We start from the raw sequence: 72089 nt of genomic DNA on the forward strand, positions 1-72089 counted from the left end.
TCTTATCTTATGCAGGGAGATTGACTCTTATTAGAGCTGTTCTCAATGGTATGGTTCTGTTCTGGTTCAGTGTCTTTGTTCTGCCTAAAAGGGTGATTAATGAACTAAATAGGATTTTTATGAGATTCTTGTGGGATGGGCCAGACATGTCTGCTAAGGGTGCTTCTGTCAGCTGGACCACTATTTTCCACTCATTTAAAGAAGGGGGTATTAACCTGAGAGACCTAGCAACTTTGAATATTGCCTGTACTTTGAGACATATTTGGGAGTTATTCATCTGAAACCCACTCTTTGGGTCCAATGGGTTCAAAAGTATATGATTAAGGATAAATGCTTTTGGTTTTTGTTTGTGAAGTGTGATGCTTCATGGTGTTGGCGCAGAATTTTGCATTATAGGCAACAAGGAATGAGATTCTGCTCTGTTCTGATTGGGAATGGCAATGACACTTGGTTTTGGAAGGATCCCTGGCACCCTATGGGCATTTTGCTTCCTTTCTTCTCTGAACAGCTTAAATATGATAGTGTTCTGCATCTTAATGCTAAGATGAGTGACTGTATGGTTGATAGTAATTGGACTTTATCTTACCTACAGTTTATCTACTTGGGTCCTATTGCAAGCAATTTGCACAAGGTGGGTGTGGCTGAGGGCTATGAGGATTCTAGGATAGCTAATGATAAGGGTGTCTTCACCTTGAAAAGTACATATGAGGCATTGAGAGAGGTCTCTCCTTCTGTTTCTTGGTCTTCTCTTGTTTGGTTTAGTCATAATATTCCTAGACACAGCTTCATTACTTGGGTTGTTTTGCATAAAGCAGTGAAGACTAAATTGAAATTGTACAAATGGGGCCTCAATATTGATGTAACTTGTAGTCTCTGTTCCAAAGAGGATGAAGATGATACTCACTTATTCTTCACTTGCAGCTACTCTAAAGGTATTTGGAGGAAGTTACTCAAGATGTTGGTTCTTATTCAGGTGCCCTGTAATTCCTGGGACTCTATGATAGATTGGTGTGCCAGGATGTTCAGTGGCAGAGACAAGATTGCTATCCTTGGCAAATTGACATTTAATGCTTTCATCTATCATATTTGGTATGAGAGAAACAGAAGGGTTTTTTCTAGCACTTGTGTTCCTCAGGAGGGTCTGCAGGGGAGAATTATGGAGGAGGTTAGAATGAAGATGACTTGTCTTAGTTGTAGCACTGTTAGTAGTCCTAGATTGGATGAAATTGCTGGGCATTGGAACCTCTATATGACTGTTATACCTCCTGAGCTCACTCCATGTTCTTGGATTGCTCCTAAGCATGGGTTTATCTTAATCAACACTGATGGATCTTACAGTGCTGACCAGGCTGGTTTTGGGGGATTTTGCAAGTGATATAGTATGTGCTGTTCAGGCAGGGGCTACTCCTATTAGTGTTATTCACCATGAGCTGCAGGCCATTGATGTAGGCCTGATTACTGCCTTGGCGTATGGGTTTGATATGGTGCAAGTGGCTACTGACTCTAAGTGTGCTTGTGACTTGGTTAATAAACCTGATGCAGTTCCTCCTTGGCAGTCCTTGAAAGTTTGGAGAAGTATCAAATGCAACATGGCCAAGTTCAGTGTTTGTAGTATTGATCATGTCTTCAGAGAGGTTAATCAACTTGCTGATTTATTGTCTAAGGCTAGGACAATAGAGGGGATGGAGCAGCTTGCAGCAGGGGACCTGAGTGATGCTATGAAGGCTGTTGTTGCTGATGATAGATTGGGTCTTATTAGAATAAGGCAGAGATGATGAAGGTTTTTCTTTTGGTTGATGTTTTCTCCTTCTTGTACTTGTCTTTATGGTTGTAATTTGCTTATGGGACCATTTGTTTTTGTTGGGTTGTTGGGGCTTGTATGGGCTGGGTTTTTATTGTTGATGTATGTGTAGCCTCTCTGTTTTTGGTCTCAGGTTTTCCTTAAACCTGCTAATATGTGCAAAAAAAAAAAAACAAAAACAAAGACATGATTCACAATGAATAAAGGTTCATGATCAAGAGCCTTCACCCTATCCTCATCAAGGGAAAATCGCATAAAGAATGCAGAATTACCTTGAAGAGTTAGCTTCATCTCACCTTTAGGCTTCCAAGCCTTAACAAGAGCATTAAGGACAACTGGATAAGAGAGACGAGTACCCACAAACGAACCAACAAGCCAGGACTCACAATCTCTTCTTTCCTCCTCAAAATCAGACACAGAGAAGTCAACCACTGTTTTACCCTCAAGAACAGTGTGAGTAGTATACACCAATGGAGTTCGAACAGTAGCCTTTTGACGCAGAAATAATGAAGCCCAGTCAGGCCGAGGAGGATAATCACCCCCAGCAGCTGACTGATCTGATCCCTTCTCACTAGTAGCACTCTGTTTTGGCAAAGAATCAGATCCAAACGAACCTGGTTCCTCGCCACCAGGTGAAGGGAGAAAGAGTATCGTCTCCCCCTTACCCGACATTTCCTTCAAAGAAGGTCGTGCCAAGAATCAGGGAGACAATCGGACACTATTTCCAAGACCAGTAATCACTGTAGCAAGTCTCTCCAACCAGAGATAATCCAAGAAGAAAGGAGAAGAAAACAAGAAAGAGGCGCCGCCACCAAACCCAAGAAAAATCGCCCACCCTAGAGTTTCTCTCTCTTCTTTCACAATTTGGTGGGGTCTAGTGTATTGCTTCTTGCTCGTCTTAATATGCTTCTCCGCCTTGATAGCAAGCTTCTTTGCATCATCAAGAGTCCAGAAAGGTTGCAGCTCCACCTTGGTTGAAATCTCATCATTCAAACCATGTACAAAGCGTACAATAGGCCTCTATTGGGGTTTTTGAATATCACAACGTAATTGCAGAAGATCAAACTCCCTTGTATACTCTTCTACTGTCTTCTTCTCCTACTGCAAGTGTGTAAGCTTTAGGTACAAATCTTGTTTGTAATCGTCGGGTAAAAATCTCCCCTTCATAAGTCGTTTTAGCTTCTCCCAAGACCTGATTCTAGTCTTGCCTTCTCTTAAACGTTGCGACTTAAGAGTATCCCACCAAAGGCTAGCGTTACCCTTCAACCTTAATGTTGCTATCTTATACTTTTTATCATCATCATAAATGTTTTTTTTTATTATGATAAGCGGGAGGAGCCCGAAACGAATACAATGAAATAAGAAATAAAAAAAACAGCAAAGAAGTCAAATTACATCATCTCATTAGCCCCACCCTTTCCTCAATCTCACTGTTCCTCTAGAGTCCGCATTAACGATATTGACTAATTCCACCGGAAGTTGACTAATATTCAAGTGAGTCACCCCCGGTCCGAGCTTCATCTTCGACAAGAAATCTGCAGCCTGATTGGCTTCTCTATAGACATGAAAAACTCGAAAACTCCGAAATTGACTCCGAAGCCTCTGAACTCTCTTCCACAGACGCCTCGCCCTCCATGGTAATTTTTGATGTGGTTTTGCAAGAAGTAACTTGATATTCATCGAGTCAAGACCAAGTTCAACTTCCTGCAATCCGGCAGTAAGTGCTAACTCCAATCCCAACTCAACACCTTGTAGCTCATGTATGAAAATAGTCTGTCCGTCAACCTGACCTGTGGCTGCTCTCACAACAGTCCCCTTCGTGTCTCGAATAATGGCTCCATACCCCGCATCCACCTCGTTCAACGCACTATCCGTATTAAGCATATATCTCCCTGCCGTCGGCCGAGTCCATTTGCATGAAGTGTAAACCGACTTTTGGAGAGAGATAGTAAGATTCCAGCGATCGATGATTCTCCGATTCTCCTCCGTATCTTCAAACCGTTTGGTAACGGTATTCAGCTTGATCCTCACTTCATCACAAATAGTGTGTATAATCAACCCCGATGACATAACATTACTTCTAAATACCCTATTATTCCGCTCCTTCCAAATATGATAAACATAGGCATTTAAAAGCAAACAACCCACTCGGGCAGCGATAGAAAGCCCACCAAAGTGATTAATACACCACTGTAGCTCCCCTTCCCAATCTGCATCACATACTCTCTGAAATCCCATCTTGAGTAATAACGATTCCCATATAATCTTTGTAACTGAACACCCAAAGAATAGGTGGAAAACCGTTTCTTCATCTTCCCCACAGTATACACAAGTAGTGTCTATAGCCATACCCCAACTAGCCAGAAGCGATCTGGTTTTGAGGCGTTGTCCGAAGGCAAGCCACGTGATGAAGCAATGTTTGGGTACCACCCGGTGACCATACTAATGAAGTCCAGCTCAATTGAGTTCCTCTAGGTCGAATAGCCTCATACGTCTCTTTGAGAGTAAACTCTCCATTCTGGCTAGGCGTCCAGATCACCTCATCTCTAAGAGTACTATCTACCACCACCTCTCTAGCCTCGACCTCAATAGTCCCTAACATAGCTGCCACATGCGTAGAGAAAGCCTAGCCTGACTGCCCGATAAATTGAGAAACCCGGGCATCTAAATGAAGGTGAGAATCATATCTATGTCTCTCCTCAAAAGCATCAAACAGAAGACCACGAGGATGCCATAAATCAGTCCAGAATTTGGTATCATGACCATCCCCCAAAGAAGTGCAAATGAGTCGATGAGTTGTCGGTCTGCTGGCTAGAATCCAACGCCGACACCAAGAACTTCTACTCGAAGCCGATAAAGTCCAGAAGTGTTGATCTTTGATGAGATTATGTCTCACCCAATCAGCCCACAAAGTCGTCTTACCACTAACTAGATCCTATATATGGCGAAGGTTAGACGCCTCAAGCAACACCTTGATATTACGAATTTCGTGGCCCCCTTCACCAGTTGGGTAACAAAGGCTTTCCCAGGCAATAGGAGCTCTCTTACACCCCCATATCAACACCTGACCAGAGGAACTTACTAAAGATGGAGTTGATGTCGTTCATAACCCTTTTGGGAATAACAAACACCGCTGCCCAATATAGTAACATGTTGTTCAAAACCACCTTAATGAGAAGAACACGCCCCCGCAAACGATAAAAAACGACTCTTCCAAGATAGGATTCGTCCCTTGATTTTATCGATTAGCGGGATGTAATGACTATAGGTAAGACGAGACGATATAAGAGGTAATCCCAGGTATCGAATAGGCAGAAAACCAGTACCGAATTCCAGGATGGTGGTGATATCACTCTAATCTTGAGCCGAAAGACTAGCAAAGAAGATGGTACTCTTGAACACGTTGGCCTGCAACCCCGTCGCCCGATGGAAACCAGTTAGCACACCTTTTAGAGATTGAGACAAACCCGTGTCTCCTCGAAAGAAGACCATGAGGTCGTCTGCAAAACAAAGGTGAGTAACCTTCGGGACTAGACACTGGGGGTGTAGCAGAAACCGACCTGCTATTTCCTCTCGATCAATAAGGATCGCGAAAACCTCCATCATTAAAACAAACAAATATGGAGATATCAGACAGCCTTGCCGTAAACCCCGTTTCCCATCAAAGTAACCATGGGTTTCACCGTTGACCAGAATAGAGAACTTAGACATAGTAACACAAACCCATATCCATTCTATAAATATGCTTGGAAAATGGAACTTACCAAGGACCGAGAATAGTGAAGACCAGCGGACTGTGTCATTTTTTTAATTTGATATTTATCAGCGGGTTGAAGGGACCCTACCCTTTAACAAAGAGGAACAAGGAAAAACTAACTAAAGCAATAAACTAAATCTTTACATTAAGGTGAAACATATAAAAATAAATAATAAAATAATTCCGGACCAGTAGGTCGATGGTAATTCCGGACAATCTCATGGGCCAGCATGATATTGTCTTGGATAGTACGTCCAGAGATAAAAGCTGACTGGTTTGGACTAATCATCGAATAAATGACTCCTTTCAGTCGAATAGTGAGTATCTTGGTAATGCATTTATACAACACATTACAATAAGATATAGGTCTGAAGTCTGAAACTGAAGAAGCATTATCGATTTTAGGAATAAGAGTCACAAATGTAGAGTTTACCTCTTTGAGAAGTTTTCCAGAGCTGAAGAAGGTCTGAATAGTCTCCACAAAGTCATCTCCCATAATCGACCAACACGCCTTGAGAAAGTGGGAAGAGAACCCATCCGGCCCCGGCGATCGATCAGAACCAATAGTTTGCAAAGCAGTATATATTTCATCTCTGGTCACCCTCATAATAAGAAGAACTCCTTCAGCTTCCGTCAGCGGGCGTGAAAACTCAACATTAGACATGTGATCTAATGCTTCATTATCCTCATCCTCTCGACCGAATAAGTCCCGATAGAAATCCACACACATATTAGCTATTTCCACTGGATCCTCAACCACCGAACCATCCTCTCTGGTGAGTCGAGTGATAGCGTTCCGAGACTTCCGCTCTTTAATAGAGTTGTGGAAATAAGCTGTATTGCTGTCATCGAGAGTGAGCCAGTCAACTTTAGCACGTTGTCGGAGCATTGTTGTTTCAGCCCGTACAACGTTACTATAGTTTTCATTAGCTACTCTCTCTTGCCTCCGTAAAACTGGATTTGCTGGATCTCCCTGCAATCGAACCTGCACTGAATGTAAAAAATTCCGGTTAATGGTTACCTGGTTCGTCACCCCATTGAACCGATCTTTCTTCCATTCATTTAACCGAGCCTTCAAAGCTTTGAGTTTTCTCACCATATGAAACATTGGATTACCCCGTACTGACACCTTCCATACATCAGCAACAAGAGCTCGAAACGTGGGATCCTCTGTCCAAGCGTTGAAGAACCGAAACGGAGTACGCCGGTATATGTTGGGTGCAGCAAGCGGAATAATAATAGGAGAGTGATATGAATCCCCAGGCGGTGGAAAATCTGCTTTAGCTAGAGGAAAGCAGGTCAACCAACCACTACTAATAAGAGCCCGATCAATCTTGGAACTGACATTAGCAACTCCCATATGCCTGTTAGACCATGTATAGAAACAACCTGTAAACGGGCAATCAAACAGTCCCAAATCAGTAACACAGTCAAACATCTCATTGGAGCCTTGAGATGGTGAGCTATTACCGTCTCTCTTCTCATTGGCCAGCATATTGGTGTTAAAGTCACCTAGCACTAGCCACGGAGCCTCAGAACCCATCATAAGAAACTCAGGTCCCTCTAAAGCTCCCGGCGATGAACAGTACTAATACTTCCATACACCACTGCCATAAGAAAACCCGAACCATCTAGAAACCGAACACCACCTGCAATAACTTGCTCTCCAACATGGGACACGGTGAAATCAACCCTACTCGGATCCCATCCAATCCAAATCCTTCCACCCGGAACAACCACGTAATTATCAATAAAAGTCCAGCTAGAGTTAAGACTTCGCTGAATGCGAATCTTATTACGCTCCTAGACATGAGTTTTTAGAAGTCCACACAAACCAATTCTATTCAATCTCACCAAATCTCTCACACTTTTCGTACGGAGAGCATCATTAAGACCTCTCACGTTCCAGCATGCTATATTAATCATTTAACTATTGGGGTAATGTTTCAACCCCCTCAGAGGTCTCCAGATTACTCTCCATTCTCAAAGTACTCGAAATAGGGACAAAATCATTCCGTGAGTTGTTGACCGAGGGGTCATCTTCCTCATGGAGATGTTCATCACCTTTGTCTATATGGTCCCTATCCATGTCCTCCCTTTCCTGTTCACGGTTATGATTTCCTGATTCTAAATCATCATTAGTATTTAAAACCGAGAAAGTATTACCTGTGTGCGAACCATTCCTACCTTATTTGTTACGGAGATTTGTCGCGTTCCTCGCTATTTTCCGACGTGGTTGATCCATTTTTTCTAAATTTCCAGCACCGATGGTGAATCTATTATTCCGTGGGACTACCATTGACCACTCACCATTTGTATCACAACTCTCTTTTGAGGTTTGATGGACTGAATCGTTAGTCGCTGCCGAGCGTTTCCTACCACCTTCCTGTCGGTTGGGACCAGAGCCCCTAACAATAGAAACATTAATTTGACGATAGTCTTGATAGTTTCTTGATTTCATCAAGTTCGAACCATTCTGTCCAGATTTTGTGTTGTTCAAACTCTCTCCTCGAACCCCTTCTCTAACTTGCGAATTACCTTCATTTAGGTCAGCACCCTTACCATTTGAATTCAACCTCAATTTGGGACACTTAGATTCATCATGTCCAAAAATTTTGCATTCTCCACATCTGTCCGGTTTCCACGAATACTCCACTGGCACCTTCACTTTATGCTCCAACAGTCCATCCTTTACTCGCAGCTCAACTACATCGGGTAAACATTGATCAGCACTCACTTCCACACAAACACGTGCAAATGCCATCCTTTCTTTTGATTTCGTTCGGCTATCTTGTCGAAGAGGAGTTCCCACCACACTAGCAATGTAAGAGATCCCTTTCGGATTCCAACAAAGGAGAGGTTCCTCAAACAAATCCATATCGGGACGGTCTTCATCTCTTGAAGTTCTTGTTCGACATTGGATTTCCACGGTCTGACCAAGAAGATACGCCCCGATATAAAAATAGGCTCGTGTTCCAAAGCCCGTTGTCTATCTTCCGTTGACAAAAATTTAACTACGTATGCCGAGTTTCCATGCACCGTACGTTTAAATTCTCCCTTCGGTTTCCACTGTTTTGATAAGACGTTATACACCATTCTATAACCCAATCTCTCTCATATGAAACTACTAATAAGAACATCATCAAATGATTTAACTTCTTGAGCAAAATCAGAAACATCAACGGCAGCTACTAGGTTTCCATCCACTCTCTTGTTTGAGTTGTGAATAGAGTGGACCAGTTCGGAATTTTATTGGCACTACCCTGACCCTTAGAAGAAATGCCCAGAACAGTTGGCCCGAAGCCCAACAACCTATTCCCTGCCGGAACCCTAATTTCTGTCGTACCCTAGTCTCCTCTGCCGGAATTTTCTGTGATTCCGGCTGCTGCTGCTGTGTTAATGGAAGTGTTGTTTTCATCATACTACTCGGAGATGGGTTACGAAGAGCACCCGAAAGCATGTTATTTCTAATCGAATCTGCTAAAAGTTTGTTGCCTAGACCAGCAACTTTCTCAAGTGCCGTCCTACCTTCACCACCATGAACTGAACTCTTTTGAAAGGCCTGAGGGTTGAAAGGCCTGAGGTCAGGTTCTTCTCCAATGCTGTGCTCAGGTTCTTCTCCTCAGGTCAACTCTTGGGTGAGGTAAACTCTACTCTGGTTACTTTAATTCCAAAGTCTAAGAATGCTTCTAGGGTCACTGATTTTAGACCTATCTCTTGTTGCAACATTGTTTATAAATGTATTTCTAAAATCATTACTGTGAGGATGAAGGAGGTAATCTCTAAGCTGGTTAGCCCTTGCCAGTCTGGCTTTATTTCAGGCAGGTGTATTCAGGATAACATTCTTCTTGCCCATGAGCTCACTAGGGACTATCACAAGTCCTTGGGTCCCCCTAGATGTGCTATGAAGATAGATTTGCGAAAAGCCTATGACACTATAGAATGGGATGCTGTGATGAAGGTTATGGAGAAGATAGGATTTCCTAGTAAGTTTAGACAATGGGTGTATGCTTGTGTTTCTTCTTCCAGATTCTCTATCATGGTAAATGGGGGGGGGGGGGGGTCTTTTGGCTACATCAAGGGTAAAAGAGCTATCAGGCAAGGTTGCCCAATGTCCCCTTATTTGTTTTTGTTTTTTGATAATGATAAGCGGGAGGTGCCCGAACCGAATACAAAGGAATAAGAATTCAAAAAACAGCAAAGAAATCAAAATTACATCAAATCATTAGCCCCACCCTTTCCTCATCCGTACTGTTCCTCTCGAGTCCGCATTAACAATATTGACTAATTCCGCCGGTAGTTGACTAATATTCAAGTGAGTTACACCCGGTCCAAGCTTCATCTTCGACAAGAAATCAGCAGCCTGATTGGCTTCTCTATAGACATGAAAAACCTGAAAACTCCGAAATTGGCTCCGAAGCCTCTGAACTCTCTTCCACGAACGCCTTGCCCTCCATGGTAATCTCTGATGTGGTTTTGCAAGAAGTAACTTGATATTCATCGAGTCAAGACCAAGTTCAACGTCCTGCAGTCCGACACTAAGTGCTAACTCCAATCCCAACTCAACACCTTGCAGCTCGTGTATGAAGATAGTCTGTCCATCAACCTGACCTGTGGTTGCTCTGACAACAATCCCCTCCGAATCTCGAATAATGGCCCCATACCCCGCTTCCACCTCGTTCAGTGCACCATCAGTATTAATCATATATCTTCCTACCGTCGGCCGAGTCCATTTACATGGAGTGTAGACTGGCTTTTGGAGAGAGATGATAAGATTCCAGCGATCAATGGTTTACCGATTCTCCTTTGTATCTTCAAACCGTTTGGTAACGGTGTTCAGCATGATCCTCACTTCATCACAGATAGTGTGTATAATCAGCCCCGGTGACATGACATTACTTCTAAATACCCTGTTGTTCCGCTCCTTCCAAATATGATAGACATAGGCATTTAGAAGCAAACGACCCACTCGGGCAGCGATAGAGAGCCCACCAAAGTGATTGATACACCACTGTAGCTCCCCTTCCCAATCAGCGGCACATACTCGGCTCCCACTGTAATATTGTCCTGAATGGTACGGCCAGAAATAAAGGCTGACTGGTTCGGACTAATCATCGAATAAATAACTCCTTTCAGTCGTATAGTGAGTATCTTGGTAATGCATTTCTACAACACATTGCAACAAGATATAGGTCTAAAGTCTGAAACTGAAGAAGCATTATCGATTTTAGGAATAAGAGTCACAAAAGTAGAGTTTACCTCTTTGAGAAGTTTCCCAGAGCTGAAGAAGTTCTGAATAGCCTCCATAAAGTCATCTCCCACGATCGACCAACACGCCTTAAAAAAGTGAGAAGAGAACCCATCCGGCCCCGGTGATCGATCAGAACCGATAGTTTGCAAAGCAGCATATATTTCATCTCTGGTCACCCTCAGAGTAAGGAGAGAGAAACTGGCGTGAGAAAAGTTTTTTTTTTTCTGATTTCCACATTTTTCAAGGTTTTCTTGGCTGGAATCTTCGGCAAGGCTGGAGATTAACCTCGGTTTATGGTTCAAATGAAGGACGATGGTACGGTGGGAGAAGGCAGATTTCTCTCGGTTGTTTTACCACCAAGTAGTGAAGATGAAATGGAAGAAGAGGCAGCAACTCAATCTATTTTAGAAGGAATTCAATTGAATGTTGATAACCCTCCCACACAAACAGAGGGTATTACATTCAAGGCACAAGCAATGGAACCACTCGGTTCTGATTTTACGTGATGACCAAGCAGATTTGGTTGTAGCAGTTGCCTCGGTGGTAGCAAGTGAATCCGTTATCAAGCATGAATTGCAGGGGGTACTTATGGGGCTACGGTTGGCTATCAAATTTAATAAGCAACGAATAAAGATAGCAACAGACTCCTCTCTCAAAACATTACGACCCGGAGGAGAGAGAAGGTCTGAGGCGGCGCTTTTCCCGGAATCCTGGCGGCAGTCGGTTTGTAGCTTATTTTCCGACCAAGTAGGTTACTGTTGACGGTTTTCTTGGAGTTTGTTCTTTTTTTCTCTCTGATTAGCTCCCGACAACTTTCCATTTTGCTGGAATTTGCTCCTGGTAAGTGAATGTTAGCTGATGAGGGAGTGAAGGTTCCCCCTCCATGGACTGTCGAGGATGCTTTGAACTCGAGAGAGTTTGGGGAATCTTTAAAACGGTCAACAATGGATGGGGGGAAGTCGAGAGGTTTAGGGATGAACTCAGGTTCTGATGAAGACGATGTTATGACGGATGATTCACGGCTAGGGAGTTATAGTTGGGCTAATTTGTTTCGTAAGGGTTCGTCTGGTGCTAAGGCAAAACTGAGGTATTCTCCTCCTTCTGTTGTTAATGGTGAGAAGGTTGCTTCGGTTTCTATGAGGGAGTTTAGTGAGCAGATTCAACAGTGTGAGAAAGCGGTTTTTAGGTATTTTCTTGGCGACCGATTATCCTATGTGGTAGTTCAGAATGCTCTGAAGAAAGCTTGGAAGCTCAAGGGAGAGATGAAGCTTACTGATCTTGGAGTTTCAGCATTTGTTATGAAATTTGCACTAGAGGAGGACAGGAGCTTGGTTTTAGAACAAGGGCCCCTCTACATTGCTGGTAGACTTTTTGTCATTCGTCCATGGAAGCTTCATATTAAGGAGAAAATTGAAGCAGTTGATACTGTTCCCATTTGGATTAATTTGAGAAACCTTCCCTATGTCATGTTCAATGCACAGGGTATTAGAAAGGTTGCTAGTGTTCTTGGTACTCCCTTAATCTTGGACACCCCAACTGAACAACAGACTCGTATGGCTTTTGCTAGGGTTTGTGTGGAGATGGAGATTGATCACCCCATGCCTAGCACGATTAAGTTGGTGATTGATGAGGATAGGGTGGTTGAAATTGTTGTTGAATACTCATGGAAACCTACTAAGTGTTCCACCTGTGGGGTCTTTGGGCACACGAGCAGGAGATGCCCCCAATGTGTTCAACAGAATATTAAACCCAGGTGGATGCCTAAGCCTCAGCAGGATCCGTCTGGGAAGGGTAAGCAACAGGGTGCTGCAGCTGTGCCTCCACCCTCAGCCACTTTTGGCTCCACCAAGGTACCATATGCTTTAGCTTCTGTTAGTGGGCCTATTGTAGCTACCCCTGTGCCTCATGCTGGAGGAGATATGCAGATGGTTGAGGTCTCCCAACCATCTCCTTTAGAGCTTCCTAGTGCTCAGCCTTGTGTGGAGTCATCCATTCAGCGTTATGTGGTTTCTAGGGATGAAGCAGGGTGGTCTTTGGTTACTAATAGGAAGAAGAAGGGTAACAAAGGTCATGGTGATATTCCTATGAATGAGGAGAAGAGGGAGCAAGGCAGAGTTGTGTTTAAGAGACAATGTGCTGGTTTTGTCCAGGGCAGTCCTTGGCCAGAAAAGGGTGCCAACTGCTTAGGCCAGAAGATAGTATGGTGTTCACAACAGATGGTAGTGGGGATCAGAGCAGTGCTGCAGTGAGTATAACAAGTAAATTAGCTACCCTCAGTGTTGTTGGGCAAACTTTAAGAAGTGTTGGTGGTTTATTTTCAGATGCTGCAAGTAATTTACTATTGGATGGGAGCTCCCTCCCCGATGACTCTAATGAATAAGCTTGCCTGCTGGAATGTGAGGGGGTTTAACAGCTCCCTCAGGATAAAGGAGGTCAGGGACCTCATTAGAATTAACAAGTTGAGTTTGTGTGGTTTGATGGAGACAAGAGTTGCTCCAGGAAATAAGCTCAAGGTGCAGAGGAGCATTAGTCCTTTTTGGACTTTCGTTGAAATCAACTTTAAGAATAGAGTTGAAATCACCCATAAAAGACCAAGGGCCAGGGAACCTACTAACCAACATCCTCATATCATGCCATAGTTCACACCTCTAGTGCCTAGTGTTATGCCCATAAGCAATAGCAAGCATAAACACTTTGGACTCATGAGTGATTACCCTAGTGGCCAAAATCTGATCAGAACAAAACACAAGACTCACTTTCAACATATTAGCATCCCAGGCAACCCAAATTCTACCTCCACCACCAGCTGAATAAGTATCTAGATACTCCCAAAAAGGATTAATAGACCTCTGAACAGCAACTTTTTTACTCCCACAAGAGGGAGCAAGGCAGAGTTGTGTTGATTTTAGGGTTTTGGCGGCGGTTGCCTGGTGGTGCTCCATTTTTCTTGGACAATTTTGCTTTTTTCCTTTTCTCTCTTTTATGTTTGCGATTCTTTCTTCTCTGATAGCTCATTTTACGTTGATTCTCTCTGTTAAGTGGATCTGGCGGCAAAAGGGGCGAATGTTCCTCTCCACACTTCTGGTGATGGAGCTTTGGGACTGGGTTCTGAAGCTTCCTCGAAACTGTTGTTGAGTGAGAGGGAATCAGGTTCTAAGTTCTTGATGGATGCACGAAAAGTTTTCTCTGATGATGGAGGTAAGCTGGGTCGTGTATGGGAGCCTTCGAGGGTGGTTAACTCGATGAATTTACCTGAGATGAAGGGTAATAGTGTGAGGGGTCGTGCTGGAATGGCTACAGAGGTTGCTGCAGGCTAGGTGACTGAGGAAATGCCACACTCAGAGGTTCCTTCAAACCAAAGAGACACTGGTTCGAGTGGAGCTATTAATTGGGCTAGCCTCTTTCATCAAAGGTTTTCAGCAGGTAGGAAACCACTATCTTACATTCCTCCTGTTGCTATTAATGATGTCCAGGGAGTTAACTTTGTGACTGATAAGCTTCAACATAGGATCTCTGAGTGTGAACAGTGGGTTGTAGGATGTTTTCTTGGTGGTAAGCTGCCTTTTGAGTTAGCTAGGAGAAATCTTTTGAGAATTTGGAAGTCAAAAGGGGCTGTATCCATTACTCTCCATGGAGATAGTGTGTTCATTGTCAAACCTGACCTTCCTGAGGATAGGGCTGTTATTCTAGAGCATGAGCCTATTACTATTGCCAATAGAATTTTTGTTACTAGACCATGAAGTTTAAATATTGAGAGGGAAATGGCTAGTTTCAAGTCTGTCCCTGTGTGGATTAATCTTAGGAATGTGCCTATTGTCTTATGGGATGAGGAGGGGCTACAATCTCTTGCTAGCTGGGTTGGGAAACCTTTATTTCTGGATGAGACCTTTGCTACACAATCTAGAATGGCCTATGCTAGAGTATGTGTGGAGATTACATTGGATAAGGAGCTACCTACAACCATTCTTGTATTTTTGAATGGGGTGAAAGATGTGGATGTTTTGATTGAGTATAGTTGGAAGCCTGTTTTCTGTACTTCTTGTGTGTCTCTTGGTCATTCTAATGCTAAGTGCCCTAGGAGTACTCCTGTGGTGCAACAAGAATGGAGGCCTAAAGCTAAGGTTCCTGAGCCTGTTGGGTCAGTGGACAAGGGAGGTGATGCTATGGCTGATGAAGTCACAGAACCCAACATAGAGTCTTGTCTCAATGATGCTACTATGGCTGATGAGGGGTGGACAGAAGTTAAGGCTAGGAATACTGGGAAGAGGAAGGCCATGGACAGGAGGAGTCTTGAGAATGCTAAGGTAGTGTTTGATTCTTGTTCTTCTGCTACTGTTGATAATAATGTGGGCAGGGCTGATGATTTATTGAGTAATTCTGAGTGTGCTCTTGCTATAGTTCCTCTTTCTGTGAAGGGTGAGACTGAGTCTTCTGAGGCTAGGTTCAACCATCTGGTAGGGGGTAGTAGTGCAGAGGGTTTTGCTGTTGGGGTGGCTGCTGAGGGTACTTTGGTGGAAAGTGGAATCAAAGTTTTTGAGGCCAGAGTTAGTGGTAGTAAGAGAGCTAATAGGGGTAAGGGTAGAACTTCCTCTACTGGTGGTTCTAATGGATAGTTTAGCTTGTTGGAACATAAGAGGGTTGAATGATACCTTCAAAGCAAAGGAAATCATTCAGTTAGTCAGGAAGTTTAATGTATGTGTGTGGGATTCTTGAAACTCATGTTGCTGTTGAGAATAAGGATGTTATTAGAAGGAGGTTGATGCCTTCTTGGGAGTGGGTAACTAATCATGAGTGGGATAGGTTTTGGAGAATTTGGTTGATGTGGGATAGTTCCTAGCTTAGTCTTTTTGTTCTTTCCCTGTCTGATCAGATGATTACTGCTATGGTTCAGTTGAGGGATGGTAGAGAGTTTCTTTTGAGCTTTGTTTATGCTCATAATGATGGTGTATCTAGGAGAAGATTGTGGGAATTAGATTGATAGTAATGGGAATTAGCTCACTTTCTCCTCTCTACTTGATGTGGTAGAGTAAGAAAGCTTAGAGAGAAATTCCACACCTTATTCTCTGCCCTAAGAGTGTTTATATAGAACCCTAATAAGAATCCACCTCCTTTTAGGTTTCCCAAAACACCCTTTAGAATAAGATTTAGGGAAATAGTCGAAATAGCAACTATTGATATTTTCTCAATTCCCTAAGGAGATGACGTCCAAACCCAGCCAAAATTGGCAGATTTAATGTTCATAACATAAGGAAACGTCCCTCCAAAAATCAGCCCAATCTGAGCCCTAAAAGTGCCCGAATCGGCTAAGGCCCAAAAACCCTGTTTTTGGCCTTTTTGTACTATCTTTGCCTAATTCCTTTTTAGGCCTATGAGATATGTTTATGGGACACTCCCATGATTATATCTCACTCCCACTAGTCATATCCTAGATCAATTTGACACTCTTATGTGTAACCCGTTGTAGGATCCGATCGAAGTTAGCCGCGAATTACTTCGTAATTCGACGATCGTAGTTGGTCTCTAGCTACAACTCTACGATCCCTAAATCAATCGGACTTGATGATCTTCCACATCAATTGTCCTATCCGACAAATTGTTCGCATTGTCACCTTGGTCGAAGGACATCTCCTTCAACTCCTTCAAATGGTGGCTGTGAATCATGATAAGCCTTGGTTGGTCTTGGGGGACTTTAACACTGTCCTTACCTCTGAAGAGAAGATGGGTGGGAATGCTGTTAGGCCTTGTGATGTGGTGGATTTTAGAGATTGTCTGTGGGATGCTCAATTGTTTGATTGCTCATATTCTGGCCACTTTCTTACATGGTCCAATGGGCAACAGGGTGAGAGTTTTATAGGTGAGAAGCTTGATAGAGCTCTGGCTAATATTGAATGGGTTTCTACTTTTCCTAATGCAAGGGCTGAGTTTCTTAACCATGGTGTGTCTGACCATTGTCCTTGTGTGGTTTCTTTCTTTGAGAATGGTGGAGTTGGGCCTAGACCCTTCAAGTTTTTTAATTGCTGGACTGAGGAGGATGGTTTCCTAGAGTTGGTGAAAGAAGCTTGGAGTTTGGAGGTTATGGGGAACCCCATGTATAGGTTGGTGAGTAAGTTAAAGAAGGTGAAAGCCTCTCTTAATGATTGGAAGAGGAATAGATTTCATAATTTCTCTTTGCAAGTCCAAGAAGCCAGGGAGTCTATGGAATTTTATCAGAGTATGCTCTACTCTGATCCTAGAGATTCTTATGTGAGGGAAGCTGAAAGAGAGGCAGTGGTCAAGTATGTGAGCTTAGCCAGGACTGAAGAGGCTATGCTTAAACAAAAGTCTAGAGTTCAGAAGATTCAACTTGGGGATGGTACTACCAAGTTCTTTCATTGTTCTTTGAAGGAGAGGAGGTCTAGGAATAACATACCATTTCTTTATAATGGGGAGGGTGAGAAAGTAGTAAGTTGTCAAGAGGTGGCTAAGGAGTGTGTTGATTTCTATAAGAACATGTTTGGGTATTCTGTTGAGGGTGATTTTGTTTCCAAGCTTGAGGGTGTTTGCTTTGCTCAGGTGTTGTCTGAGGAGCAGGCTGAGGGGTTAATGAGCAAAGTTACCAGGGAAGAGATAGTGTTTGCTTTGTCTACCATTGGCTCTGATAAGGCTCCTGGTCCTGATGGATTCTCTTCTTTCTTCTTTAAGTTCTGTTGGGATATTGTGGAAGACGATTTTTGTGCTGCAGTTTCCAGGTTCTTTTCTTCTGGCAGATTGCTAGGGGAAGTTAACTCTACCTTGGTTACTTTGGTTCCTAAGATTCCTAATGCCTCTAGGGTTACTGATTTTAGGCCCATTTCTTGTTGTAATGTCTTATATAAGTGCATTACTAAGATTTTGACCTTAAGAATGAAGAGAGTTATTTTTGGTTTGATGTGCTGTTAAAATTGACCTACAGAAGGCTTATGATACTATTGAATGGGAGGCTCTTTTCAAGATCATGCAGCTTTTTGGTTTTCCTGACAGATTTGTTCATTAAGTTAAGATTTGTGTGTCCACTCCCAGGTTCTCTATTATGGTGAATGACAGTTCTTATGGCTATTTCAAGGGGCAGAGGGGGTTGAGGCAAGGGTGTCCTATGTCTCCATATCTCTTTGTGATGGTTATGGAAGTTCTTAATGTCTTCTTGCTCCACATGGTCCAGGAAGGCAGGTTGCACTTGCATCCTAAATGTTTTAACCCTGTTATTACTCATCTTAGTTTTGCAGATGATCTCTTGGTTTTCCTAAAGGGTGATGTGGAGTCTGCTGCTGCTTTGGCAAGCAATTTTCTTCTTGCATTGGTCTGAAGGCCAACAAAATAAAGAGCTCCATCTTTGCTGCTGGGATTAATGATGGGTACTTTGCACCTGATTAAGACTCTACTTGGTTTTGATGTTGCAGCCTTACCTGTTAGATACTTGGGCCTTCCTCTTCTATCTTCTAGATTGACCTATGCTGACTGTCAACCTCTTATTGATAAGGTTGTGAAAAATGTAAAGTCATGGAAATGCAAATTTCCTTCTTATGCTGGCAGGGTTACTCTTATTGGCTCTGTGATAAATGGTATGATTCTTTTTTGGATCAGTTCCTTTGTTCTACCTATGAGGGTGTTTAAGGAGCTGGGTTCTATTATTAAAAATTTCTTATGGGCTGGTACTGAGGTGAAGTCAAAGAGAGCTGCTGTTAGAGGTGAGATTGTGTGTCTACCTCATAATGAGGGGGGCTTAATTTGAAGGATTTGGTGGCTTTGAATACTGCAGCTAATCTTAGGCATATTTGGGAGTTGTTTATTGGTAAAGATACTCTCTGGGTGTCTTGGGTGAAAGCTAACTTGATTGCAGGTAAGTGTTTTTGGTCTATGGAGATTCCTCAAACAGCCTCTTGGAGTTGGAGATGTATTTTGAAGTGCAGGGAGCAGGGTGCAAAGATGGCTAGAGTTTTAGTGGGTGATGGTGCTACTACTGAGTTCTGGTTTGATATATGGCACCCCATGGGAGTTCTCTATCCTTATTTGAGCAGCTTTTTTAAATTTAATAGTAGGCTTCATAGTGCAGCTAAGGTAGTGTTTGTATTGCTGATGGTAAGTGGGCTGTTCCTCCCATGATTCAAGGTGCTCTCATAGATATAGAGGATAGGCTTCATGAGGTTGATATACATGATGGCTACATGAATGAAAGAGTCTGGACTGCTGGGAAATCAGGGGTGTATACTATGAAGGAAACTTATGCTGCTCTTAGACATGCCAGTGAGGTGGTTAATTGGCATACTATTGTCTGGTTTTCACATCATATTCCTAAACACAGTTTTATCACTTGGTTGGCTATGAGGAAGGCTTTGAAGACTAAAGATAAGCTTGTCAAGTGGGGGTTTCTGTCTGATGCTACTTGTGTGTTGTGTGGGAGGGGTAATGAAGATGTTCATCATCTATTTTTTGAGTGCAGTTTTTCTAAAACTGTCTGGATTGCTATCTTGAGGCTCCTTGATGCTCATAAATTTTCTATGATGGCTTGGGATCAGGAGGTGGAGTGGCTTGTGAATTTCTTTAAGGGGCAGGACATTGTGACTGTGATTGGTAAGCTTGCTTTTAATGCATTTGTCTACCATGTCTGGTTAGAAAGGAATAGAAGGATCTTTTCTAATACATCTGAACTTGGGTCAGACATTGTTAGAAGAATTGTCACTGATGTTAGGTTGAAATGCACCAATCTTAAAGTGAAGGCTAAGGATTGTCCTAGGATAGGAAGGTGGCTCTGAACTTGAATCTGGAATTTGAGTTTGCTGTGGTTAGAATCACTTTGTGTGAATGGTTAAAACCTGACCTAAGGTATATTATGCTCAATTCAGATGGTCCTTCTGTAAAGATTCTGCTGGTTATGGTTGTGTCTTACGCAACCATATGGGAGATGTGATTATAGCAGCTAGAGGTGCAGCTAAGTTTGTTTCTGTATTACATCATGAGCTCCAGGGTATTCAGAAGGGTCTGTCTCTTGCAGTTAGGCATGGGATTAGTAAACTTATTGTTGCCACTGATTCTCAAGTAGCTTGTTCCCTGTTGTCTAGCAGTGGTTTAGTGCCTCCTTGGCAATCCAGGTTCCTTGTTTTGGAGATCAGGAAAGCCTTGCAACAGTTTGCTGCTTGCAGGGTAGTTCATGTGTTCAGAGAGACTAACCAAGTTGCTGACCTCTTGGCTAGTACTATACCTATTCAGGGTGAGGAAGAACTTGGGCCACTTGATCTTGCGCCAGAGTTGCAGAAGCTGATTCAGGAGGAGAAGCTTGGCATTGTTAGACAGAGAGTGAGATAAACTCTGGTTTTTACTGTTTTGGACTATGTGTATGTGGTATCATTGGGTATGCCTGATGACCCACCTGGGTTTGTTTTAGTTTTCTTTTTGCTTCTGTGTTTCTCCTGGGTTCAGGTCCCTTAAAGCCTGCTGATTTATGCAAATAAAAAAAAGGCAGAGTTGTGTTTAAGAGACACTGTGCTGGTTTTGACCTGGGCAGTCCTTGGCCAGGAAAGGGTGCCAACTGCTTAGGCCAGAAGATAGTATGGTGTTCACAACAGGTGGTAGTGGGGATCAGAACACTGCTGCAGTGAGTATAGCAAGTAAATTAGCTACCCTCAGTGTTGTTGGGCAAACTTTAAGAAGTGTTGGTGGTTCATTTTCAGATGATGCAAGTAATTTACTGTTGGATGGGAGCTCCCTCCCTGATGACTCTAATGAATAAGCTTGCCTGCTAGAATGTGAGGGGGTTGAACAACTCCCTCAGGATAAAGGAGGTCAGGGACCTCATTAGAATTAACAAGTTGAGTTTGTGTGGTTTGGTGGAGACAAGAGTTGCTCCAGGAAATAAGCTCAAGGTGCAGAGGAGCATTAGTCCTTTTTGGACTTTCGTTGATAACAATGATGTTGATGCTGGGGGCAGGATTTGGCTGGGGTGGGATCCTCACCAAGTCAATGTCTCTTTGGTTTTCAGCTCAGCTCAGATGATTGGTGCTTTTGTCGATTTGGCTGATGGTAGGAGGTTTATGCTGGGTGTGGTGTATGCTAAGAATTATAGAAATGAGAGAATGGAGTTATGGAGGGATTTGGAGAGGCTTGCTTTCAATTTTGACATGCCTTGGTTGGTAGTGGGAGATTTTAATGTTGTTCTAGCTGCTGAAGAGAAATGTGGAGGTAACTCTATCAGGTTTGAAAATTTCTCAGACTTTGCCAATTGTGTTCAAGCCTCCCAGATGTTTGACTGCCCCTTCACTGGCTGTTTCTTCACCTGGTCTAATAAACAAGAGGGAGAGCATAGTATATGTGCTAAGCTGGACAGGGTGTTGCAGAATATGGAGTTTTTTGCTTCTGTTCCCAGATGTTAGGACTGAATTTCTTCAACCAGGTTCATCTGATCATTCTCCTGCAGTGGTTTCCTTGTTTGGTTCCCAACCTAGGGGTAGAAGGCCCTTCAAATTCTTTAACTGCTGGGTGGAGGAGCCTGGGTTTATGGACATGATTCAGGAGGTTTGGAATGAAAGTGTTCAGGGTAACCCTATGTTTAGGCTTGTTACTAAGTTGAAAGCAGTTAAAGCTAGGCTTATCCAATGGAAGAAAGATAGATTTTTGGATATGCCTACTAAGGTGGAGCAGGCTAAAGTTGAGCTGGAGGGGGTCCAGGAGGCTCTCCAGACTGATCCCCAAAGTGGCAGTTTGAGGATACAAGAGAGAAAAGCTTTGAAGCATTATACTCACTTGGCTTCTGCTAAAGCTTATAGTCCAATGGTATACCAACTCCCAACCATCATTCATAGTCCAATGGACACCAACTCTGACCCATTATCCAATCGATACCGTCAACCATCATTCGTAGTTCAATGGATACCAACTGCCAGTTGTCGTTCTATTCAAATTTTCAGAAAGAACCTCAAACTTTATGTAGTCAAGTAAGTCCCAAATTATATTGATGTACACTACATATATTTTTCACTGCCGTTATTGATGTGTACTACATACGACATTGTTTCCATTTAAATGGTCTAGCCATTGTTTGGAAACATTCACAGTAATGAGGAATACTCTTGATCATGTACTCGGCAACTGCTTTTCTTTGATCAAATGTTTGTCTCACTTGACTGATCCTTTGCCCTTTTGAATCTCAAGGACTCTTTCTTAGATTCCTTGTAACAAATCTCAAGAACCTCTCTTAGACTGGATATTCCCGTATGTTCTGCTCAGTTTGTTCGTAACAACCTGTGTGACTCATCTAAGGTCTTATCTTTGTTCAATCGATATTGAATTGGGTGATAGACGTATTTAGTTGTCTTCCCTTAAAATGACTTTCAGATTGCCTTGGAGGTCTTGTACCTCCCCATTTATGATTTCTGTAGCAATTTCCTCCTCAGTTTGTCTTAATGGTTATGCTAGCATCCATTACTCTTCCAAAGAGAATGTTATACGATTGCTTGCAAATAGCTTTTGACCTTCTTTGGTATGAGTCAACATTGGGATTGGGTATTCTAGTACGCTTTCCTTTTAAATCTGAGAACCATTCTCGATTTATTCTTCCATTCTAGGAAGTTGATCAACACCTCCCTTGGGTGTGATTCAGAGTTGAACTCGTTTATGTCATCTTAAAACTAAATAAAAAAATGGCAAAGTTTTAAAACTCGTTATCGTTTTTCCCACATTATTCAATAAAATCGCCCCCGATTGAATAAGTGATTCCAAGATCCCAGTTCTTCGGAGTAAAGCGGATGAAGGCCCCACCCTTTGACTCCGTCGTTCCGGGTGAGTGAACTATTTCACTGATCATACCTTATGACTCTTGGTTTATAGATGACTAATCTATCCTTTTGCCTCGAGTATCCAAGACTCTCTTGCTGATCTCGTTGAATAGAATCATTTAGACGTGTAGGCCTCTTCTCTAGACCTACCCGCATTTTCCCAAGGTAGAGGAGGTACTCTGCAAAGGCCGACCCACCTTCCTCGAACAAGGGCTCAACGAGTGTCTTAATCTGGATAGGCGATTACTCAAGATTACGTTTTGGGGACTTTTACGCTAGTCTGGCGTTTGTTATAGTGAACTATTTATCCTAACTAACATCCTCGACATAAAGCGTAAATAAGTAAGTAAAATGCTCGCGAGAAAGTAAACCAAGCAGACATGGATCCTAGTATAACCCCTAAGCTAGAATATCTAATCTCCTTTGATTTTCTTCTTGTTTCGCCTTTCGGTTCGTCTTAGATAGCCATCTTTGAACCTCCATTGAATTGTCCCACTCGCCTTTAGATTTCATCCTTGAGCTTTTCAATGGACTCATAGACCCTAAACTCTAATTACAAGACTCTAACGATTCGCAGATCGTATAAACTTAAAATTAAAATTAATTACAAAGCATGCACCCATCTGTGCTTAAAACAAGAATAAAGAAATAAATCTATGGTCATACTAGTTTCCCGCATTCACATCACATGCAATCATATAATATATCAAGGCTAAAAATTATATATGCATGTTAATCCGGGAGATACTTTTGTTGACATCCCATGTCACATTACGGACCTTAAGTCTAAATTCGAAGAATTCGACTAATGGTGCGTTCTCGTTTTATCTCTTATGATTTTTAAAATCAACTTTAAGAAAAACTCTGTTTTGGGCTCGAGAAAGCTCGGGTCAATATCGGAAAAAACTTGATTCGATTCTTAATGATTTCATAAATCAATTTAAAGAGAAATCCGTTTTGGCCTTCCGGATGGCCCGGATTAACTTTGGAATTATTTGGTTGGAAAAGCCTCGAAAAAGCCCGGGACAAGTCTTAGACAAGTCCCGGGCCAAGCCCACACAAGGGCTCGGACAAAGTCAGGACATGGCACGGCCCATAGGGCCGGCATGTCCTGGCCGAGGCCTACCAAGGCCTAGTCTCGTCCTGGCCAGAGCCAGGACGCTAGTCCATGCACCGAACGCGTCCTAGACGTGTCTGGTGCTGGACCGGACCAGCACTAGGTGTCTCCGAACGTCGAGTGCTCAAGACGCGTCTCAGACGCGTGCAGGAAGCTCCCTTGCAGCTGCTGGTCACGTCTCCAAGACGCGTCCAGAAGCTTCTGTTGCGGCTCAACCAAATGGGTCAATAGGCGAAACTTTTTTTTGATTGGCTCGCTTGTTATGGCATTTGGTGACACAAGGAACAAATCAGATGCTATTGTACAAATTGTGTAATCCCAATGGTTGTTCAGTAACGTATCTCTTAATCTTCTTATCCTGTCGTAAACTATCGTTCATGTTCGTACGCATCAGCAAACCAAAAAAGCATAAATCAACAACAAAAACTGAAAACTATTATATTATAACTATATTATAATATAGTTGAATTCAACAGGCAAAATCGTGCACGACGTAAATCACCACTATATTTGTTAGCGTATCAATGATCAAACTCAACAAGTTCTATTTCTTAAGGATCACTACCCAAAGATGTACTATCCTTACCTCAGTTATTAAAATTCCATTTTGTAAGCATCACAATCGACAAATTTCCAATCCTTCCCTTAGTTATTTTAGGAACAATATTGCATACCACATCGAAGTTTCATTCTTAAGCATAGGACCCACAGATGTATAATCTTTCCCTCGGTTATTAATACATTATTTCTTAAGCATCACTACCCACAAATTTATAATACTTCTCAAGCTTATTAAAGTTTTGTTTCTTAAGCGTCCCTACCCACAGATGAATAATTTTCCCCTTAATTATTGATTGAAAAATATGGAATCTACATTGAAGTTAAACTTTTTAAGCATCACTATAGGCAGATTTATAATCATTCCCCCGATTATTGAAGAAATAATATGGCATACCACATTAAAACCATTGCTTAAGCATCAATGCCGGCAAATGTAGAATACTTCCCTCGATTATTGATGCAACAATATGGTATGCCACATTCAAGTCCATCTCTCAACCAACACTATGCACATTTGTATAATCCTCTCATCGATTATTGATGAAAGTATATGGCATACCACATTAAAATTTCATATCTTAAGCATCACAACTGACAATGATATAATCCTTCTCTCGATTTTTGATGGAATAATATTGTATACCATGTTAAAGTTTTGTTTCTTCAGCATCACTACACATATATGTATAATCCGTCCCTCGATTACCGATGGGAATATATTGTATTGCTATACCACATTAAAGTTCCATTTCTTAAGCATCAAAACCAACAAATGTATGATTGTTCCTTCGAATGTTGATGGAACAATATGGTATAACACGTTAAAGTATCAATTCTTAAGCATCACAACAGAATTACGTATAATTCCTCCCTCAAATATTGATGGAACAATAAGGTATATACCACATAAAATTTTCATTTCTTAAGCATCACTATCGACAAAGGTATAATCCTTCCTCTATTATTGATGGTTAAATATGGTATACCATATTATAGTTCCATTTCTTAAGCATCGCTACCGGCAAATGTATAATACTTCCCTCGATTATTGATGGAACAATAAGATATATCACATTAAATTTACATATATTAAGCATCGCTACAGAAATACGTATAATCTTTCCCTCGATTATTCATGGAACACTATGGTATATACCACACTCCCATATCTTAAGCATCACTATTCTCAAGTGTGTAATCCTTCTCACGATTATTGATTTGAAATATATGGTGTAACACATTAAAGTTCCATTTATTAAGCATTATAGCCAACAAATGTATAATCCTTCCCGTAAACATTAATTGGACAATGTGGTATACCACATTAAAGTTTCATTTCTTAGGCATCACGACTGACAAACGGATAATTCTTTCCTCCATTGTTGATAGAAATACATGGTAAGGTATACTACATTAAAATTCCAATTCTCGAGCATCACAACCGACAAATGTTTAATCCTTCCCTCGAATATTGATGGAAATCAACCACATTGATGTTCCATTTTTCAAACATCACAAGCGACAAATGCAAAATCCTTCCCTCGAATATTGATGGAACAATGTGTTATACCACATTGAAGTTCCATTCCTTAGGCATCACAACCGACAAATGTAAAATCTTTCTTGAAAAATTTTGATGCAACAATGTGATATACCACATTAAAGTTCCATTTCTTAGGCAAATGTATAATCCTTCACAAAAATATTGATGGAACAATGTGGTATACCAAATTAAAGTTCCATTTCTTAGGCATCACAACCGACAAATGTATAATCCTTCTCGAAAATATTTTGGAACAATGTGGTATACCACATTAAAGTTTTATTTCTTAGGCATTACAACCGACAAATGTAAAATCCTTCCCAAAAATATTGTGGAACAATGTGGTACACCACATTCAAGTTCCATTTCTTAGGCATCACAACCGACAAATGTATAATCCTTCCCGAAAATATTGATTGGAACAATGTGGTATGCACATTAAAGTCCCATTTCTTAGGCATCACAACCAACAAATGTATAATCCTTCCCGAAAATATTGATGCAACACTGTGGTATACCACCTTAAAGTTCCATTTTTTAGGCATCACAACCAACAAAAGTTTAATCCTTCCCAAAAACATTGATGGAACAAATTGGTATACCACATTGAAGTTCCATTTCTTAGGCATCACAACCAACAAATATGTAGTCCTTCCCTCAAATTATTGAGGTTATATCTAATGTTTATGTTGTTTGTATTCTAGAAAAAAATGAGTTTAAATAGATCTTACAAAATTATTTAAGTAAGCAGTCTTGTGCATATATATATATATATATACCTCCTCGGAATCCCGTCGCTGCCTCCACTACCAGGCCTCCACCACTTCCTCCATCGCCAAACCACCACACACACGCCCACCATTTTCACCAAACACACAGTCACACACCACCAAGCAGGGACATAAGTAGGATTTTAGTTTGATGGAGGCCGATAGACTAAGTCATACAAATAAATTTTACTACCGAAAAATATGAAAATAATTTCACCCACGCGCTACTTCTATAATTTATTCATTAATAATGACAGCTTAAAAATACTTCCACGGTTACTAAATCCTGTTGAGACAGTTCAATTTTGTGCATAGGAAAAATGATTGTGTGCCTTACTGTCAGTTCAATTTTGTGCCGACAGTCTGCCAGAATATCATGTACGGTTCCTAAATTTTCCTAAAAGGTGTTTTAGCTTTGGCAGGTCGTTTGCATCTTTCATACTAATGTCTTGGCACATTAATATGTTTATGACGGTCTCAGACAATCCCATGAAATAGAAAGAGAATTACCTGCATATTTTTAAACGAAGCTCGCCTTTTTAACCATCCAATTTATTCCCTCCTTCATCTCAATAATCACGTTATCCTGCAATTCAATATCAGAAAAGCATCATATTTTGTCAAATGTTATATGAACTCTTCACTTTTTCTTTAGAAATAACTAATCTATTACGTCATAAGAAATCCAACTATAAAATTGAAAAATTAACAAATAAGAGTAGAGTTAATAAACTGGATGCTCTGTCAATTCTACGAAGATTCTCTGTCAATTACACTCAATCTATCAAAAGCAAACTGAGATTGGACATTCTTGTTCAAGCGGTAAATTGATGAATAACTGCAAGTAGGCATTAGATGTCTGGTCAACATTTCAAGTTATTAGTGTTGACTACAACTTGGGTGAATTTTTACACCCAAGTCTCACTGATTTTATTTGCCGATCTATGCAGATACAGTCTAGATAAGGCTTCCCGGTGACCCCGACTGCAAAGGATTCAGACAAACAACCTTAAGGCTGAAACCCTGCCCTCTCACTAGAAGTCTAGTTGAAACAATAAAGTAGAGTTAATAAATACTGAGAAACACATAACAGCAAATAATCAAAATGGATTTTGCGATAATTATCACTAAAAGTAGAATTTAAAAAGAAGAAGCCAACTTCATCAACTAATGTGATTGCATACACCTAGATAAGCTTTGCGACCTGTAATCAAAGAGACCTTAGGCAATAAGCTTGTGCTTGTTTGGAAGGATTACCACAAGTGATTGAAGCATGTCGTTTACAGAAAAAATATTTAGTTAGGGTAGTCTCAGTATAAGGGCCAGTTATCGCAATGTAACATATTATTGTAAGGAGCTAGAGGCTTAGAGCTAGTATAATTCTTATATTCACGATGTAAATAGATCATTACCCGTCTTGAGCAATTAGTTATTCTATTTAGAAACCAGAATGGCTTGGTGACGAAATAAATTTCAATTCAAGCTTCCAAACTTATGAGCAAACCTCGTAATGGAGTTTCCTGAGGAGAAACTTATAGGCCAGACCATTTATTTTATGAGTGATGAATTACCAATATCCCCAGGCATGTATTAACCTCAAGCAATTGAAAAAAAACTGGAACACATGATTTCTTCGATACAACATGCACTATCGATATTATTTAACTAGTAGTGACGTGAGAAACAAGCTGCAGATACTGTACCATTAATATGAACTTATTTAGGTAATGTGATTCAACTAGAAAGAGAACTCACCTTTCTAGCCTTCTTCTCTCCCTCTTTCACCTCAATAATCATCTTCAACATCTTGGCAATCAAATAAGAAAATTAATCTTCGTAGTTCTCGTTGACAGATGCAAGTTGAACTCACTGATTTTCTTGAAAATTCAAGCTATGAAAACTGAAAAACAAACTGATTCCAGTATTTGCATCTCTGCAGCGTGGACAATTCTCTACATATTTTCAAGTGCAAATGCAAACTATAACTGCCAAATAGACTATTGAGGAAAAGTCAATCAAAAACTAAAAGTACTTCTAAATTGTAATGTAAATCAAGCAATCTGGAGGAAATTGACTATCCTTCTTTCTCCTTCACTGTTTTTTTGTTCGAAAATGAAAAAGAAAGTACACACTAGGCCGGCATGATTTCCTCTCGCCATTGGGAAAAACAGATTTTTGCTTGATTACCTTAAGAGAAATCAATTTACATCTCAAGGTCAAAATCTAATTTCGATGTCAAATCTCAATGTTGAAACATGAGACAACAATAAAATTGAAATCAATAAATATGGAGTTTATTCACGAAGGCTTTTATACTACAGTCTAATTTATTCTCTGATCTAAGAGAGATTAATTGCTCCGTGAATACCAAAATCTAATTTCCCAGGCCTGATAGAACTTAATTCAGTGAATCCTTCTTGAAGACTAACACAAAAAAAAACATGTATAAGCTCACTGACTCTCCATTATAGAAGAGATATTAGACGCTAAGCTTGTTCTTGTCTGGAATGATCATTGTAAATGATCGAAGCAATTATTGTGTTTACGAATCAGATTGGCTTAGCAACGAACTAATCTCCAGTTCTAATTCCGAACTTAAGATGCAAACCCCTCACAGATGCTCTTGTAAAACTATTGTACAAACTGATTCTCTTCAGATTTCAAAAATGTTTTTAAACTGAAGAAGACAAATGTGTGATCTTTACGGCTATTCAGTGATATATCTCTTACTTATCCGAAACAAACTTGATAGGCATTCCACAATTACTGATGGTAGGGTATTGTCCAAGATCATAATAGTAAGCATCATTCGAACCACCACAACATTGTTAGTACCCACGAAAAAAATTGTAGATGATCATATAGTAAGCATAATACCCACTGGTAGAACTATTTGAATTACAGGTTAAAATATAGTATTACTCTAGTGTTCTCAGCTGCAAATCTAATTGAGCTATGCAGATATCAGAAAAGCATTTGGGTTCTCATAAAAAGTAACTAATCAATCACGATACAAAACATTCCAACTATGAAACTTGAAAACACAGATTCGAATTTGAAACTTTACAGCAAAGTCCAGAAGAAAATCTATAAAGATGTCAAGAAATTTCTCCTAAATCTTTCAAGTGCAAACTAAATTGCCAATTCCGATCGAAGCAGTTAACCAATAAATAACTGCGACAGAGACTACAACTTAGGTGAACTTTTACACCTGAGTCCTCATAAAGCTTTCGGTGTGTCTGAGACCCACAAATGTACCGGGACAAACGGATCGTGACCCCTTAAATTCAACTCCTAATAGAAGGAATCTAGTTAATATCCGTATACGAAGTAAGATTGTTACAAAAACCAAGCAATTCAGACAAAACTAGCGGACCTTATTTCTTTATCACTGCTTTTTTCTTCCACGTCAACAAACAAGACAATTACAAGGCCAAAATGCAAGGTTATTTACGGCAGACCCATTTACATACGAGAGTTCAAAATTTGATTTTATGTGAAACTATAAAATGAATCGTAAACTGGTCGCCTATGGAACGTTTTGTAGTCCATTACTCCATTACATTCTCTACTATAGGAGATAATTGCTCTTAATTAAAAAAAACCAATAAGTGACCTCCCAGCTTTGAGCTAGCATATTTAGCAGCTCCTGAATATGAATGCAGATACCTGATAAGCTTGTGACTTAGGGGTCTCTGTAATAAAATCGACATCGTGCGAGAAGCTTCTGCTTGTTTTAGGGGATCATCCATAATGATTGAAGTTGTCATCCACACTAACAATATGTTAGTTAGAATCATCCTTGTATAAGGATCTATGTATTATAATGCAACATAGTGGACATTGTTTAACAGTTAGAGCTACAAAATTGAACATTTCACGATTTTAGTAGATTACCCATCTCGACCAGTTTGTTCTTCTCTTACGAAACAGGGTGGCAAAATGATTTCCGATTCTAACTTTCAACTTTTAATGCAAACCTCTTGATAGAGTCTAGAGTAGATATCTGAAGATATAACATGCCCTTTATTTTTAACTAGGGCACTCAAGATATGACAAACATACCCAAAATTACCTGCACAAGAAGCTCACCAATTTGGCCATGCAAAAGCAGATGAACTCTTCGATTTTATTAAAATTTCCATCTACAAAAGCTGAAAACAACTGATTCTAGTACTGACATCTTTGCAGCCTTGTCAATGCTTTTGAACTTTTCAAGTGCAAACTAAATTGCTTACTCCTGTTTAAGCCATCAACCGATCAATAACTAAAAATACATGTCAGTTTTACAGTCCATATTATTAGTATTAAGGACAAATATTTATTTCTTAGGCAACGCAACTGAGAAATGTATAATTCTTCCAGAAAATATTATAGAACAATAAAGTATACCACATTAAAGTTCCATTTCTTAGGTATCAAAACCAACAAATGTATAATCCATCCCAAGAATATTGAAGGAAAAATATGGTAAACCACATTATACTACCATTTCTTAGGCATCACAACCGACAAATATTTATTTCTTCCCAAAAATACACATGGAACCATGTGGTATACCACATTAAAGTTCCATTTCTTAGGCATCACAACCGACAAATGTATAATCGTTCTCGAAATTATTCATGGAACAATGTGGTATACCACATTAAAGTTCCATTATTTAGGCATCACAACCGACAAATCTGTAATCCTTCTCGAAAATATTGATAGAACAATGTGATATACCACATTTAAGATCCATTTCTTAGGCATCACAACCGACAAATGTATAATCCTTCTCGAAAATATTGATTGACCAATGTGGTATACCACATTAAAGTTCCATTTTCTTAGGCATCACAGCGGACAAATGTATATTCCCTCCTGAAAATATTGATGGAACAATGTGGCGTACCACATTAAAGTTTCATTTCTTAAGCATCACAACCAACAAATGTAAAATCCATCCCGAAAATATCGATGGAACAATGTGGTATACCACATTAAAGTTCCATTACTTAGGCATCACAACCGACAAATATATAATCCTTCCCGAAAATATCGATGGAACAATGTGGTATACGACATTAAGGTTCCATTTCTCAAGCATCACAACCAACAAATGTAAAATCTTTCTCGACGAAACAATGTGGTATACCACATTGAGGTTCCATTTCTCAAGCATTATAAACCGACAAATGTATAATCTTTCTCTCAAATGTAGACGGAACAATGTTGTATACCACATTAAAGTTTTAATTCTTAAGCATCACAACGGACAAATGTATAATCCTCCCTCGAATATTGATGGAACAATATACTACATAGCACATTGAAGTTTCTTACGCATCACTATTATGAAGCAGGTGCAGTAGTGTAAATAAGAAAAAAAAAATCAATTATTGGGTAAAACAAGACATATACACCATGTCTTAAGCATCAATCCCCAGGATTGTGGAACCCTTCCCTTAATTATTGGTGGACAAATAGAATATATGTACTTGCATAAGGGAATATCGAAACTTCTTTAATAAAATGATATAACAAGTATGTGATAGGACAAGAAAGCAACATGTCTTCTAGTAATGATAGCTACGCTTAATGAGTTGCAAGAAAGGAAGACAACAACAACTTTATATAGAAAAAGTGATAGTCAAGAACCAAGAGTGAAGACTTTGAATTCATCGGTACCATCAAGAAAATCAATTAGAAGATCTTGTTCTTCCAAGTAAAAAAAATGTGATGGTCAATGCTTAGGTTTTTATGCAATTCCGTAGAACAAATCAAAGGAAAAACCTGAGATTTAGGAATTGAACATGTTATTCTAGAATTACCACTGATAGTAAATAAACAACCCATAAACTCATTTAAGTAGGCTATCCCAGCTCCTTCGTTATAATGGAAGTTCCAATAGAATTACCATTGATAGTAAATAAACAACCCATAAACTCATTTAAGTAGGCTATCCATGAAATATGAAACCACTATGTACGTTATGCACCTTTTTGATAATTATCTAGGGCGAAATTCTTTTGTTTTAGCTCAGGATTTTCACGACCATCAACTAAGAGGCTACAGACTAAAGCTGAAAAATTTTCTAATTCTAAGTAATAGGAATCCCCGAACTACCATTTTCTCTCACTGTGCTACTTATCCTTTCACAGAAACCAAGTAAATCCATTAATATACTTTTTTACAATCTCTCATCAATTAACGCGATAGAGTTCTCTTAAACCTTTAATGCCACTAATACTGTTAATAGACACTAATAGTCTAATAAAACATCAGTGTTCACATAGTTGTAACCAACTTACATATCTCTGTTACTATTCCCTTATCTATTTCATATATAAAGAATATAATACTATACTTGACAAATGAGCCCTGACACACTCAGCATCGGGTGAAGGTAGATTCATTTTTTTGTATCAAACAAGTACATCCACATAAAACATTTCATGGTAGATATGGTAACTGCCACTGGAAGGAAAAGATAACTAAAAGAAAGGAACACAAATTAAACTGACAGAGATTTCTAACCTTGATATTTGCACAAAGGTCTTCCATTTAGTTATCTGGTATCTGCACACAAAATCCATCTCAATTAAGGCAACACTATGATCCAAAACATCAAATTCATCGTATTTCCTGCTCTGTTTATATTTTGGTGGTAACCAGGGGCTCTCTAAGGTTGTTTACTTGTTTCAAAGATGTTTTGCTCAATCAAATGTCTCAATTTGTTTGAAATTAGGTATGAGTTCCTACCCAAGACACCTCAGAATGATATTTGAACCTTGTCATAAATTCCTTCCACCGCCACTTGTGCATCCATTTCTCATAATGTATGCAAGGAATGAAACTTCGGTTTCGGTGGAATTTCGGTCGACCCAAAAGTGGAAATGTTTCGTGGAAACGTTTCTGTTAGTGTGGAAGTTTTACAAAACCACAAAAATAATAGAAATATATTAGAATTGTATATACTAATATATTTTATCCATCATGAAGCCTAAAGAGAACATTGTTATAATTATAGTACTATTATGGATGAAAATAGTTTATATGAGGGGCAAAAAGGAAAAAAAGTAACGGATTTGTTACAAATCAGAAGGTTTGAGGTGTAAATTGCAATCACATAGTTAGGTCAGGGTCAAATGGCAAATCCATAACATTAAAAGACTTGAAGGCAAAATAACTACAAAGGGAGGTAAAGGCGCCCTCCGTAAATGTCAAAGGCGTCTGCCTTGAGAGAGGTGCCTTTTACAATTACGGGGGCGCCCTTAAAACTTCCCTAATAGATTAGGGTTTGAAGAACAGTTTCTTTTTTCATCGTCTTCTTCCTCTGGCCGCCCACTTTCTCTCTCTAGGGTTTCATATGAAATCTTCGAACCTAGCTGTAATTTCATAAATTACATGTTATTTATTGTTAAAGTTTCATACTTTATTTCATTTTTTTTAATGCATTGTATCAACAATGTTCTTCCAAAAAGACATAATGCAATAAGTTTGTTCATCGTAACTAAAATACCAGCCACCGATGCTCTTGTATGAAGAATCAGGTACCACAATGCAGCATACTTTCTTCACAAAGAAGGGCTGCTATTATTGAACAATTACAAATTCAGTTTATTCTTTTTTGAATCAAACTGACTAAGCGACAAAAAAAGAAAATCCATTAGGATGACGAATGACCAACATCCACGGGTTATATATTTCTAAAATGTCTGATGGGCTAAGAACCAACGACCAACCTCCATGGCATGGTCTCCTTGATACAGCATACATAATATGAGCCTTAATGATCTCTTTTGTTCTTACTGAAGTTTTCTATCAATTGTTACCATCCTATGATAACTTCTTTTTCTAATGACTATGTCCATATAGTCTGTATATGATCTGTCCTAATCCTCTCAGGCGTTACTATTGAGTAATTCGTAAGATGACATATTGCAAATGAATATGCAACTGATAACAAACATTACAAGAACCAAGTTATACATGAAAGACTACCTTGCAACCCCTGACTAGCTTCCACCAAGCACAATTAAGGCATTATAATGGAAGATGCAGCATCTCAACCAAATGGGTCAATAGGCGAAATTTTTTTTGATTGGCTCGCTTGTTATGGCATTTCGTAACACAAGGAACAAATCAGATGCTATTGTACAAATTGTGTAATCCCAATGGTTGTTCAGTAACGTATCTCTTAATCTCCTTATCCTGTCGTAAACTATCGTTCATGTTCGTACGCATCAGCAAACCAAAAAAGCATAAATCAAGCAACAAAAACTGAAAACTATTATATTATAACTATATTATAATATAGTTGAATTCAACAGGCAAAATCGTGCACGACTTAAATCACCACTATATTTGTTAGTGTATCAATGATCAAACTCAACAAGTTCTATTTCTTAAGGATCACTACCCAAAGATGTACTACCCCTACCTCGGTTATTAAAATTCCATTTTGTAAGCATCACAATCGACAAATTTCCAATCCTTCCCTCAGTTATTTTAGGAACAATATTGCATACCACATCGAAGTTTCATTCTTAAGCATAGGACCCACAGATGTATAATCTTTCCCTCGGTTATTAATACTTTATTTCTTAAGCATCACTACCCACAAATTTATAATACTTCTCAAGCTTATTAAAGTTTTGTTTTTTTAAGCGTCCCTACCCAAAGCAAGGAATGAAAAGTCGACATATTTTGGTCGAAGTTGCCGAAATATGTCGGTTTTCCTAATTAGGTAGACAGAAACACGCTTACAGAAATTTTTGGTAAGATTTCGGTCGAAACATGAAGAAATGTCGACATTTCTTATCTAAGAAGGAAATCAAACAGAAAAGGTAAGAAACCCTGAAGAGTAAGAACCCCTAAAGAGTAAGAAACCCTAAAATTAAAGGAAATTGAACCATAACTACTTACCAAGTAAAAGAAATCCAGCAGTAAAGGAAGAAAATCGAAAATTGGAAGGAAATTTTAAGAGATTTTCTTCGATTTTGAATTCTATAGAGAGAAAGTAAAAACCCCTAAAAACTATCGAGGAAGACGAGGAAAGAGTATAGAGTTTCAAATAAAAACCCTTTGGGAAGATGTATAGGCGCCTCCCGTAAGTGTTGAAAGCGCCTCCTTCCCTAATTGTTCTGGGATCTGGAGCGCCTTCCACCCTATTAAGGGGCACCTATAAAACTTCCCTATTTGTTTTTTTTTGTGCTACTATCAACAATTAATTCATTGTATCTCCTTGTCTAACTGTGCGATTACATATTAACCCCCAAACTAACCGTTTTGTTATAAATCTGTTTAACTTTTCTCACTTAAGCCCCTAATATCAACTATTTGTAACTAGTCATTGTAACAATGTAATTTTTAGGCTTTATTATCGACAATAATTCAACTTACCCCATTAAACTGATTGTGTGATTGGGTATTATATACATTCCTAACATATTTCTATCATTTACGTAGTTTTGTCAAACTTCCACACAGACCGAAACGTTTCGTGGAAACGTTTCCACTTTTGGACCAACCGAAATTTCCACCGAAACCGACATTTTATTCCTTGACCCAAAGATGAATAATTTTCCCCTTAATTATTGATTGAAAAATATGGAATCTACATTGAAGTTAAATTTTTTAAGCATCACTATAGGCAGATGGGAATATATTGTATTGCTATACCACGTTAAAGTTCCATTTCTTAAGCATCAAAACCGACAAATGTAGAATCCTTCCTTCGAATATTGATGGAACAATGTGGTATAACACGTTAAAGTTTCAATTCTTAAGCATCACAACAGAATTACGTATAATTCCTCCCTCGGATATTGATGGAACAATAGGGTATATACCACATAAAATTTTCATTTCTTAAGTATCACTATCGACAAAGGTATAATCCTTCCTCTATTATTGATGGTTAAATATAGTATACTATATTATAGTTCCATTTCTTAAGCATCGCTACCGGCAAATGTATAATACTTCCCTCGATTATTGATGGAACAATAAGATATATCACATTAAATTTACATATATTCAGCATCGCTACAGACATACGTATGATCTTTCCCTTGATTATTCATGGAACACTATGGTATATACCACACTCCCATATCTTAAGCATCACTACCCTCAAGTGTGTAATCCTTCTCACGATTATTGATTTGAAATATATGGTATAACACATTAAAGTTCCATTTATTAAGCATTATAGCCAACAAATGTATAATCCTTCCCGTAAACATTAATTGGACAATGTGGTATACCACATTAAAGTTTCATTTCTTAGGCATCACAACCGACAAACGGATAATTCTTTCCTCCATTGTTGATAGAAATATATGGTATGCTACATTAAAATTCCATTTCTCAAGCATCACAACCGACAAATGTTTAATCCTTCCCTCGAATATTGATGTAAATCAACAACATTGAAGTTCCATTCCTTAGGCATCACAACCGACAAATGTAAAATCTTTCTTGAAATTTTTTGATTAAAACAATGTGGTATACCACATTAAAGTTTCATTTCTTAGGCAAACGTATAATCCTTCACAAAAATATCGATGGAACAATGTGGTATACAAAATTAAAGTTCTATTTCTTAGGCATCACAACCGACAAATGTAAAATCTTTCCCAAAAATATTGTGGAACAATATGGTATTCCACATTGAAGTTCCATTTCTTAGGCATCACAAACGGCAAATGTATAATCCTTCCCGAAAATATTGATTGGAACAATGTGGTATGCACATTAAAGTTCCATTTCTTAGGCATCACAACCAACAAATGTATAATCCGTCCCGAAAATATTGATGCAACACTGTGGTATACCACCTTAAAGTTCCATTTTTTAGGCATTACAACCAACAAAAGTTTAATCCTTCCCGAAAACATTGATGGAACAAATTGGTATACCACATTGAAGTTCCATTTCTTAGGCATCACAACCAACAAATATGTAGTTCTACCCTCAAATTATTGCGATTATATCTAATGTTTATGTTGTTGTTTGAATCCCGTCGCTGCCTCCACTACCAGGCCTCCACCACTTCCTCCATCGCCAAACCACCACACACACGCCCACCATTTTCATCAAACACACAGTCACACACCACCAAGCATGGACATAAGTAGGATTTTTGTTTGATGGAGGCCGATAGACTAAGTCATACAAATAAATTTTACTACCTAAAAATATGAAAATAATTTCACCCACGTGGTACTTCTATAATTATTCATTAATAATGACAGTTTAAAAATACTTCCACGGTTACTTAATCCTATTGAGACAGCAAGTCTGAATTGCGTCCATTGTGCATAGGAAAAATGATTGTGTGCCTTAGTGTCAGTTCAATTTTGTGCCGACAGTCTGCCAGATTATCATGTACGGTTCCTAATTTTTCCTAAAAGGTGTTTTAGCTTTGACAGGTCGTTTGCATCTTTCATACTAATGTCTTGGCATATTAATATGTTTATGACGGTCTCAGACAATCCCATGAAATAGAAAACAAAATAACCGCCAAGGTTACAATATACTCGGCCAGAGTTTTTTATGCGTGATTGACGACTATAGACATTATGTAACTAATAGTGATAAGTGATGAGAGAGCAACTGCAGTTACTATACGACTGATATGTTTAACTAGAAAAGAATTACCTGCATATTTTTAAACGAAGCTCGCCTTTTTAACCATCCAATTTATTCCCTCCTTCACCTCAATAATCATGTTATCCTGCAATTCAATATCAGAAAAGCATCATATTTTGTCAAATGTTATATGAACTCTTCACTTTTTCATTAGAAATAACTAATCTATTATTGTAGAATTATATTTCTTAGGCATCACAACAGACAAATGTATAATCCTTCCTGAAAATATTGATTGGAACAATGTGGTATGCACATCAAAGTCCCATTTCTTAGGCATCACAACCAACAAATGTATAATCCTTCCCGAAAATATTGATACAACACTGTGGTATACCACCTTAAAGTTCCATTTTTTAGGCATTACAACCAACAAAAGTTTAATCCTTCCCGAAAACATGGATGGAACAAATTGGTATACCACATTGAAGTTCCATTTCTTAGGCATCACAACCAACAAATATGTAGTTCTACCCTCAAATTATTGCGATTATATCTAATGTTTATGTTGTTGTTTGTATTCTAGAAAAAAATTATTGCAGCCTTGTCAATGCTTTTGAACTTTTCAAGTGCAAACTAAATTGCTTACTCCTGTTTAACCTATCAAGCGATTAATAACTAAAAATACATGTCAGGTTTACGGTCTATATTATCAGTATAAAGGACAAGTCAATCAAAAACCATAAAATTATGCTCAAGTTGTAACCTACATCAAACAAATTTTTCTCCTAAGCAGTTTTTCGTCAACATCAAGAGAGGAGATCTATAACTATTTTCGAAGCGATGCTTCTCGAGTCACCAAAACAAATATTTATTTGTTTACCTATTAGAGGAATCAACTTACATTCCTATATACTGAAGGAGAAAACTGTCTCGGGTTTACACCAATAAGCTGAATTTCCAGCCTTTAAGAATGTTGATTCAGCGCCTCCCAGAAGACATAATCAGTTTTTTCATCGTAAATAAAATATCAGCTAGCGACTCATGTATAAAGAATCAAGTACTACAATGCAGTATACTTTGTTTAAAAGGAAGAGCTGTGAACAATTTGTACAAATTCAGTTTATACTTTTTCTGAATCATATTGAGTTAGTGACAAAAAAGAAAGTCCATTAGGATCATGAATGACCAACATCCCCAAGATTATACATTTCTATAATATCTGATGGGCTAAGAACCATTGACTAACCTCCATGACATGGTCGCCTTCAATCGGTTATTTATGAAAATATATGGTATACCACATTAAAATTTCATTTCTCAAGCATCACAACCACAATTATATAATCCTTCCCCCAACTCTAATGGAATAATATGGTATACCATGTTAGAGTTCTGTTTCTTCGGCATCACTACACAGGTATGTAAAATCTTTCCCTCGATTATTGATGGAAATATATGGTAAACCACATTAAAGTTCAATTTCTTAAGCATCAAAACCGACAAATGTATAATTTTCCCCTCGATTATTGACGGAAATTTATTGTATTGGTATACCACATTAAAGTTCAATTTCTTAAGCATCACAACCGACAAATGTATAATCTTTCCCTCGATTATTGAAGAAAATATATTCTAATGGTATACCACATTGAAGTTCCATTTCTTAAGCACTGAAACCGACAAATGTATAATCCTTCCCTCGAATATTGATGGAACAATGTGGTATACCATGTAAAAGATTCAATTCTTAAGCATCACAACCGCAAAATGTATAATTCTTCCCTTGAAAATTGATGGAACGATATGGTATGTAGCACATTAAAAATTCATTTCTAAGACATCGCTATCGACTAATCACAAATGTATATTCCTTTTTCGATTATTGATAAATAAATGTATAATCCTTCTCGAAAATATTCATTTCTAAGGCATCACAACCGACAAATGTATAATCCTTCTCGAAAATGTATAATTCTTAAGCATCACAACAGAATTACGTATAATTCCTCCCTCGAATATTGATGGAACAATAGGGTATATACCACATAAAATTTTCATTTCTTAAGCATCACTATCGACAAAGGTATAATCCTTCCTCTATTATTGATGGTTAAATATGGTATACCATATTATAGTTTCATTTCTTAAGCATCGCTACCGACAAATGTATAATACTTCCCTGGATTATTGATGGAACAATAAGATATATCACATTAAATTTACATATATTAAGCATCGCTACATACATACATATAATTTTTCCCTCGATTATTCATGGAACACTATGGTATATACCACACTCTCATATCTCAAGCATCACTACCCTCAAGTGTGTAATCCTTCTCACGATTATTGATTTGAAATATATGGTACAACACATTAAAGTTCCATTTATTAAGCATTATAGCCAACAAATGTATAATCCTTCCCGTAAACATTGATTGGACAATGTGGTATACCACATTAAAGTTTCATTTCTTAGGCATCACAACCGACAAACGGATAATTCTTTCCTCCGTTGTTGATAGAAATATATGGTATACTACATTAAAATTCCATTTCTCAAGCATCACAACCGACAAACGTTTAATCCTTCCCTCAAAAATTGATGGAAATCAACAACATTAATGTTCCATTTTTCAAACATCACAAGAGACAAATGTATAATCCTTCCCTCGAATATTGATGGAACAATGTGGTATACCAAATTAAAGTTCCATTTCTTAGGCATCACAACCGACAAATGTATAATCCTTCTCGAAAATATTTTGGAACAATGTGGTATACCACATTAAAGTTTTATTGCTTAGGCATTACAACCGACAAATGTAAAATCCTGACCAAAAATATTGTGGAACAATGTGGTACACCACATTGAAGTTCCATTTCTTAGGCATCACAACCGACAAATGTATAATCCTTCCCGAAAATATTGATTGGAACAATGTGGTATGCACATTAAAGAGTCAGAGTCTTGTGCTTGCATTTGTGTTTGTGTATTTGTGTCTTTGTTTGTGTTCATATAACTGTTCAGTTTTTGGTATTTATTATTTGTCGCTCTTGGCAATTATTTTTGTATGTGGTCCCACTGATATATAACAATCATTAAGCTAAAAGCAAAAAAAAACGAAAAGTAAGAAACCAAGCCCTTCATCAGCACTTCAGCCTTGTTCTAAATAGAGCATCTTGAAAACCCTGAATTTAGTAAAAAATGGGTTTACATTGTCAAGTCATTTACAAAAAGCTTCGTATTAACAGACTGAGATGTTGCGTTAAGAATAAAATGCTTCCTGGACCCTCTTAATTATTTTGAGTGTCTTATATATGTCTGTTGTGTTTGAAGAGAATAACTGAATGTTTATATGGTAATAAAGAGTTTTCTTAGCATGTTTTAGACTTTGTTTTCATCTTCCGTGATACAGCAGGTTGCGTTCGATGATGTGCTGAGAAACCATCTTGTTGTAGCATGCAATGTTTTTATACTTGCTCCGAAATTTAATGGCAACTATATTTTTGTACATTTCCATTCTTTGGAGGTGGATTCAAAATTCAAACTGGCATATGATAAGGTTTCTCTTCTTGTCGTCACAGGTATTTCGTCCCTTTTTTGACATTGACTTTTTATAGTCTTCTTCTTAGTTCATATATTTCTATCAACCTTATCCATGACATGAGCTATTAAGAGTTTGGACTTTAAAAAGTAATATAGAAGGAAAAAAACTATGGTTCGTGTTTGGGGTGGGGGGGGGGGGGGGTTCACTGAAACGTGACTAGGAAGAATACGTGTACAGTTCAACCATTGCAACAGTGGTGTGGATTCCCTATTTTTGTATGTTTCTGGCTTTAGATTTTTAGAATGATCGCAACTCGGACTATATGACTTAATCTTAGGAATCTACGAAAGTAAAATTTTAATATGTCTATGGGCATTCAATCTCCATAGCTTTTGAAAGTTTTGGTCATTAACTTGATAATTTTAGGTAACATCTTGTAGGTACAGGAGACACAGATTCTCTTGTGAATGAGAAATGGCGTTCAGTAATGTTTTTTTTGTTTCTTGACACTCTGTTTGTTTTCCTTTTTTTCATATCGTGCAAAAATTTCGGTGAAGCCAGCAGAAGATGATGTAATGAACATTTGTTGTAGTCAGTATGCTGGGCATGAATTTTCCGTACTAAATTTGTGTGGGATTTTTGATATTTTCCTTTATTTTTGGCAAGTATGCTGGCGAGAAAACACACCTTAAAGGATGCTCAGACAAATGCAGGCCCAAGGGTAGAAGAAAACAACTCTTATAGCCTGGTATTTTGGGGTTATCTTCGATCTATGGTTATCAGATGTATATTCATAATTCCATTTTCTTACAAACATTTGTTTTTCAATTACTCTTATAGCAGAAGAAACGACTCTTATAAGCCTGGGATAAATGGAGGCCCAATATCAGAAGGAACAACTCTATGTTGAGTCGAATCATATTATCAAGCTTTTTAGCTTTGTAAAGAGCATTTCATGCTCTATAAATACCAATCGCCATATTTTCATCGGAAAATCTCAAACAAAACTTAAATGTCAGCTCTCTAATATGTAATTTTATTGGACCAAAAAAAGGCAATTGTAAAATTAAAGTCAAAAACAATTTTGACTTCTTTTTCTTCATATTTGTAGCTACAAGCGAATGTAGAGCATATCACTTACCTTATCAAATCTACGAGTGCTTGTGGTAAAAAGGTAAGGTTGTTATGCACATGTTCATCTCTCTCTCTCCTTGTTCTTGTTGTTTGATATTACATGTTCTTGATGAACATTTAACTTACATGTGTATAAAACTATAAATACATGTTATGTAGGATATGAGTGCCAAGGTGGTCGAGACCTCTATAGTGAGCTGATGGCACTTTCGAGGATATGGCAATTATGTGTCGCCATTGTTGTATGTATTCATGTATCCTTTCTTCTATTTCATTTGTTTTTTTATATCTTATCTCAGTTGATAACTACGATTGTTAATCTAATAAGACATTCTAAAAATGTTTATGAAGCGAAGTCGTAAGTAAGCTTCAAGAAAGGAAATTAAGAAACGCATTTAAATGTATTGAGTCCAATAAAATTAAAGACCACCGTTGGACCCCTGTCTTTTTGAACCATTAATGGTTTTTATCTATATAGGTGATCACATAAAGACAATATTTGTCAAGTAACCGTCTGGGATCCCTTCTGGATTGTAAATTGTTATGTAGATGAGTCAAGTATCCATGTTTTTGTCCATGTGTTTAAACACCTGTGGACACGACAGGAGAAAGCGGGAAAAAAGATGCTCGAAGCTATTCTATTGACCTTTCAGATATAGATCCCAACTCAAGTTGGGGCCATGAGTTTGTATGTGTTTGTGCTTGTGGATGTTGTTTTTGGTGTTTGTGGTTGGGTTTGTTCTTTGTATTTATGTTTGTTGTTCGGGTTCATAAGTGATCGTTTGTGCGTAAGTGGTCCTGTTCATGTATGTCTTTAATTGGTGGTTGTGTTTGTGTATTTGTGTGTTCGTCTGTGTTCGTATAACTTTTCATTCCTGGGTTTATGTTTGTTTTTGTATGTGGTTGTGTGTGAGGTCGCGAGTGTGGTTATGTTTGGTGTTTGTGGTAGTGTTTGATTTTTGTGTTCGTTGTCTGTGCTCGTTTAAATGTTTGGTCGCTTGTGCATTTTTATTTGTGTTCCTATTCATATTTGTGTCTGATTTGTGGTTTTGGTTGAGTTGTCGGAGTCTTGTGCTTGCATTTGTGTTTGTGTATTTGCGTGTCTGTTTTGGTATGTTCAGATAACTGTTCAGTTTTTGGTATGTATTTTTGTTTCTCTTGGCAATTGTTTTTGTATGTGTTTGTGGTTATGTTTGGTGTTCGTGATTGTATTTGGTGATTGTGTTTGTGGGTGTTTAGTTTTTGTCTTTGAGTTTGTTCTTTGTGCTCGTATTTGTGTTTGTTTGTGCGTTAATATTTCTTTTTGTGTTTGATTGGTAGTTTTGTTTGACTCAGTGTTGGAGTTGGTGCCCGTCTTTGTTTATTGTGTTCGTATTTTTGTTTCTATTTGCCTTCATTATTCTGTGTGTTGGAGTGGCGGTAGTGTGTGACGCTCGTTGGAGTTTATTTGTGTCCACATGTTCTTGTACGTATTCAAGGGTGGATGCATATTCATTTCATGTACACATTTTACATTAATATTCGTTCCAGAATTTGATACTACCTCACTGACAACCATATTTAACTCCACCTATCCAAGTTTTGTACTTGGTGAACCTGAAATAGGTGGAAATGTTTTTAAGAAAAATGTCCCATTAGAGTTTAGATAATGAGTTCACGAACGAGTTTTACTAGTCAAATTCGGGTCTTTCCATGCACTTCAAGATTCTGGCACTGTTGGAGGAGATTTAATTTCCAGATCGTGTAGTTTTGCGTATGGAGATATGCCCACGGACCAAATGAATTATCAGGATTTCAGGTATAGAATCAAATTTTAGTGATGATTTTTGTTTGCTTCTTTCCTTTTATCCTCGAAGAAGATTTCATCTACATGGTTGCTTTGCAGATGGATACTGCTAGGAACCTGGAAGCTCTGGTGAGCCTGCTTTCAATGGTAAGGGAAATTGTGTAGCTATCACATTTCAGTCCCTGAAAAATGCAGTTTGGTGTTCCTTATTGTACTCGCCATGTTCATTTCGGATTGGAAATGGAGAACGTAGATGAGTAATGTTCTCTCCAACCATAAATGAAACACGCCTTTGTAACCGAAGTCTCATTCGCGGATCTCCAACTCTTAGGCGCTGAAGTGCTTTTTCGTATTGCCTAAACGTGGGATTTTCATAGTAAATCATGGAATACAAGAACTCTTATACACAATCTATCACATCGGCGACGTAGCACTTCCGAATGTGCATGTTCTTGATAGAGATCAGCTCGCATAAATTGTGTGTGACCCGACGTTGTGCTCTATTACGAGTATTCTCTGGTTTGACTTGTGCATTATTGTTAACTTTATCCATCTTAGTATGCTCTTAGAATACTCAAAATCTAACCCGATTTTGTAAAAATTTGGTGATAAAGTTTTGAAATTTGGAGAACAAATTTTGTGGGTTTGTTTACTCAAGGTATGAACCCATTTATATACACTCAAGGTATGGTACTATGGTCAAGGATGTGACCTTATTATACAAATACCATACCTAGAATATCTAAAATGAAGTTTTTGAGTTTAAAGCTAAACAATAACTAGGAATCTCTTTAGTCTTCCACATTTTGTTCTATCATTCTTCTAGTATTGTATGATTGCTCATTTTAACTTCATAATTTATGATAGGGTTATTTCCCAATAACCCCCAACTTTGTAACCAGTTTCCTGCCTAGCTCCCAACTTTATCAAAAATACCCGAATGACCCTCAAACTTAAAAAAAAAAAATTTACTCTCTCCGTTAACGAGTCATCATTACTCTCTCCTCCATCTCATCACCTCATCGTCTTCACCGGCAAAGGTCGCTGGCCGACCAATTTTTCGACCGGCGACCTTCAAACCTAAAAAAAAAAATTCTTCTTCTTCGTCGGTCTAGTTTCCAAGATCGACGGTCGTCGGCGAAGGGTGTATACCCTTTATGATTCGTTATCATTTATGATTCGTTATCATTTATGATTCGTTATCATTTATGAAATTTCTATTTATAGATAATTCTCAACTAATATTATCAACTAATCAGAATGGTTCGTTATTAGACCATGGTATTTGATTCGCCAAATACATCAACATCATTATTGTATACCCTTTCGTATGTATGGCGCAACCCAATCCCTGTTTTTCAAGTTTCTAATCTCTTACTTTTTTTGAATCTAAATATCTAAATAATAGGAAATTCGCTCTTGACAGTGTTATATGTTGTATATGTAAATCCTAGATGTAAAACTATCCGGAATTCGAACCTGAAGGGGTATAAAACAAGTAGGCAGAAATCGATATGCTGAAAAACTACGACCAATGTGATAGAAATAATGAATCATAAATAGAGTTCAAGTTCGAATTCCATAGATAATATGGATGGGATCATTTATAATGATAGAGAAATGAAACACTCCTTCATGATTCTTATCCATCTACTTGATATTTTGAAAATAGGTCGGTGAAACTTGAAAATTCACTCATTGAATGAGTAAAGAGTAAAGAATTGAATTGGATTCGGTTGGATGGTACCAACGAAATCGAGTACTAACTCCTATTTCTTATTGAATTAACCGATCAACTTGCTATCGGACATTTTTTTATTTGGCTTGTAAAAAATTTCGACATATTTCACTTTATTTTTATTATGAAAATCAATCCTACTACTTCTGGTCCTGGGGTTTCCGCACTTGAAGAAAAAAACCTGGGGCGTATCGCTCAAATCATTGGTCTGGTATTAAATGTAGCCTTTCCCCCGGGTAAGATGCCTAATATTTACAACGCTTTGGTAGTTAAGGGTCGAGATACTGTCGGACAGCAAATTGATGTCACTTGTGAGGTACAACAATTATTAGGAAATAATCGAGTTAGAGCTGTAGCTATGAGTGCTACGGATGGTCTGACGAGAGGAATGGATTGATACGGGAGCTCCTCTAAGTGTTCCAGTCGGTGGGGCGACTCTAGGACGAATTTTCAACGTTCTTGGAGAGCCTGTTGATAATTTAGGTCCTGTAGATACTCGCACAACATCTCCTATTCATAGATCTGCGCCTGCCTTTATACAATTAGATACCAAATTATCTATTTTTGGAACAGGAATTAAAGTAGTGGACCTTTTAGCTCCTTATCGACGTGGGGGAAAAATAGGACTATTCGGGGGGGCTGGAGTGGGTAAAACAGTACTTATCATGGAATTGATCAACAACATTGCCAAAGCTCATGGAGGGGTATCCGTATTCATTATGAATAAAGGCTCATGATCAAGAGCCTTCTCCCTATCCTCATCAAGGGAAAATCGAATAAGGATACAGAATCACCTTAAAGAGTTAGCTTCATTTCACCTTTAGGCTTCCAAGCCTTAACAAGAGCATTGAGAACAGCTGGATAAGAGAGGCGAGTACCCACAAATGAACCAACAAGCCAGGACTCACACTCTCTTCTTTCTTCCTCAAAATCAGACACAGAGAAGTCAACCACTGTTTTACCCTCAAGAACAGTGGGAGCAGTGTACACCAATGGAGTTCGAACAGTAGTCTTCTTACGCAGAAATAATGAAGCCCAGTCAGGCCGATGAGGATAAGCACCCTCAGCAGCTGACTGATCTGATCCCTTCTCACCAGTAGCACTCTGTTTTGGCAAAGAATCAGATCCAAACGAACCTGGTTCTTCACCACCAGGTGAAGGGAGAAAGAGCGTCGTCTCCCCCTTACCCGACATTTCCTCCAAAGAAGGTCGTGCCATGAATCAGGGAGACAATCAATCACTATTTCCAAGACCAGTAATCATTGTAGTAAGTCTCTCCAACAAGAGACAATCCAACAAGAAATGAGAAGAAAGCAAGAAAGAGGGAAAAGCTATGGTGCTAGGCATTGTGAAAGTTACCAGAGGTGACTGGGCCAAGGAAGTGGAATGGTGCTCTTCTATGTTTAGAGGGAAGGATGGCATTGCTCTCTTAGGCAGGTTGGCTTTGAATGGGTTTATCTATCACATTTGGTGGGAGAGGAATAGGAGAGTGCATTTGGAACCTGCTAGGAGTAGCCAAGAGGTGTTGGGGCAGATCATTGCTGATGTGAGGATGAAAGCTCAATCTGTAGTCATCAAAGGTGTTGATTCCATGAGAGGCAGGAGGGTTGCTGATGAGTGGAATCTTGATTTCCATTTTGCTATTCCTGTTGTTGTGGAGTTAAAGTGGCAGGGACCTGAGGAGGGTGTTGCTCTTATCAATTCAGATGGGTCTTTTGCTGTTGACAGTGCTGGCTATGGTGGTGTTGTGAGGAATCATTTTGGAGAGGTTTTTGCTGCTGTGAGGGGAAAAGCTACTCCTAAATCAGTGCTCTATCATGATTTCAGGGTATTGAAGCTGGGTTAAGGCTGGCAGCTTTGCTGAGGTTATCTAAGGTTGTGATTGCCACAGACTCCATGGTGGCCTGTTCCTTTCTCACTTCAGATCACTTGATCCCTCCTTGGGAAGCTAGTTTTCTATTTAGGAAAATCAAGAAGCTTATGGCTATGTTTGAGTTCAGCAGGGTGCAGCATGTTTTTAGAGAATTGAACCAGGTGGCTGATTGGCTCTCCAAAAGCAGACCAGTTGGTGAAGAAGAAGTCTTGTGGCCAGATGATATTGAGCCTGAGTTGGTGCAGCTTATTGAAGATGATAGGCTTGGAGTTGTCAGGAGAAGAACTAAATGATGCATTTGATTGTTTTTATAAGTTTGTGTGAGTTTTTGTTTATTTTTGGTATGGTGGGTTATATTTTGTATCTTGGGGGATTTTATGGGTATGTTAGGGGAGTGTTTCCTCTAAAGGGCATAGGCTAGGTCTTTTTGTTTTTTGACTGTTGTTTTTTGGTCTGGCTCCCTTAGCCTGCTGATTAATACCAAAAAAAAAAAGATTTAAGAACTCCTGTACTCTCTCTTTATTTCTCTTTTCACCAAAACTAAGTTCTGTTAAAGAAGAAGAAGATAATTTATAGAATTTTGCCTCTCTCTACAATTCTCTCTTTAAAAGAAGAAAATGAAAACACTGTTTACAGTTCTCTCTGTCTCCAACTCTCTACTCTATTTTCTTTTTTTTTTGCATTGATAAGCAGGCTAAAGGCGCCAGGCCGAAAAACAGAGAAAACCTAAACAACTTAGCCGACACCAGTCGGAGCAAGCCCACCCCAGAACCTTAACAAGGTAACAAAACAGAGCACCAAAAGCAAAGACATCATAAGGACATAAAGACCCATACAAAAAGACATCAAAACAAAATTATTACTCATCATATACATCTAGTATAAACAGTACCACACTTGTCTTCATCAATAAGCTGCTCCAACTCGGGGTCCAAAGAACCAGGAAACAACACTTCTTCCTCAACATCCGGCCAATGCTTAGAAAGCCAATCTGCAACTCGATTGGTTTCCCTAAAGACATGATGAATAGTACAAGAAGTAAACCCACTCATAAGCTGCTTAATCTTCTGATAAAGAAACACTACTCTCCAAGGAGGAACCAGCCTATCCGAGCTAAGCAAAGTATAGGAGTTCATGGAATCAGTAGCTATGCTCACCCTAGGCAATTGAAGATCTCTGGCAAGCCTTAAACCAACCTCTATGCCTTGAAGTTCATGCCACAACACTGAAATAGGAAGAGACCTCCCTCTAGCTGCAGCTATAATAGAGCCCTGATGATTTCGAATAACACACCCATATCCCCCACCAGCTGAAGAGTAGGCACCATCAGTATTAATAAGGATCAGCCCAGGCTCAGGCTTTTGCCACTTACATTGCACAGGGGACTTAGAAGAGAACTGAATATCAACATTCCAAACTCCAGCTAACTTCCTATTCTTGATACAATCAGAAAGTGTCACTTGAGAACCCAACACTTTCATTCTAATGTCCTGAATAATAAGAGCTAATACTTCCTCTTTGCTTTGACCCCTGTTATCATGAAACCTCTTGTTCCTTTCCCACCATAAATGATAGAAGATAGCATTGAAAGCTAACCTGCCTAACAGCCCAGTACCCTCCCTGCCTTGAAACATTTTAAGACACCACTCAATCTCCTTATCCCAATCAACTTTAGAAATCTTTATCAATCCGAGCATATGAAGAATGGTATCCCATATAAACTTAGAATAAGGACAGTGAAAAAACAAATGTAACTCATCTTCACTCTCCTTATTACATAACAGACAACAAGGATCCACTTCTATACCCCAAAAGAGAAGCTTGCATTTAGTTTTAAGACCTCCTCTAAGAGCAACCCAAGCAATGAAACTCTGCCTAGGAATATGATGAGCAAACCACACTAGCTTATGCCATGAAATGGCAACCCTTGTCATTCTCAAAGCTTCATATGTACTTTTCAAAGTGAACTCACCTTTTTCACTAACCTTCCAAACCTTCAAGTCCTCCCTAGAAGTATCAATAAGAACTCCATTCAGCCCATCAAGGATAGAAGGAATAAAAACAGCAAGATGGGAAGGGATGTGCCAAACACCATTCCTAATACAGGAACTAACACTGATGTTAATGTGGAGAGTACTATCATACCTGAACATCTGAGTAAAGTACTTAGAAAGAGGACCCAGGGGATGCCAATTATCAAACCAAAACTTAGTAGACTCACCATTACCTATGACATGAAAAGCAAATTGAGCTCCAACCACTCTGATATGAAGAAGCCTTCTCCAAATCCAAGATGCATTGCTGGGTACTGCCATGGTCCAAAAGTTCTTCTTTTTAATCAAATTGACCTGCACCCATTGAACCCATAAAGTATCCTTATCGCAGAAAATGTCCCAAATATGCCTAAGACAGCAAGACACATTCAAGACCCTCAAATCCCTGATGCCTAGCCCTCCTTCTGCAAAAGGAAAACACACATGAACCCAACCAACTGCAGCTTTCTTCAGACTAGTATCTGACCCTGTCCACAAAAACTTATTGAATAAAGATTGCAGCTCCTTAAGGACTTTTTTAGGAAGATCAAACACGCTCAGCCAAAAGAGAACCATGCCTTGAAAAATAGACTTGATAATAGTGAGCCTCCCAGCAAAAGACAAAAATTTAGCTTTCCAAGAGTGAATTCTAGCAGTAACTCTATCAAGCAAAGACAAACAATCAGAATACTTGAGTCTAGAGGAAATAAGAGGCACCCCAAGATACCTAACTGGAAGAGCAGCTTGAGAAAAACCAAGACATTCAATTAAAGCACTGCCAATATCATCAGGAACACCAGCTAAGAACATAGAACTCTTTCTTTTGTTAACCATCAAACCAGTGCACCTATAAAACACCTCCAGCACCTCAGCTAAAGCTAGAGCTGAATCAATATCACCTTTGGAGAAGACAAGGACATCATCTGCAAAAGCAAGATGAGTAATCAAAGGCTTAGAACACTTAGGATGCACATGAAACCTTCCATTCTTCACCATATCCAGCAGTAACAAATTGAAAACTTCCATCACAAGAACAAATAAGTAAGAGGACATAGGACAACCTTGTCTAATTCCCCTCTTACCCTTGAAATAACCATAAGAACTTCCATTAACCATTATAGAAAACCTTGAGGAGGCAATACAAGAATACACCCACTTCCTGAATATAGAAGGAAACCCCATTCTCTCCATTACCAACATCAAGGCATCCCACTCTATAGTATCATATGCTTTTTGCAAATCAATCTTGAAATAACCATAAGAACTTTCTACTCTATTTTCTTCTATAGAACTCAACAAAGAAAAAATGAAGAAGAAGGGAAGAAGCCTCTCTACTGTTCTTCTTCTTTCTCTAGATATTCATGAAGCTCAGAGAAGAACTCTGAGACAATTGTTTGATCAAGTCCTAGTTGCTGTCCCCCTCCTTCAGCCCCCTTGATGATGCCTCTGTTATCTATTTATATAGAGAGAAGAGGAAGAAGAAGAATTAGAACAGGTTCATCCTCTCTATCTCTGTCTCTACTGTTTACTCTAATAATGGAACCTCTATCTTCCTTCAATCAATCTATCTTCTCCAATAAAATATTCAAGTGTGAAATCCTCTCTCTAAGAATCCATCAAACCAGCAAAATCAACCAAAGAGAAAAAGCATTCCCAATCTCTCTCTAATCTTCACAGCTCATTCTTTCCATCTACTGTTATTTCATATAGAAGAATAAAATCGGTTAAATCTCTAAGAAAATATTATTCAGCCTAGAATTCCCTCTCTCAATTTCTTAATCTCTTTCTGGAAATATTATGGAATCGACTCTCTCTCTCTCTCAAACTCCTATAATTAGCCGAAAGCTCCATGATTCTCTTTCAAAAAGATCATCTTTAACATCTCACTGATCTTATCTCTCTCTCTCTCTCTCCAGTTAATAAGAAGATTTTCCTTCAATCACTCTCTCCCATCTCCTCAATCTCTCTTTCTATTTCAAGAGATTGAAGAAATCTCTTCTTGATTTATGCTTCTCTCTTTCTCAAATATCTCTGTGATTTACTTCCCTCTACTTAAAATCTAGTCGATCTACCCCTTTCTCTGTCTAAAAATTGATCTTCATGACTTTCTCTCTCTACTGTATTATGGAAGAAATCTCCTTCTGCTCTCTAAATATCATATTAGATTTCTGAAATATTCTCAGAAATCTGCTTCTCTTATTTATCCATCGAACCCAATCTTCTCCCTCAATCGATTTCACAAATCCCTCTTTCCATTTGAATCTCTGTTATTTCTTTGTTAGTTTTCTTAAAAAGAAAATTTTCTGTTAAAAGAGGATTAGATGATAAGAGAGGAGGAGAGAAATATCAACCAATCGGTTAAAGTGGGCTGGCATTAAGGGGAGATTCAGTGAGTCGCGGGCTGCTGAAAAGAGACGAAACACGTACTGGATGACGCCACGTGTTGACATAGTGAAACCGGTCGATAGATCGTTGCGAGCTACTTAGTTTATCTTGCTCCGCGTTGCATGGAGTTAATAACTAAGAAAAATGCCAGAGACGTCCCACTTCTTCACAACAGTGTACCGAAATATCATTCCCACCGTCGGATTGCTTCACGTCCTCCTGCTAGATCTGTGCCACGTGTTACAGAAAGATTCGATTTTGACCCAAACTTTAACTAGCTATAATTCTCTCATCCGAACTCCTATTTGACCTCTGTCTTCGCTGTTGGACTCGTCCTCGACTCTACTTTTCATTCGAGCACCAAAGTTGACCAAATAGCCAGAATACCCTTACCACCAAAGTGACCAAAATGCCCCTCTTTTATCTATTTTTCAAGCTCAATTCCACAGAAGACACCTGGAAAAGAGAAACACGTAATTTATCAGAGTAACTGCCCAAAATGGACTAACTAACTCGAGTTAAGAGATTCAGATGGGACATTTTCATGTCTCATCATTTATTTTACTTGCTTCCTTTATTCTTTTTGTTACTCTTTCAATCAAAACCCCCATTTATATTTGTTTCCTTTCCTTTTTAGGCTAAGTTAGCATTTGATATCTAGACTGGGGGATAAGATCCTTCGACATCCAAACTACCTTCCTATCCTTGGATCGATCCCGGCTTTGCCGGATTACTACTTGATACCTCTGCTGGGGTGTGCAACCTTTTCGGGTGCATCAACTAGTATGGCCATAGAAAGTGTTTCTTTATTCTTGTTTTAAGCACAGATGGGTGCATAATTTGTAATTAATTTTAATTTCAAGTTTATACGATCTGCGAATCGTTAGAGTCTTGTAATTAGAGTTTAGGGTCTATGAGTCCATTGAAGAAACTCGAGGAAGGAATCCAAAGGCGAGTGGGAGATATCAATGGAGGTTCAAAGATGGAGATCTAGACGAACCAAAAGACGAAACAAGAAGCAAACCAAAGGAGATTAGATCTTCTAGGTTAGGGGCCATACTAGGATCCATGTCTGCTTGATTTACTTTCTCGCGCGTATTTACTTACTTATTTACGCTTTATGTCGTGGATGTTAGTTAGGCTAAATAGTTCACTGTAACAAACGTCAGACTAGCGTAAAAGTCCCTCAAAGTAATCTTGAGTAAAGTGCCTATCTAGATTAAGACACCTTTTGCGCCCTTGTTCGAGGAAGGTGGGTCGGCCTTCGCAGAGTACCTCCTCTACCTTGGGACAATGCGGGTAGGTCTATAGAAGAGGCCTACATGTCTAAATAGTTCTACTCAACGAGATCAGCAAAAGAGTTTTGGATACTCGAAGCAAAAGGATAGATTAGTCATTCATCAATGAAATCTATCAACCAACAGTCATAAGGGTATGATCAGTGAAGTCATAAGGGCAGGGCCCTAGTCCGCTTTACTCCGAAGAACTGGGGTCTTGGAATCACTTAATCAATCGGGGACGATTTTATATTGAATTACGTGTGAAAACTAATGTTTTTTAAAAACGATGACAAGTTTTAAAACTTTGCCATTTCTTTATGTAGAATTAAGATGACAAATGAGAATTTCAACTTCCGCTCAATTCTCGAGAAGGAGAAGCTGAATGAGCACAACTTCCTATATTGGATGCTACTTCGACTCAAGAAGAAAAAGATAATGAAAAGAGTATTCGGAAGAAGGCAGAGCCAGTAACGTGATTGATGCTAGCAACCATGGAACCAACTCTTCAAGAGCAGTTCATAGATATGGATGCTTGCTCCATTATTCGACAACTTCGGGAAATGTTCCAGAAACAGTCGAGATTGGAGAGGTTTGAAACCTCTAAAGCACTTATGGACATGCGCCTCGAGAAAGGAAAACCAGCAGGGCCTCATGTTCGTCACATGATCAGGCTCATTGGTAAGCAGGCCAAACTGGGTTTTCCTTATAGCCAACAGACGGCTACCGATACTATCCTCCATTCCCTACATAGTGGTTTCAACCAGTTTAAGATGAACTACAACATGAATGGATGGGACAAGACATTGAAGGAACTTCATATCATGCTTCTAACGATCGAAAAGGATGTAGCAATAGTGGAAAATAAGAAGGATGTTCTTATGGTACAAAAGGACAAGGGTTTCAAGAAAGGTGGGAAACAAAAGAAGAAAACTACGTCAAAAGGAAAAGGCAAACGAGTTGCCAAACCTAAAGACAAAGGTCCTCCTTCTGACACCAAATGTTTCTACTGTGATCGCAAGGGCCACTGGAAGAGAAACTTCCCTAAGTTCCAAGAGGACAAGAATAACGGAATGGTAGTTTCCGGTTCAGGTATTAACAGTTAATTTATCAAATATTGTAAAATTCCTAATATGGTATTGGATACCTAAAATGCCCTATCATTGTGAATGTACATGTGCAGCTGGAAACTGAGTATTTGGCTCAAGGAGACAAGATCCAAGAAGGAGCAGAAGCCTAGACTGCTAAGGATGCTGAAAGGGACCGGAGTCTACTTTAGGCACTAATCTAGATTAAGTGTTTTTCTAGTTTTTAACATCATCTCTGTACTAAGTATTATGGAGAATCAATAAAGAAGTTTATTTCTATATTGAGATGTTATAAAGTGCTAATTTAATAATACATACCAAAAGATTCTAAACTTGGTTAAACCTGCAAAGAGACTAATGACTCTCATAAACAGGTTCATCCTAATCACAAAAGGATGAGGACGGTATGTCCAAAATAACCAAGAATGCTTAAAGAAGCAATGAATCGACCGACAAGAAAGAAGGTCTTGAGTCAGAAAAAGATGGTTGATCGTCGGTGTATTTCTAATCTATCCAAATTTGGAATGTCCAAAAGGAATAAAGATGAAATAACACGAATCAAACCCTATCCTCCAAAATCCACTAAGTCTAGACATAGCATCCCACTAATTTACCGAAAATCCGTCCAACAGCTAAGCTTGTAAAAGCGTTACAAAATTTAGCAAAAGTCTGACGTAATTTCTTTAGAAGAAATTTGGCTTTTTCCACAACCGATCAAGAGAACAAAAGTGTTTGTTGCTCATGATAGTATTCTTATAATAATTAGCATACCTAGTATTCTGGGAGAAAAATACTAATTATTACAAGAATAAGTGGGAGAAAAGTACAAGTCGAATTAATTCGGTCATGAGAAAAATCATGAAGAGTCATGAAGAACAATCATGAAAATTGTATAAGCCGATTAAGTTCGACCAAGAGCAACAAAACTGTTAAAAGACAGTAAAACCGCGGTTCCTTGGATTTAGAGATTGGATCTTAAAACCTACCACACAAAAGCTAATGTAATTCGCAGGAGAACTCTCAAAGTAGTTGAAAGTGTCTCTAAAGGAAAAATCTCGAAGTAGTTGAGAATATTCCAAATTGTTGTTCAAAAGCCCTAAAAGGTCAAAAGTAAAATTTCAAAGATTCAGAAGATAAAGGTTATTTCTGAAGCGATAAAAGACCTGCGCAGAGACGGAAACTGACTCTAGATTTTGGCTAGAAACAAAAAATCATCATGGAATCCATATCTCATCAAGACATGTAGCTTGATAATTTAAGTCAACGGAAGACCTAAATTAGTTTTCTAGAATAGAAAACTGAGAAGGGTGGAAACATCCGAGTTCCCAAAACTAGACAAAAGGAATTGGATTTCCCCAGTCCAGTTATGTCCATACGCATGCTTAAAGAATCCATCGACGGATTAAAGCACGCAAGAGTCAGAATCTTCGATTCATAAAGGCAATCAAAATGGTTTTGATCCCTGAGGAATGAAGAAATTCTTGAATCACGTACTTCAAGAAGGTAAGTGGGAGCAATAAACCTTCCGGGTCCGTATGCAGAGTACATACAAAAGATTGAGTACGACATAAGATGTTGTGTAACAGTAAACGTACTGACTCAATAAAAGGACCACACACAAGGATAAAATGTCATTTTGGGCATCTAAAGGTCTACAAGCGTAGATCATGAAAGATGATAGGATTAGAAAGACTCAGTACGCTGAGACGCTTGAGATCCAAAACCGAAAATCTAAGACTCGAAAAGTCTAAAAGAATTTCGACCCAAAAACTCATGACAAAGAGCGTTGCCAAACCCGGAGTCTGAAAAGACACCGATGAACAAGTCATCGTAGCAAACTTTCAGACATGGAAGGAAAGTAGGATAAAAGTGTTTAGGCCGGGAACTGTTGCAAATACTACATGAGAGTTAAAAGCCTTACTCTAGTAAAGGTTACTAGAAATTATCAAGGTTGAAGATAGCAATCTTCAAATTAATTGATAATTAGCAAAGTTTAAACTGAACTACATCGGTAGTTAAACTAAACTGTCACCTAAGATCAGGCAGCTGACTTTTTGTCTCGGCTGAGCAGCAATGGAGTTGTCTGTTTGGATGTGGAGCAGCTTCCTAGTATGCTTGCTTCAATTGTGGATCAGGATAGGAGAGGAATGGTTAGGATTAGGAGATTTTGGCCTACTGAGAGTTAATGTTGTTTTGTGTTTTTCTTTGTAGACCATTATAGCTTGCTATAATGTGGGATTTTGTATTTGTTGGTTTATTTCAATAAAAGGGTCAGGGTCCCTTTAATCCCTGTTGACTTTTTAAAAAAAAAAAAACTGTCACCTAAGACAAAGTATGAGACTCATACACAAGTCTAAAGGCATGGGGTGCATTTAGAATAGACCTTGACAAGTAAATTGAGCGGGTAAAAATGAGTTTTACGGAAGAGGCTTTAATTTACAAACTCTCGTTATCGGAAATAAAGTTAATTATTTCGTAGTCGGCAAAGTTTGATTTAGTACTTAAATGACAGTCCACAGATAATAAAGCATTCCGAATAGGTTTGTCAGATACGTGATCTGATGAATGAAACCCTATTAAGTAAACTTGGAATATTTATTATCATATCCCTAGTCCAGGTCGTTGCATGGACAACAACGATTAAGGAAGACTAGCACGGGATGTCGATGAGATAGCGCAGTTTCATGGGCTATAGAATAGGAGTATTCAATTCGACTACGTGGGTGTGTAAAAGGTTATACACTGGATAACCCTCGATATGAGAAGTACATCACTCGTGATGAAACGTCAAAATACTTCTCATAAAAGACAATTGGAGAGATTCCTAAAAACATGAGTGCTCCACTCATCTTATGTAAGGAATGTCCGACTTTGGTTCCGTTAAACGTCGCGCCGTAAAAGGAGGTTATAAAGGCGGATACTGGAAAGGACAGGATAGACATGAAGTTAACTGCGAGCGCAAGAATGGATTGTGTCATCCTAATCACATTAGGTATAAAGTGACTCAAGGCCACTTGATGAGTAACAACTGAAAATGCGTGGCCACGCTCAAACGGATTAGGAGTTAATCGTTTGTCTTTTACAGTTGTACACGGATATCAAGAAAGTTTAAATGATGTGATGTATCAGATGGGATACTAATTGACACGGGAATCGAGCATTGCACTTGTTCTAAGTCCAAGTGAGAGTCTGAAGGAGATGCCCTTCAACCAAGGTGACAATGCGAACAATTTGTCGGATAGGACAATTGATATAGAAGGTCATCAAGTCCGATTGATTTAGGGATCGCAGAGTTTAAGCTAGAGACCAACTACGATCGTCGAATTACGAAGTAATTCGCGGCTAACTTCGATCGGATCCTACAACGGGTTACACATAAGAGTGACAATTTGATCAAGGGTATGACTAGTGGGAGTGAGATATAATCATGGGAGTTTCCCATAAACATATCTCGTAGGCCTAAAAAGGAATTAGGCAAAGATAGTACAAAAACGCCAAAAATAGGGTTTTGGGGCCTAGGCCGATTCGGGCACTTCTAGGGCTCGGATTGGGCTGAATTTTTTAGGGGAGATTTCTGATATATACAGAAATATGTATACAAAATTTCGTGGTGTTTGGACACCCTTTTCTTAGTTTGGGAATTGAGAAAATATCAATAGTTGCTATTTTCGACAATTTCCCTAAATCTTATTCTAAAGGGTGTTTTAGGAAACCTTTGAGGAGGTGTATTCTCATTAGGGTTCTATATAAACACTCTTAGGATAGAGAATAAGATGTGGAATTTCTCTCTAAGCTTTCTTACTCTACCACATCAAGTAAAGAGGGGAAAGTGAGCTAATTCCCATTACTATCTATCTAGTTAAAGAAGAAAGGTGTTCTTCTTCCAACCACCATTGGTGTGCTAGCTAACAACAAGGTGGGAGATCAAGTTGATTGCTCGTGTACCAAGTAGAGGAGCTACGTTTGAAGCTCTTGGTCTTTCAAAAGCAATTGGAAAGGTTCGAGGGAAAAACTAGCGAATAAGGTATTCATCTTCTAGTTTTGCTTAGTATCATTATGGGCTTATGCATGTGATCCTGGGAATACTGATGTAGACATTAGATGTCTTATTTCCGCCATTGACATTAGTATAAGAGTGTAAAACCCAACAGTTGGTTCATCCATAGTGGTATTCAACAATGAGTATACTTCATAGCTTCAGAGATGAGTGCAACAACAATGTGAGATTGTTGCACAATTTCGATGAACTTTCCCAGTTGATAATGGTCACCGGTGATGTTATGACAATTCTGGTGGAAGAAGAGGAAGAAGAGGAATGTCTAGGGATTTGGGTTTTGGGAAGATTTATAATTTTTACAACTAAATTCCTAACGTGGGTGAAATACAGCTTTAAAGGGGGATTGTTTCACTCATTCAATTGGGGGCCCTTTAACCAAGCTAAGTCAAAGGCATTTTACAAAGTCAATGGAGCCATGCGGGGTCCTTTTTAACAACAACGAAGGGGGCTCTAAAATCTACCTATTCATTAACTGTAGTCACCAAGTGGGTAAGCTATTTACACATCAACTCCTTGTAAATTTGGTTATCTTCTTCATGCCTCTGATAAATTGCTTGACTGCAAAACGAACCTTGCTTGCAAAAACTATTTAACATAATTAATTTCTCCAAACTTAACGACTAACAAATGAAATTTGAAGACAAATAATTTAGTTCTAAAGGACTCATTAGTTAACTGTATTAAAAGTCAATGAAGCAATCTGGCAAGATTTTTTATTCTTCTGGAGATTTTGGATGAAGTCTTTCATCAAACACCTTGCTTGTATATATAATTTAGCTCTAGTTAAGACATGGATGATAGCTGAATAGATTTGGGGATTCATTAAAGACAAAACACAACATGACTAATGACTTGCTTCCATTAAGACCCTCACCTTCTTCTTCTTCTCTCTCTCTCTCTCTACTTTCTCTCTAGAATTTGCACTAATCCAAAGCTTTTGATTACTCACGAAAATCATTTGTCTCAAGATTTCTCTCTCTATTTCTAATCCTTTAAGAAGTGGAAGACTCGAAGACTTGAATATTGGAAGAACAAGAATCGAGAATAAGAAAACCTAAAATTTCTAACTTTTTTTAGAGAAAATTTGAACATAACCTTATTAGTAATTACTCGTATTATTTCAAACTTTATGTATCATTACCTAGGGCCAGTGTTATGGGGAAATAAGCGAAGTTTTCGGGGCAATAAGTTTTGGGTAGAAACAAAAAGTTTTTGTTTCCTCCAAACACTTATTATTTTCAGCTTCTTCCCTTTTCTTCCTCTCTCACTTTCACCATGGATTCCGGCGACCTTCATCGTAAATTCTCCCAAAGACGTGCGAGCCTCTCACTTCTCTCTCTCCTCTCTCTCCTCTCTCTTCTCTCTCCTCTCTCTTCTCTCTCAACTCTCTCTCTCATATCTCCGGCGAAGGGAGGAATCCCTTCGCGAAACCCTAGTTTCCAGATGAAACTGATCTGGATCGGTTTCGTCTGGAAACCAAACCAGATGAGATCTGGTCTCTTCTGGAACCAGACGAGACCAGATCTCGTCTGGTCGTCTGGAAACCAGAAATCCGACGAAGGAGTTCCTCTCCTTCGCTGGATTTAGGGAGGGACAGAAGAGAGCGAGAAGAAAGAGAGAGAGAGAAGGGAGATAGAGAGAGATGGGAAAGAGAGAGGGAGAAGGGAGAGAGAGAAGGGAGAGAGAGAGAAGGGAGAAAGAGAAGAGAGAGGTAAGAGAAAGAGAGAGAGAAGAGATAAGAAGTCGCCGGCCGTCGTCAGACACTTCCGGTCGGCGACATTTTGTCGGCAACGCTTAGGGTGTGTTTCGTTTATGTTTTTTGGATTTTCACCTATTTCCCCAGAAACTATATTGATTTCCCCAAGGCGCTGGCCTTACTTAGAATATTGTGGCAACTTCTGATTAATAGAAAAAGTACAGGTTTTTTTCAGTTAGGTGGGTGATTTGGGGAAATAAAAAACTTATCCGGGGTACAAAGTTTTGGGTGGAAACAATTTTTTTCTATTTCCTCCAACCACTATCCACTTTTATTGTATTCTTTTTTCTTCTTTCTCCATCTTCCCCTTCCACCACCATAACTCAGGCAACCATTAACTTCGACAACACCACCGACACTAACTCCGGCGACCATTAACTCTTCTTCTCTCTCTTTTCTCTCTTCTTTTTTCTCTTCTTTTCTCTCTCTTCTCTATCCTTCCCTATTAGCATATATGTAAAGGGAATTGAGATGAAGTTAATGTACCAAACAAGCCCTTTCTCCTGAAATTTCACCGGGTATCTCTGCAATGGATTTATCTGGTTGTTCTTCTTCTTTTGTTCATCTATCATCTTTTCCAAGTCTCAACGCAAATATTCAGTGATGAAGTTTTAGTGTAAAACAAAGAGAAAATTTTTTGGACATGAATTGTTCGACGCTTTGCCTAACTGAAATTTTCTGCTAATATTGTAATTCCATGGATGGATTCATTTTTAGGGGAAGAATCATCCTCCCATTATTTATACCCAACTCTCCGATTTCTTATACAACATGTAACTTTTGCTCAAACCCGTCCCGAATTCTTGACAAGGACAAAGAATCAAACCCATCAACAATTAGTTCAATCGAAAACCATCTTTTTCCCTTTATTTCAAAAAAAGTTTTAAAGAAGATGATTTTAAAATAGATCTTGTTGATTCTGAGATTTGGAATGTTTCATCAAGTTTAGCTTAAGCATGGAAAGATATAGACAAAACAACATAAAAAACAAGGTCTTTCATTGATGAACCAGTTGATGAAACTGTAAATTTCAATTATTCTTCAACTAATAATGAAAATGATTAACCCTCCTCTCTCTTCCCCTATTTCTACTCTCAATTTTATATCTGGCCGGTTACTAGTAAGGGGCGTTTGGTGAAATATTTTTGGTTTTTCACCGTCTTTTCCGGAAACTTTTTTTGTTTCCCTAAAACATCGACCTTTAGTTATTATGATTGTATTAATTTCGGAGATTTTAAAGGCAATGCTCGAAGTTGTTATAGGCAATCTCGCGAAAGGCAATCTGTATTTTGGTTAAAGGCAATGTGTGTTCAAGAGGCAATGCCTAAACCAGAATTTGACCTAACGACGTCAAACTGTCGGCAGGTGAAAGGGAGGAGCCTTTTTCACCGGAAACGTTTTCAAAGTCTAATTTTAAACCAGAACTGGTACCCTTAAGCAAGTAAAACTCAGCGGGTGAAAATGGTGTATTCTTAAATCTTTCTGCTATCACTCAAACGAGATTAATTTCTAGGTATGCTTATTTGTTTCGGTCAAATGGTGTCTTCAACCTTCTGCTATCACTTAAAGGAGTTTAGTTTCTAGGTATGTTTATTTGTCTCATGAAACGGAGAATTATAGTTGAAGACGTATCAGGGAAGAGATCAATGCATCTTCGTCTTCTTTATGGAGTAGCTTATGGGCAACCATGGTTTGGTGGATGGGGATACAAATTCTTCCATGGAAGCTTTGGGATTACCCCACATAAATACATTAGATCAATAGAGATTCTAAGCTCGACCAATCTTGAGGACATCATTGGTGATTTTTGTAAAACGGGTAAATATAAGAATCATATCAACAACATTATTAGATTTTACAGAGAAATGAGTGAGGCACAATTTATCACCATTAAAGATCTTCTTTGATTCCTTCTTATAAGACGTCATAAAGAACTTCTCTTCCTATATAAACCAGTCGGAGTTCATCAACAAAGAAGGAGGAGGAAGAACAGAGAGAAACTTTTTTTAAGTTAGGTTGTCTACTGGAAGTCGAGGGAGATCTTTGACGGAAAAGAAAGAGGTGGCATTGCCTAATGACACGTGGTCAACTTGTTTTGACCAAGTCTTGAGAGCAAAATACATTGTCTTTAGCCGAAAATACATTGCCTTTAACCGAAAAACACATTGCCTTTAAAATTTCCCTATTAATTTTTCTACCTAAAAAAATAATTTTCTGAACTAGGAATTGTGAACGTTGGCACGTGCTCGGGTTTTGAACCGTTGCGGTCCACCACCAAAATCAAGCCAAAAGAATACTTTCACATTAGTATCGTTTTGTCTAAGACTATGAAATAAACAACTTCTTTCAACAAGCCAACAATCCTTGGTTGGAGTGGTAAGAGGTATAATTTTTCACCTGGAGATCAAGGGTTCGAGGCACACGCTGAACAATTCAAACTTCTTTCAACAAAATAAAAATGAAATAAGTAATTAATTAAACAAATCTCACCAAGTTGCTTATTTCAAAGTCTTATACAAAACGATACTACTGTGAAAGTATTAAAACTGGAAGATGCAAAAACGATTAATTTCATATTGAAATTTCAAATGGTCCACTATGTAAAAATAGCCTTCTATGTAGAAATTCAACTCAGGTACTTCAAAATACATGAAATTGTTCAGTTTGGATCAGTCCTGATTAGTCGGTTTAGTTTAGTTAAATTGGTTCTGCTCTTGTCACTCCTAACCTATGTATTTACAACAATTTCAAATATTGCAGAGAAAAATAGACTGACCACATTCAGAATTTAATGAAACCAATCTTCATTGGTTAAACCATTCCTCCCTTTGTATGGTACGACCATGAGGGTTTTCTTACTCTGCCATATGATTCAACCAGTGATTCGACCCCATTTTTTAGGCTAATTAGCAATTTCTTTACAAAATCTATGACAAGCGGAAAGCTGACCAGATAGTTTGAGTCAGCGGACCCAAATTGCCCAAATCCTTATTCAGGTATCATTTTTAAAATCCTTGTTGAAATAAGGAAGTTGTTGAAAATTTCCTTATTCAGAAGTATGTCCACCAAAATCAAGAATATGTTGAGGCGAGATAGAGAGACGCGAGGAGAGAAACGCGAGATAGAGAGAGAGGCGAGGAGAGAGACGCATTATTCTCAATCAAGATTTGTTTTCATGGAGAGAGATAGAGAGAGAGAGAGAGAGAGAGAGGCATTACTCCCAATCGAGAAACAATTAGATTCCGCCATGGAGATCATCAGAGATATTTGTGACTGTCTATCTCTCTCTCTCTCTCTCTCTCTCTCTCTTTGTCTCTCTTCTAATTCGCGAACCAAGTGGGAATGAAAGATCAAGAATGAGAATCTTTATCAGAAGATGACGGTGACCCTAGTGTATTGATTCCTCTCTCTCTCGGTAGTGCACCATCGTGATCTCTGGATCTAGGCATTGGGAAACCCTAACTTTCTTCAAGCAAAGGTATTTACTACTTGATCTACTCTTTTGTTCGCAATATTTTATGATACCCGAAACCCTAAATTTTACGGTTCAAACAAATGATTCCCAATCTTCAAGTCTAGATGACTCGACTTTGAGGAACTCTGATTTCACTTTCTTCGTACCTGATCCAACGATCTTAATTTTGTACATCAGTATGAGGAAGTCGACCCAGTATTGAACTTGATAGTCAGATGGGTTATTTGTTGGTGTATATTGCTGATAATTTTTCTTCCCTATCCTCCTAGACATCAAGTTCTTTTCGTCAATCTTAAAATAACCCATGAGGGAGGATAGAGCCTCTTGCTTTAGAATTTCTTTTGCAATATTGGCATTAAACATAAACCCTAAATCTGTTTCAGAAAAAAATAAGGTTGGCAATAGGTCGCATTCGAAACAACAAATAACAAATGATAACACTTTATATTGTGGATCAACTTCTCTTATGATGGAGCAAGTGTATATCTTTCAAAAACTCCTAGTTCTCAATACGATAACTTTTACAAAAATATGCTTTATTCAAGAGTATGGATGGCAGTGTCTTTATACCCACCAAAACTAAATTCAAAAAGATACGAAAAAAAAACTGTTGCCGGAAACTGAAAAGGCGGGAACGGACAACATTGTTCTTTATACCCACCAAAAATAAATATGCTTTATTTAAGTTTACAAAAGTTTTAAGTTTCTGCATATGTTGCCGTACAGTGTATACAACCATGATACATGGTTTTTTTTGGGAATACGATCTATAGTGTTGTGGACGTTGATATAACAATTGGGATAAACGATGGCAGTGGGGAATGTGACACTGATCTATAGTGTTCTGGACATTGATATAACAGTTGGGATAAATGATGGCAGTGGGGAATGTGGCACTGATTTTTTGTGTTGTATGCAGAGACTTACATATTTGTTAAACTTATCTTAGATTTTTTTCTCTTTTCTTTTGACATCACAACTTTCTACAAACAATTGTGGGTTTCACTGAGGTTTGGCAGTTAGCTTATTCGGTTTACATGTGATGTTCGAAGATGCTTATTTTATTTTCAAAGATAAGTTTAACAAATAAGATAAGTTTAACAAATAAGCATCTCCATACGCTGTAGGTGTAAAAGTAAACCAACTGCCAGCCATTTCTTTGATAGTCAGTCTCAAATCCTTCTCGAATGAACCCACAGAATAGGTATGATACCTTGACGTATGGAGATGCTTCCAAAAACTAGAAAACATTTATAAAATATTTTTGAAAATAAAATAAGCATCTTCGAACATCACATGTAAACCGAATAAGCTAACTGCCAAACCTCAGTGAAACCCACAATTGTTTGTAGAAAGTTGTGATGTCAAAAGAAAGAGAAAAAATCTAAGATAAGTTTAACAAATATGTAAGTCTCTGCATACAACACAAAAAATCAGTGCCACATTCCCCACTGCCATCATTTATCCCAACTGTTATATCAATGTCCAGAACACTATAGATCAGTGTCACATTCCCCACTGCCATCGTTTATCCCAATTGTTATATCAACGTCCACAACACTATAGATCGTATTCCCAAAAAAAACCATGTATCATGGTTGTATACACTGTACGGCAACATATGCAGAAACTTAAAACTTTTGTAAACTTAAATAAAGCATATTTATTTTTGGTGGGTATAAAGAACAATGTTGTCCGTTCCCGCCTTTTCAGTTTCCGGCAACAGTTTTTTTTCGTATCTTTTTGAATTTAGTTTTGGTGGGTATAAAGACACTGCCATCCATACTCTTGAATAAAGCATATTTTTGTAAAAGTTATCGTATTGAGAACTAGGAGTTTTTGAAAGATATACACTTGCTCCATCATAAGAGAAGTTGATCCACAATATAAAGTGTTATCATTTGTTATTTGTTGTTTCGAATGCGACCTATTGCCAACCTTATTTTTTTCTGAAACAGATTTAGGGTTTATGTTTAATGCCAATATTGCAAAAGAAATTCTAAAGCAAGAGGCACTATCCTCCCTCATGGGTTATTTTAAGATTGACTAAAAGAACTTGATGTCTAGGAGGATAGGGAAGAAAAATTATCAGCAATATACACCAACAAATAACCCATCTGACTATCAAGTTCAATACTGGGTCAATTTCCTCACACTGATGTACAAAATTAAGATCGTTGGATCAGGTACGAAGAAAGTGAAATCAGAGTTCCTCAAAGTCGAGTCATCTAGTGTGCATAAATTTTACAAGAAAATACTAATTCTAAAATACATAGTACAAAATACCAACCAAAACACCCGTGCGCATAAATTTTATGGACACAAAGAAGCATACAAACATAAATTTTATGAACACCAACTAAATATCGTACGTACATACTATTACAATACATAGTAATAGAAGAAACACCAAAAGTTTAGTTGATAAATACTACTGGACAACCGAATAACAAAAATGTAATTCACACCAGCAAAAGACTAACTGTCAAATCCAAAACAAGCCAAATAACTTCATAAATAATACTAAAGTCTACCATCAAAACACTAAACCCTATCATGATTGAACTCTCCAAAATACTAGTACATGCTATTACTAATACCATACTCAAAGTAATCCAAAATATAAACCCCATATACAAAACAATTTGGAATATCATTTTAGTACATAATATTATTCAAACAACCGTGAATATATTCATATGGTATTGCAATCATATAAAGAATCACACAAAAATACCAAATAAAAACATACATGCATAGTTCAACAAAAAAAACACACATGGATAAAATACCAATATAGAGTACTAGTGTACACTACATACTAGTCATTCAAACAAACACCAAAACCATGTTATAAAGTACCAGAAAAAATCGTACAAAAATCGCAGCACATAAAGATAAGTAACTAGATACACATAATGTACATATTAAACAGAGAAAAGACTACCACCAGAAGAATAGATGAACATAAGAGAGATTACAGTTCTAACTCTTCTAATGCAGTTTTCTACTGAAAGTAAATTTAAGAAAAAATAGAACCAAAACATACAAGGGTAAACCCAAGACGAAAGAATGGATTAGTTTCACAAGATGAACCGAATAGTCCTAAACTACCAACATACACTATCAGAAACCACTGCAACTGAACTAATCATGATATAGAACCTAAAAACATCTTAAACGAAACAAATTGTTTAGAAAAATAACAGAACTTGTACTAATGTCAAAACTACAAATGAGAGTATTTTCCACGACAATGTGTACAAGATAGATGAATTTTATATTCTTCTAAGGTGATAATTCAGCTATATCATTTTTATATTCTTCTAAGGTGATAATTCAGCTGTATCATTTTGATTCAAGCAAACCACAAGTAGAAGTTAATGCTTCAATGAAACTAGTTAATTAGGTTTAAGTTTGCATCACGAAAATAAATATATTTCATAATAGAAGTGTAAGACTATCGTAAAACGGTAAAAGTGAAAGAATAATGTAACTCTTAATATATTAGGTACATCACCAACAAAGATGAAACAATAACCCACACGACTGTCAAGTTCAACGCAATGAAGTTAATATCCACAAGGTCAAGAGATCCTGATACCTCTAGATAACCACTGATTAAGGATCAGGAGATCAGATTGGGAGAACAAGGCCTAAAAACCATTGTATAGATTTTCCTTCATATAGGCCCGAAACTAAATTAGTTTAGCTAATCCATTTAAAAAAATACGAGATCCTATTGAGCTAAGCATTATTTTGATAATGCATCTCATAAGAAAATACGAGAGCTTATTGAACTAAGCAATATTAGTTTAGCTAATCCATCTTAAAAAAAATTGTGATAATTAACACCCGAAACTAAATTTTCCTTCATATAGGCCCAAAAGCATTCAATAAGGTATCCAATGCAGATTCAATTAAGTTTATGTAGTTTATACATGGTTCCTAACATGTCACCGAGAGGCAAGAGCAGTGGTTTCGACATTTATGTAGCTTCCAAGAACCAAGAGCCAATATACTAAATTAATTTAGTATTAACTTACAGTATGCAAATAATTCACAATACATACTATTCTAGAGGCACCAAAACGTTTACACGGTAGATACTATTAGACAACGTCAGCCACGTGAGCCGGAGGGCCGGGGGAGGGAGCAAATGGACAGAGGAATAGAATTTTTCATATGCAAAACTCACCATGGAACAATCCAAAATACAAATACCATACACAAATCAATCCAAAATATTAATTCCATATGCATAACAGTTCGCATACCAATCCAAAATATTACCTGCTCAGTCTCCTGTGAATGAAGTTACAGTCTTTCGCTTAGAGATGTCACCTTGTTAATTTCTCTTCACGGTTCAAACTCTTCTAATACAACTTTCCACTGAAGATAATAAATTTATGAATATTCTATTTGTTGCATTTGTTTGCATTTCAATAGATAACCTTTTTGTTTTCCTTCTGGTATTAGTTATTTAGCTCATTATGCAAGTTAACAGGTGAAACTGAGAGAACGGTGAACGAAAAGAGAAGTACCGGCATAAAAGCTCTACCTGTGATTCATAGCCCTAAAGATTCTCCGAGGGAAGAAATCAGAGAGATAGACACGAGAGCACCATTTGCTTCCGTCGAAGCTGCTGTTAGATTATTTGGTGAGGGAGCTTTTTTCTGGTTCAGGGGAGGAACCTGCCGTTAAGAAATCGAAACTTCCTCACTGAGGTATATTCTCATGTAAACTACCAACCAGGTGCCATAGTGCTAAGACTACCAACTAGCAAATATTTACACGAGGCGAAAATCATTTTGAGAAAATAAGATGTTTTTGGTTTACTTTTAACCAAGGAATTAAATTTCGAAATATTTCGGTCGAAATGACCACAATATTTCCATGCCTCTCGAAATTTCTATGGAAACCAAAACAAGTTTCTCTTAACAATGCTATGTCAAGGTAATAAATTTCAAAAATATTTCGGTCGAAATGACCGAAATATTTCCGTTTCCATGCCTACCCAAACCAAAATTCATTCCTTGCTTTTAACCAGTCCGTAGAAGATTTTTGAATTTTTTTTCATCGAACATTTTAAGCTGGTACTTCGGTCTCTCTTTAAACCTTTTAGGCAGAAGCACTGATGCTTCAAAATGGCATTTAGTTTGACAGAATTCTTAAAAGATTATATCATAAGCTCTGAACTTCTGTATATGTTTACTTGGCACACAAAGAACTGAACAAGTTTAAGGAATGTTGAAACTACCAAGGCTCATGCACTGGTTGAGCTTGAGAAAGCTAAAAGAACCGTCGAGGATCTAACAAGCAAGCTTAACACAATAAACGAGTCTAAAGAATCTGCAATAGAGGCGACAAGAGCGGCAAAACCTCAGGCTAAGCAACTGGAGATCACGACTATTGACAATTTCATAAATTCTAATAGTGATTGGGAATAGGAGTTAGATAGTGCAAGAGAACAGTACAAATCTGTTGTTTCTGAACTCAGTGCTACAAAACAAGAACTTACTAAAACCGTCAGGATTATGTGGCATCCCTGTTTGCTGTACTAAAATCCAAAACTAAATAGCAGTAGAAACTCAAGCACAAAGTTATAGCATTTTTACTATTAGCATGTTGTAAGATATCCTGCATGACCCCAACATGGTTGTGGAAATAGAAGTTTACAATGACAGCTTCCTCTCGTGGGTTATTGTATTGCTGGTGGGCATCGAATGCTTGTTTACGAGTTTGTGACTTTGTTCCAAACAAGATGCTTGAGTATCACCTCCACAGTCAGTTTTTTCTTATATCATTGTCTATTCATTGGCACTGAAAAATGCTACAAGGGCCACGTTATCTGACCACATAATGTAAAAGTCGACCGTTACCTAAATATTATATATCTTTTAATGAGCCCTTTGAGACAGACTACATTATAGTTGCAGGAAAAGGTCGTCCAACCATGGAGTGGTCGAAAAGAATTATCGGTATATATACTATTCTGAAACAATAATGCACATCACAGTTAAACTTACTCCTTGGATAAAATAAGATACTTGGGCTTAGGTTCGCATTACGGAAATTAAAATACTTCATAACAGAAGTGTAAGATATGGTAAAACCGTAAAATAATAAAACTGAAAGAATAAATGTACCTCAATATATTCCTTTGTGACTGCTTCAATGCATGTTTTCCGCTACAAGCTTCATATCTAACATTGCGGGTTCTAGCCTTAGTCTTAGAGCAATTCCTGAATATCCAGGAATCTATGGGTGTATGGTACTATGGTTTAACCGCAACAAAAAGATTTTTAAACCTCATATCTATTGTTCCATGGATATACTGAGCTAGAATCATGAATTTGAAGCTCCATTGACTTCTAATAAATCAATAAGAACAACCTTTTTCGTAAGTGGATATATGGGCACATAATGGGCCATAAACCCTTTCTCCTGTAACAAAAAAGTTATATGAAACGACTGCTAATTTTCTAACAACAATGTACCCAAGCAAGAAAAAAGAATATCATTTCATAGTTTTACTTTGTGCATGTTGTAAGTATCTTAATGATCCCAATTTAAAGAAATAGAAGTTGTTGGGAATGATAACTTACTCGTGCGGAAGTTATTCTTGTATGAATTTGGTCATCTCTATACTATTTGAAATATTAACACCCCTTTTAAACGTCAAGGTATTCATCTAAAATGTCCCCTACTATTATTCTTTGGGTTACTCGATCAACCAAGTCACCTTTTCGTGCAACGACTAGTTCTCAGACAACCAAGTACATAGATCTTGATTACCCTTTTCTGTTTGTATGGGATTGGTATCTATGCTTCTTAGGGTAGATATAGATTATCTTAGAGGTTTTTCAATTTGAAGTGTTAGTAGTTGTATCTCCTACACTTCAACCACGTTTGCACAGAGTAGCGCTTTAATTTGAGGCCAAAGAACACAAGCTATTCTTTTCTCCTCCTACAGTAAACTGAAACCGTCATCATATAATAACTGCAGAAGATAAATTGATCAACACTAGCTAGGTTGAGTTGGTCTATAAGCTACTGGCCACGTTTGCCCTTTTTCTCGACATCCATCAAGTCTGGTATTCTTTTGTTCTGCTAGACATATTACATGTATCCAAAATTGTTTGATTGGTTAAAGAAGTTTAACCCTCAAATAACTGATGAACTCAGTTAACTGATGAACCCAAATAAATGAACGAAAAATGAAGAGGAAGGCAGTAGATATCTAGAAATATATCCACAAAGAATAGTCAAGAATTTTTTTTTTATGTTATTATGAGTGGTAACATATCTTGCAGGGTCTCCAGTTTGTCGGCGACTAATAAAAGTTCATTTCAAATTATAACGACAACCTGAACCAAAGACGCGGGCTCCATTGATTTTTTTTTCTTTGTGAAACTTATTTATTGTATCTTCTCTATCACATGAGTTCAATGAAGTTATCATTTGGAACTTACATTATTTTGGAGAAACATCAAGTTAGAAGAGCATAATCAAGTACAATTAGTGCATACCAAAGTTTCTCTCTATCGGGAAGGGAAGCTTTGAAGTGTCTCGGAGACTCCAACCACTCCAACCTACTAAATTGGAAGCAATGTTAGTATACAAAAAAACTAGTCAAAGGAGTGAACACTATGTGTATATATGACTAACTGAATAGCTCAAAATGCTCAAAGTAAAGATACCATAACCATTATGTCAAATGTTTTAGGATTTAATCTTGCACCTGCAAAGCGTTCCGACAAT

General features: G+C 38.2%; 1 long non-coding RNA gene across 2 annotated transcripts; it reads right to left on the reverse strand.

Moving 5' to 3' along the window:
* Nucleotides 1–26406: 26406 nt before the first annotated feature.
* Nucleotides 26407–40867, reverse strand: LOC147549021 (uncharacterized). Of its 2 annotated transcripts, XR_015236914.1 has the most exons (4): nt 34573–40867; nt 33106–33147; nt 28339–28389; nt 26407–27169 (listed from the first exon to the last, which is right to left on the reverse strand). It is a non-coding gene; the product is annotated as an uncharacterized LOC147549021 (long non-coding RNA). The 2 variants fall into 2 exon arrangements; XR_015236915.1 differs by lacking the exon at nt 28339–28389.
* Between the last annotated feature and the right edge of the window lie 31222 nt (nt 40868–72089).

Source organism: Eschscholzia californica, unplaced genomic scaffold (assembly GCF_041429995.1).
Source record: "Eschscholzia californica isolate CP2 unplaced genomic scaffold, dmEscCali1.0.p SCAF_3, whole genome shotgun sequence".
Taxonomy (NCBI): domain Eukaryota; kingdom Viridiplantae; phylum Streptophyta; class Magnoliopsida; order Ranunculales; family Papaveraceae; genus Eschscholzia; species Eschscholzia californica.